The sequence below is a fragment of the Lactuca virosa genome, chromosome 2 (genome assembly GCF_052849685.1).
Source record: "Lactuca virosa cultivar CGN04683 chromosome 2, Lactuca_virosa_CGN04683_v6, whole genome shotgun sequence".
Taxonomy (NCBI): Eukaryota; Viridiplantae; Streptophyta; class Magnoliopsida; order Asterales; family Asteraceae; genus Lactuca; species Lactuca virosa.
In genome coordinates, this window is record NC_136427.1 from 206,156,488 (window position 1) to 206,228,576 (window position 72,089).

General features: G+C 36.4%; 4 protein-coding genes across 5 annotated transcripts; 2 read left to right on the plus strand and 2 right to left on the minus strand.

Annotated features, from left to right (window-relative positions):
• Positions 1-6,759: 6,759 nt before the first annotated feature.
• LOC145156742 (protein PIN-LIKES 7-like) lies at positions 6,760-9,421 on the plus strand. The gene is made up of 10 exons (XM_079076002.1): positions 6,760-7,123; positions 7,259-7,338; positions 7,418-7,542; positions 7,766-7,887; positions 7,976-8,188; positions 8,272-8,376; positions 8,451-8,551; positions 8,650-8,702; positions 8,816-9,001; positions 9,116-9,421. The coding sequence occupies exons 1-10, from the start codon at positions 6,989-6,991 to the stop codon at positions 9,247-9,249; spliced, it is 1,254 nt and encodes a 417-aa protein (XP_078932128.1). The 5' UTR covers positions 6,760-6,988; the 3' UTR covers positions 9,250-9,421.
• A 21,861-nt stretch (positions 9,422-31,282) lies between these two features.
• Positions 31,283-35,994, plus strand: LOC145158167 (protein PIN-LIKES 7-like). Its single transcript, XM_079077100.1, has 10 exons — positions 31,283-31,417; positions 31,516-31,595; positions 31,692-31,816; positions 34,432-34,553; positions 34,745-34,957; positions 35,041-35,145; positions 35,225-35,325; positions 35,425-35,477; positions 35,595-35,780; positions 35,861-35,994. Exons 1-10 carry the CDS (start codon positions 31,283-31,285, stop codon positions 35,992-35,994), a joined length of 1,254 nt encoding a protein of 417 aa, XP_078933226.1.
• Positions 35,995-36,090: 96 nt separating this feature from the next.
• Positions 36,091-41,434, minus strand: EMB2763 (ribonuclease II family protein). Its single transcript, XM_079079148.1, has 22 exons — positions 41,007-41,434; positions 40,736-40,873; positions 40,430-40,587; positions 40,266-40,321; positions 39,907-40,154; positions 39,431-39,828; positions 39,122-39,362; positions 38,890-39,046; positions 38,756-38,824; positions 38,538-38,663; positions 38,383-38,435; positions 38,191-38,297; positions 38,053-38,107; positions 37,851-37,950; positions 37,648-37,759; positions 37,423-37,543; positions 37,266-37,325; positions 37,078-37,183; positions 36,898-36,993; positions 36,700-36,781; positions 36,547-36,612; positions 36,091-36,460 (listed from the first exon to the last, which is right to left on the minus strand). The coding sequence occupies exons 1-22, from the start codon at positions 41,058-41,060 to the stop codon at positions 36,262-36,264; spliced, it is 2,802 nt and encodes a 933-aa protein (XP_078935274.1). The 5' UTR covers positions 41,061-41,434; the 3' UTR covers positions 36,091-36,261.
• A 4,515-nt stretch (positions 41,435-45,949) lies between these two features.
• Positions 45,950-50,336, minus strand: LOC145160073 (glutamate receptor 3.6-like). Of its 2 annotated transcripts, none has more exons than XM_079079145.1 (7): positions 50,184-50,336; positions 49,374-49,666; positions 47,801-49,137; positions 47,406-47,683; positions 47,287-47,318; positions 46,801-47,207; positions 45,950-46,715 (listed from the first exon to the last, which is right to left on the minus strand). In XM_079079145.1, exons 1-7 carry the CDS (start codon positions 50,312-50,314, stop codon positions 46,254-46,256), a joined length of 2,940 nt encoding a protein of 979 aa, XP_078935271.1. In that variant the 5' UTR covers positions 50,315-50,336; the 3' UTR covers positions 45,950-46,253. The 2 variants fall into 2 exon arrangements, with proteins under 2 accessions (XP_078935271.1, XP_078935273.1); XM_079079147.1 differs by having other exon boundaries at positions 50,173-50,308.
• Between the last annotated feature and the right edge of the window lie 21,753 nt (positions 50,337-72,089).

A 72,089-nucleotide genomic window follows, 5' to 3' on the forward strand; every position in this document is an offset into this window, starting at 1 on the left:
TATCAGATTGAAACAAATTTTCGGCTCAAGAATGAAATCGAGAATTGAACAGTACTATATTTGATAAAATGGGCTTACAAATCGATAACCAACAACTCAATATTTCATTGGGCTTCCAAAAAGTTAGATGAACAGTAGCAAGCATATGATTTAATTCATGTAGAATTAAATTTAATTTCAAATGTGCAATTTCAAAAATATTTGAGAATCGAATCTAACAAAAGATATGAGATTGGATCGGGCTTTGATCAACGAAAAAATTATTGGATCATAACAAATGGGTTTTTCAAGAAAAATTTGATCCAACGAGTCAAAACGATCAAAAATCAAAAACGCAACGCATGAATCAATGAAATTAAGAGAGATCATTGAGAGAGACTCACCAAAATTGCTCCAATTGTGACAAAAGTTGCCAAACCGAGAATCGTTCTTCAACAAATCACGTTGATCATTGAAGACCTGCTTTGATACCAATTGTTGTGACATAAGAACATGGTTTGGCATGCGGAATTAAAGATTGCACAATGAACATGGTGATTTGGGTGTTCAAGAGATGTATTGATTGTATATGGTGTTACACAAAAAGGATCTAGATCTAGACTACATAAATAGCACACACTTACACACTCACTTTTACATCTCTCAAGCACACCTCTACAAGTTGTATGAACCCACCTTATATAGAGGTGTTTACATGTCTCTCTCTCACTCTCTATCTCTCATGTGTCATAAGGCTAATACTCCACATGCAAATGGGTTTTACAAAAGTCAAACATTACAAAGTCATTCATGGAAAACTTTGTACCCCAACAGAAATCTCAGTTTATCTGACCCATCTGTGAACATCTAGGGTTCTTTTGTTTTCGATTTAGGTTTTTTGTTTTTGGATCTTCTCCAAAATTGAAAACATTGTCTGGTTATTGTGTTTTTTCTTAAGATCTTGGTACTGCGAGTTCTTTTGTGATCTTGCAGGCTTGTCTTCGAGTGGAGATCCTTGAGTGACAGTCGTCGTCAAGTAGAGATCCTTGATTACCGAATCAAATCTTCGTTGTTCTTCGATCGATTAATCATGTTCTCTAAAATAACTCTTGTTAACGGATTTCATCACCGTTAACTTTTAAAGGGAATAGAGTAACAGGAGTCGATCCGTTTTGGTTCTTCAGCTTATAGCTCTGTGAGCGTTTCTTGTTCCCTTCCATCCTTGTTCTAGTTGTAGATGTGGGAGATCCTGGTTGTCTTGAGTACACCAGTTATTGTTTTTTTTTCTAGTTCTTTAATCTCTGTGATTGTTTCTTGACTCTGTGGTTCTTGTCTTGGGCCCCAACATACCGTGGTGACCATCTGGACACTTAAGGATCATAGTAGTCTGTGTTTGTTTTTTTATTGTTGTGTGCTTTCTACTTGTTTAATTCTGTGTGAGTACTATGACTGACTCTACATCTCCTCCTGAGACTGGTAATGGTTCTAAGGTTGATCCTGTGAACTACGATGACCCTTTGTATATACATCCATCTGATAATACTGTTACTACAATTGTGAGTTTCAAACTAACTGGAACCGATAATTTTCGTGTATGTCGTAGATATATGATAAGAAGTCTTAAGGCTAGAAATAAATTAGGGTTTGTAGAAGGGACTGTCAAGAAGGACTCTACTGATGAACTTAAATCTATAAAATGGGAACGTGTCAATGTTGTAGTATGTTCTTGGATCCTTGGATCTTTGTCTGAGTCAATTTATTCTAGACATGCATACTCTGAGTTTATTGTAGATATATGGAATGAGCTTTTTGAAACCCATAACAAGGCTGATGGATCTGTTATTTTTAGTATACATCAACGCATTAATTCACTTAAACAAGATGGATCTTCTCTGTCTGAATACTTTAATAAACTTGATACTCTTTTGAAAGAATTTAATGGTCTTACTAATCTTGCTGAATGTACTTGTGAAGCTGCTACTAAATATAATGATCATTCAAAACTCATGAAACTAATGTAGTTTTTAAGTGGTCTTGATGATTCTTTTAATCAAGTAAAGAGTCATATTCTTCTGATGGATCCTCTTCCAAATGTTAAAACTGCTTTCTCAATTGTTTCTAGAGAGGAATCTCATCAGAAGAATGGGGTTTTGTCATCTGTCTCTAGTGTGTCTAAAACTCAATCATCTGCATTTAACAGTAGGTTTAATGATAAAAGAGGTCAAGGTTCTAATTCTAGTAAGGGAAGAAATCAAAACTTACAATGTAAGAACTGCGGTCTTAAGGGGCACCTTATTGACAGGTGTTATAAATTGATTGGTTATCCAAAAGACTTTAAACCTAGGAATGAATTTAACAGTGGTAATCAAAGAAATCAGAATAAATCATTTTCTGTTAATTCTTCTTATGTTCCTTCTAGTAGTTCTTCTTCTTCTGGTGCTACTTCGAGTGTCTCTGGGAGTGGTGGAACTTATTGTCTCACAAGTGAGCAGTATAATAAACTCTTGAGTCTTATTAATGAAAAGTCCTCTGCTTCTGAGGATACTCCTGTCAGTGCCAATATGGCAGGTATTCCTCTTTTTAGGTCTTATAACTCTACTATTAATCATCAAAAGTGGATTGTTGACTCAGGTGCTAATCAACATATGACTTCATCTGAGTCACTTCTACAAGATATTGTTGATGTTTCTAAACTAAATCTTATTGTTAATCATCCAAATGGTTCTTCTGCTAAGATTGATAAAATTGGAAACTTGTAGTTTTCTGAAAAACTAACACTTTTTGATGTCTTTGTGGTTCCTGAATTTAATGTAAACCTTCTTTCTATTCACAAGTTGTGCAAAGACACAAATTGTGAAGTTGTTTTTAATGAGCATTGTTGTAAAATTCAGGGTTTACAATCACAGAAGGTTGTGGAGAATGGTAGAGAGTTTGGGGGTTTGTATTATCTTGATGCTTTTCTCTCAGGTATTAGCTCTTGTAATTTTGTTAAATGTTGTGTTTCTAAACTTACATGGCATAGTAGGTTAGGTCATCCTGCTAAACAAGCTTTAAAATTCTTTAAAAGATAAACTTAACTTTGATAATTCTTCTCTTCCTCATTTCGATGTTTGTGACAAGGCTAAGAAAACTCGTGAGTCCTTCCCTCTTAGTGTTCATAGTTCGTCCAAACTTGGAGAGTTGATTCATTTAGATATGTGGGGTCCTTATAGAGTGTTTACTAGAGAAGGCTATAGGTTTTTCTTGACTATTGTGGATGATTTCACAAGGGCTACATGGGTTTATCTTTTGAAAAGTAAAGATGAAGTTTATATTTGTTTTACTTCATTTTTTAATATTTTGTTAAATCAGTTTGATTCTAAAATTAAAACAGTTCTTTCTGATAATGGGACTGAATTTTTAAATCATAAGATGAAATCTTTTTTTGAACTTAATGGTATTTTTCATCAAACCTCCTGTGTTTACACACCACAACAAAATGGGGTGGTGGAAAGGAAACACAGACATATTCTTAATGTTGCTAGATCTTTACTTTTTTAGTCTGGTCTTCCTATAAAGTATTAGGGGGAGGCTATTCTAACTTCAGTTTTTTTGATAAACAGAATGCCAACCTCTGTTCTGAAAGGTCAATCTCCTTATGAACTTGTTTTTAAGAAAATGCTTGTTTTTGAACACTTAAGAGTTTTTGGTAGCCTATGTTTTGCTACGAAACTTAATAATCATGATAAGTTTTCTAAACGTGCTAAAAATGTGTTTTGTTAGGTTATTCTTCTAAGAAAAAGGGTTATAAGCTATTAAGTCTTGATACAAATTCTATTTTTGTTTCCAGGGATGTGAAGTTTTATGGATCAGTTTTTCCTTTTAAACTGAAATCAACAATTATTGAAAATCAAATTGATTTTAAAAATTCAGTAGATCCTTTTACCTATGATGATCAAAATAGTTTTGAATATGTGAATGATTTGACTAATCTAAATGATTTGAGTGTTAACCATCAGATGGATGGTTCTAATGCAGCTTAGAATCTGGATGAAGCTTTTTTTTATACTACATTGAATAATAATAACCATACTAGCGAGGCATCTGAACCTTCATCTGATAGGACTATGCCAAGGGGCATCTAGGTATAGAAGAGAGTCTCGAATGCATGTGAAATTCAATGATTATATTGTTGAAGGGAGGCATAGATATGGTATTGAACATACATTAAATTACTCAGTTCTTAGTATTGAAAATAAGTGTTCCTGTTCTAATCTAAATAAAACAATTGAACCAAAAACGTTTTGAAGAAGCCTCTTAGACCCAAATTGGGTTGAGGAAATGAATAATGAAATGGAAGCATTATATCGTAATCATAGATGGGATATTGTAGATCTTCCTAAAAAAAGAAAACCAATAGGATGTAAGTGGGTTTATATAATCAAGTATAAACCCAATGGATAAGTAGAAAGATATAAGGCCCGTCTTGTAGCCAAAGGCTATAATCAAAGAGAATGGGTTGACTATTAGGAAACCTTTTCTCCTGTAGCAAAGATTGTTACAGTTCGTATAGTTATTTCTTTATCTGTAAACAAATCTTGGCCTTTATATCAACTAGATATTAATAATTAATGCATTCCTTTATGGAGATTTAACTGAGGATGTGTATATGAACCTACCTCAAGGGTATCACACTAAAGGTGATACTAGAGTGTGTAAATTGGTTAAGTCATTATATGGTTTAAAATAGGCTCCTAGAAAATGGAATGAAAAATTGTGTTCTGAATTAATTAGTTGTGGTTTTTCTCAAAGTATAAATGATTACTCTTTATCTGTTAAAAAGGATAATAATTCAATTATTGTTCTGTTAGTCTATGTAAATGATATTATTCTAACAGGAAATAATGAAATTGAGCTTCAAAATGTAAAATCTTTTCTAAATTCAAAGTTTTTAATAAAAGATCTGGGAAAATTAAGCTATTTTCTAGGAATTGAAGTTTTAAGTACAAGTGAAGGTGTGTGTTTGAATCAAAGGAAATAATGTTTTGAACTTTTACATGAGTTTGGAATGTTAAGTTGTAAGCATTTTCAACTCCTTTAGAGGCAAATTTTGTTCCAAAAAGAAGTTGTGTTGATAATGATCATTTACTTGAGAATGTTGCTGAATTTCAGAAATTAATTGGAAAACTTATATATCTAACTATTACAAGACCATGTATATCATATTGTGTTCAAATTCTCAGTCAGTTTATGCATAAACCTCATAAATTACATCTAAATATAGCATTTAGATTGCTTAGATATTTGAAGGGAAGTCCTGGAAAAGGTATTTCTATAGTTAAGTCAGAAAATTTTGACTTAATTGGTTATGTAAATGCTGACTGGGCAAAATGTCTTAATTCTAGGAAGTCAGTTATTGGATATTTAGTTTATTTTGAAAATTCATTAATTTCCTGGAAAAGTAAACAAAAAGCAATTGTATCCCGATCTTCAACAGAGTCTGAATACAGGGCTTTGGGTTCTGTTACTTGTGAAATTATTTGGATTTTAAACTAATGTTTGATTTGGGTATAAAAAATTTGATACCAGTAAAAGTCTTTTGTGACAATGAGTCTGCTATTAAGCTTACATTAAATCCTGTTTTTCATGAGAAAACAAAGCATTTTGAAATTGATTTACACTTTGTTAGAGAAAAGATAGCAAATGGTATTTTAAAAGTTGAAAACATAAATTCTTCTAAACAAAGAGCTAATATTTTAACAAAGTTTTTAAGTATTTCTAAACATAAATTTTTGTTAAATGAAATTGGTTTGATTAATCCTTTCAATAAAAGTTGATGTTCTTCCTTAAATGTCAAGTTTGAGGATGGGTGTTAAATATTGTGGATATTGCAAACTTGTCATTTCAGGAATATTGCAGGGGGTTATATGAAAAGTATTAGGTTGATTCTGATATTTATTTGTGTAATTTGGGTTAGTTGTGACATTGTTTTGAAGTTGATGACTACGGTGCATAATGGGTGATAATGTAGTCGGGTTAACACGCGGATTAAAGACTCCGTTTACCCGGAGTATATATGTTGGAGCTGCAGTGTTATCTGTTCATTAGCCAGTAGATATTTTTCAGATCAGTTGTTTTCTCTCTCTCATTTGTTGTGAAGGATTAGGGTTTGTATATTCTTGTTAGTTCTTCAGTTGTTCTTAATCTTTATAGATTAGGTTGTATGTGATCGTTGTGAGAGTAGATTAAAGTTTATGTAGTGAGGTTTTCTTTGTAAGTATCTGAAAACATATGTCTATTTGTCCTAAATTGATATTAATAGATGATGATGTTGGGAAAGTCTATTTCTACGTTTTTTCACAGTTACTTGAAATTAAATATTCTTTAATATTTTATTCGATGTAAGGCTCTCTTATTCTAAAATTCTAACTATGACCCTAGTGTGATTGTAGTCTTTACTAATTTAAGTCAAAAAAGAGACTCTCTTTATCTATCTCCAGTCGGTCTAGTCTTTACTAATTTAATTAAATAGATAAGAATCAGTATTTATATCTTAAATTAATCAGAATCCGTCAAGAAATTCTGTTACTATAATTCCCAAATCCCAGCCAGCTTTATTAAATTCATTATGCATGTGCTTTATATATGAAGCCCCGACTTCGTGGAGGGCAGAAGGGTAAAATCAGTTCATAATAGGCGGCGTGCATAGAAGACTCTTCTATCTGTTTTCTGATGTTTTAACTTTTTAAAGGTTGGAATCCAAAAGCAACTTGCTAATGTTATTCTGTCGTTTCCTTATCATATTGTCCTCCATTCAATGTTTCCTCAAAATTTCAAGATACTCTTTTATTAAGTCATTTAAAAATCTTTTGAATTCAAATCCAAATTGGCTTTTGGTCCAACAACATCAGCCAGGATCTTTCATTGATTAGCAACACCCTTCACCCTCGTATGATATAAACGTGAATAAAAAGTAGACGCAAACATAAGAACGAAGCTCAGAATTAAGTGTTAACAATTCACACAGGAAATGGGTTTTTTATCGTTGTTTGAGGTGGCATCAATGCCAATATTGGAGGTGTTGTTGCTGAGTGCAATTGGAGCAATTATGGCTACCGATTACTTCAATATTCTCTCTAGCGATACTCGAAAGTCACTAAATAAGGTATGTACTTGACTACTTGTTATAATATAAAACATATATGAGTCTTTTATAGATTACTTTGTGTGTGATACTTAAATTGTTTTTTTAAGTTTCGACCCCACGAAGTCTAAAAAAAGGAAGCTTTAAATTGTGCAGATTGTTTTCGTGGTGTTTACTCCCTCGCTTATTTTTGCTAGTCTTGCAAAAACAGTCACCCTCGAAGACATTATCTCATGGTAATTAAGAGCTTATTTCATTGTTCATGTTGAGAATGATGATTATGTATATATCATGGCGTTTTAAATTATCGTGTAGGTGGTTTATGCCAATAAATATTGGAATAACATTTCTTTGTGGAGGAATATTGGGGTGGATTGCAGCAAAACTAATTAAACCAAAACCACATTTAGAGGGCCTGCTCATAGCTATGTGTTCCACAGGTATTTATAACTTATATTTCTCATTTTGTTTATCTATATATAACTTCATGAAACCAAACTCTTTACTAACTTAGTATATTTTTATTGATATTTTCATAAAACACATGGGGATAAGAAAATTCTCTTTAACTTTGTTATTTTTGCTACCAATTGAAGTGAACACTTTGCATTCATATTATCATTTTTCCTGATTTTTATTTTTTATTGTTCTCTTCGATGGTAGGAAATCTTGGAAACATGTTATTGATAATTGTCCCTGCAATATGCACGGAGGGTGGCAGCCCTTTTGGAGAACATAGTATCTGTAAATCCAAAGGACTCTCATATTCATCATTCTCAATGGCGGTGAGTCGACTTTTTTTTTCATTAAATTTTACCAAAATTGTGACATCATTAATTAGTGGGATCTAATTCAAGATTATGGTGCATGCAGTTGGCTAGCTTATACATTTGGACATACACTTACCAGTTAATAAAAAGGTCAGGTTCAAAGTACATGAAAGAAGTCGAGGAATTACCACAAGAACCCAACAAAGACTTGAATGCAAATGAAAAAACTTCCCTTCTAAATGGAACAAGCCAAGAATATATTGATGTAGTTGTGCCATTATCATACGCGACTAGTGAAGACACACAAATACAACCCGTAAGCCTTTAGTGTTAAACTAACAATATATTGATAATTATGTTGTATGAAATGTTAATCATAGCGTCCATGGATTTGTGCAGAGTGTAAAAAAGGATGAGAAGAAAGACGAATCTTTCTCAGGTAAACTAGTGGATATACTCAATGTATTATTGGAAAAACTCATGGCACCTCCAACCCTTGGTTCTGTAAGTTTTAGAAAGTCGGTTTATGAAACATGTCTACTTGAAACTTATAATAATCTAATTATATCTATCCGCAGATTGTAGGACTGATATTCGGGGCAACCCCATGGCTGAAAAAGCTTGTGATTGGTGATGATGCTCCATTACGAGTGATCCAAGATTCAGTCACCCTACTTGGGTAATGCTTGTTTGATTTCGGTTGAAATTAGTAGTAATTTAAGAAGCTTTTGTTTTGGCTTATCTATCTAACATTTTAACTTTTTTTTATAAATCCAGCGATGCAACGATACCTTGTATCACTCTTATACTAGGAGGAAACTTAATACAAGGTAAACAACCATGAAATTGAAGTTGGTAGCTTCTTAAGCAATTGTATTGTGGTGATGAAAAATCACTTTTTAAAGATTTAAGTAATTTGATTTGATAATGAACTTAATTAAAGGTATGAGGAGGGCAAGCATTAGACCTATTATCATCATCACAATCATTTGTGTACGTTTTGTGATTCTTCCCATGGTTGGAATCCTTGTGATCAAAACAGCTGCTCGTCTGGGATTACTTCCTGATGACCCGCTTTTCAGTTTTGTGCTATTGATTCAGTACACAGTGCCACCGGCCATGAATATCAGTAAGCAATTCTTATCTTATTATAGTATATTATATGACACATGATCAAAATATTATTAAAATAAATGACTAAATTTGAATAAGGAATTGAGATTATAAATGATTTGTATGCAAGGTACAATGACACAATTGTTCAATGTGGGACAAGAGGAATGTTCAGTTCTGACAATGTGGAGTTACTTAGCTGCAGCATTTGCACTTACTGGATGGTCAACAGTGTTCATGTGGATCTTGACATCATCATCATGATTGTATGCATCATTTTTATAGACAAAAAGAAAAACATAGTTAATGTTTACATATTTTTTATTTTTTTATTAAATTTATGTATTATTCAGGCCAAATAGCGCCAAGGAATCGTACCATGTGTATTATGTGGACATTCTTTGTAATTCAATACAAAGCTTATTTGCTCATGAAACTACAAGATGGATACTCAAAAAATATATTTTCATATTAAATATTAATAAACAATCTATGACACAAATGCCCTACAAAGTTTCTAGGATTGGTCGATTCAATCCCTAAAGTTTTTGTCGGGTTTTAAGGGTCCCTTAACTAAGATACGACCTGCTCTTTTAGTCCCTGTAATAGTTGGTTCACCATGCGACAGTGACCATTTAGACCAAAAAAACTCACATTGTGCCCCTATAAAGCCAAAAAAAAATAAGTTTGGGGATCAACCATAGGTACAATGTTAGGAAAACACACATAGCATATCATCACATACATCTCATGCATCACATACCACACATACATCACACACACCATATACATCACATACATCGCATGTTCTTCACTAGAGAATCATTAGGGTCTACCGTTATTATTTATCTTTTAGTATTAGATAATTAATAATTATTACTAGCTCTGGGTCCATCACTAACCCGCAAGGAAGATTCCCCACACATGAGTCCATCACTAACCCGTAAGGTAGACACCCCGCATGTAGGTCCATCACTAACCTGAAGGCAAAAACCGTTCACTACTAAGTGGCCGGCCCAACCTTACCCCACTGGGTCCATCACTAACCCAAGAGGTAAAAACCTCATTCACTACTAATGTAACCGACTTGACCCAATGCACTAAGTGAGGCGCGACTCTCACTCGTAACATTTTTCCTGATTCGTTGCGTTCACTACTCCGACGTTGCACATACAAGTATGCACGTTGCCGTTCGAGAGTAGTACTTGTCATTGTTCCCATCACTAGAACTTCCCACTCAAACGTGATATTTGATCCAGCACCATCACTATGCCAATATCACTCCATTCCTCGAACACCTTAGTGTCCATGAACCATGTCCCGAGTTGTGGTCTAGAAAAACCACTCGGCGTCTCCATTTGGCTTAAGCTCTTTTCCTCTAGGTATCTTCCAACATATAAGGCCCTCACAAGTATCCAGATAGGGTACACACACCTAAGTCTAGGTTTTTTTGAGGATGAAGAAGATCAATGATGGGGGTACATCCTAATGCCTAAAAATTTAATTTGGAATTTGAATCACCAACCCGATGAAAAAACAAATCACAAATCATAAACCAAATACTTCAGATCCTAATATACCCAAATCACCAAGAGAGTTAGGAGACATATCTTTAATCTTGTTATTTTAGGGCTCTATATTTGGTTTGATTATATCATAATACATATTAAGAATGGTAAGGAAAGAAATGGAAGGGAACCAAATGGATCGGTTCATGGGGCATCATCTGAGGCGGTAATGGAACCATAACACCACTAATGTTGGCCTAGAGGTCGATGGTGGTCCAAGCATCAGTGGTGGTTCGCTAACACAACCTCCGACGTAGGGATTGAGCAACAGTATGGAGCCCTAAGATCTGGTATCACGCCTTCATCTCGATCGAGGTTGAAGAAGGCAGTGGTGTTGATGGAGAAGATGTTGTTAGGATTTCCGGCGAGAGAAATTGATGTCTGACATGGAATGGTGAGGAGGTGGCTGAGAGCTTTCTAGCAAAGGTAAAAAAGGGGGAGCATTCCGACGAAGGTGCAGGAAGGGGGGAGGGATGAAGGAGTGTGTAGTGGTGGTATCCAACTGTTTTTGGAAGAAATCGGTCAATGATGATGATTAAAAGACAATAGGAAGGGTGAAGGTAAGGGGTGGGACCCGATTGTTTGTAATAATATTTTTTAATAAATAATTAATTAACAAATTAAAAAGAAATAAAAATGGAAAATATTTTTAGGTCTGGAAGGGATCAAACGTTCAACAAAATTACATTTTAGGGACTGTCTGAGTTAAGAAAAAAAATTAGGGATCAAGCACATAGATTACCTCAAACCACAGGGACCATTCACTTAATTTACTCCAAACTTTATGTATCACATGTAGTGGTACTATGACTGTTGGAAAGTAATAAGAGTGTGTTGAATGAATAAGAGACTTGTTTTGTATCATGGCTTGTAAATTATTATGCTTGTAAGATATGTTGTGATGATGATTATGACATTCTTAAAGTTGTATTTTTAAACATTATTTGATATCCAAACATGTTTAAGATTATCTAGTACTTTGCACAACATAATTGTAACGTCTGGTTCCTGGTACATATTTAATTTAATAGTTATACAACTTATAAGGGCAATTCGACGAGTTGGAAGCCCCAAACTCGTCGAGTAGAGATCAGATGGGCCGCGTGATTTAAGTACCCTATTCGACGAGTTGAGAGGCCTCAACTCGACGAGTAGGATGGTAGAGGAGAAACCCTAATTTCCGGGGTTTGCACCCTATTTAAACGTCTTAAATCTTTCATGTTGGCCTCATTTCCAGCCTCCAAGTCCCAAACCCTAAATCTCGATAACCCTAAAGCCATTTGAGTGTTTGTGAGCTATTTTTGAGAGTTTTGGTGTGTATTTGAAGCTAGTGGAAGAAGTAAGAGCTTAAGGATACAAAAGGAGAATATAGATCCAGAATCCTTGCCTCATCCATGACATTTTGCTGGTATAAAGCTTAAACCTTTCCTTGTAGTTGCTTAGATCTCCTTTGTGAGGTTATTTTGCTAGTTTTGGTCCAAATGACATGATTCTTGGGATTTTGGACGTCCCAAGTGGGGAATACTTCAGATCTAAGGCCTTAAGGGGTTTTTATGGCATAAAGGTGCCAACTTTATGCCATGGAAGTCTCATGCAACCTCTAGACCATCATTTTAGTCTTTTGAAGCTTTGAGGGCCATGCATGAGGATAATATCAAGGCTTTATGTGATTATTTAGTCCCTAGAGTCCATATCTATGATCTCAGGGCCTATCTCTTAGTTTTGATGGTGTTTGGATTAAGACCTTAACCTTTTTAGGCTAGGGTTTGAGCTTAATCCATTTAGGATAGGTATCAAGGGGAAAAGTTGGAAACTTTACCGTTCTAGAGGCTTTTTCAGTCGAGATATGAAGTGTAGGGTTCAGATCTAAAGGACAATGGCTTAATAAGTTAAGAAAGGGTTAACAGACTGAGGAACTCGACGAGTTGGATCGCGATTCCACGATTCCATGGATTATGGGAACTCGGCGAGTTGAAGGGTAAACTCGACGAGTTGGGTCAAATCGGAGCGTTGAATTTGACCTTGACTTTGAATTTGATTTTGACCACAGTTGACCCAAAAAGGGGTATGAGTATAATCTAAGGGGATGTTTTGATTCAGGGAGTGTGTAGAGCTGATTCCGAGACAGAGACGCTTCAGCTATCATTCGACTTTGGAGGTGAGTTTCCTCGTGTATGAACGGGTCGAAGGCACCAATGTCGGCCCGTATATGTATGCTGGTATGTTCCAGACCAAGGTCCGATGCCGGGTAGTGCCCGATGTAGGTTTATATGTTTTCGGGTTCCGTTCCGATGCCGGGCAATGCCCGAGGAATGTTTTTATGCTTGATGTCGTCATGATGCTTGCATGTGACTGTTTTGTATGTTTCCGAACTTCGGTTTGATGTCGGGCAATGCCCGAGGAATGTTTGTATGCTTCCGGATTTCGATCCGATGTCGGACGGGGCCTAAGGAATGTTTATATGTTTATGTTATGTGATTAGTTATGTGTAATTCTTGATATGCTTATATGTATACCGAGCTTTGCTTGCTGTCGGGCGGGGCCTGATGTCCGATCTCGATCTGATGTCGGGCGGGGCCCGATGTCGTACTTGTCCGATGCCGAGCGGGGCCCGATGTAGCGGGCAAGACCCATGATATGTTATTATGTGATTATGTGATTATGTGATTATGTATGGTATGTCGTAGTTTGGGAAGACTCACTAAGCTTCATGCTTACAGTTTTCTGTTTTGGTTTCAGGTACTTCCGGTAGCAAGGGGAAGAGCTCGGGATGACTGCAGCGCACACACCATGATTTTAGTCTGGCATGTTTTTACTCTGATATATTTGACAGATGTTTATGATGTTTTGATATACAATGACTTATGATTTTATGTGATGATTTGATAACTATGGTTTTTCTAATAATTAAAAACGAAGTTTTTTGACCGTATTTTTGGGATATTTCAAGTTGGTATCAGAGCCTTGGTTTAAGGGATTCGGGCACACTCTCAGGTGTGTCTGAACTCAAACTAAGGACTTGGTATAAAAATTTTAAAAGAAAAACCATTTTTACAAAAAGGATTTTGAAAAGAGAAAAGGGTGTGGTGCATTCAATCAGCCGAGCTCAAGTAAGTTCTCCCAAATTACCTATACAAGTTTGTTATGTTATGATATGATTATGAGAACTGCATGCTAGATTAGGTCTAAGGATCTAGGAATGATGCCTTGTATGCCTGTTATATGTGTATGAGAACTGCATGCTAGATTAGGACTGAGGATCTAGGAAGGATGCCTTGTATGCCTGTTGTATAAGCTTATTAAACTGTTTGCTAGTACTGATTACTAAGTAATATGGCAGCCAATTAGAATATGCTTGGTTTGGTTTACTCAATGCTTGAATGTTGCTTGCTTTGTGCTTTTAGGAGTTCTAGTTATCTTTAAGTAACTAGTAAACGAATACGTTAAGTTACATATTACGAGGACTAAATAATTTCAGAAGGTTAGGTCTAGCTCTATTTCACAGCTCTTGTCTGAGTCCAACCGTTGTAGGGTAGGACCTCTTATTCGAAGAATTATCTAGTCTTAGTGATATGTAATGGTATTCGCAAGCTAGTTAGGGAGAGATAGCAGGGACTTCGTATGCAGCTGATGGCGGAGAGTGGGTCAGAGATTACCCTAGGGCAAGCCTAGGATGAGATTAGCGCTAAGAGCAGTAGTAGTAGAAGGGACTTGGTGGAGTCAAGGCAATTCTTGAGGAAAGTACGGATAGATGTGGAAGGTAGTATGGGCCCGTACTACTGAAAGCAGAGGATCCGTACTCGAATCAAGGAGGGATGAGATGAATCCAGGGAACTGTAGTGTGTGTGATCCCTCGAGTTATGATGAGTATTCTGATGATTTGTTATGGTGTATTTTCAGTATGGTGACGCTACGCACTAGACCAGTTGGCGGTTCAGGTGCCGGTGAGGGATCAGGCTCGGGCTCTGGAGCTGGGCAGCTCGATGAACAAATGAGGGAGTTCATTTTATCTGAGGTCACACATAATATTTTGGACCAGACTCCTGTGATCTTCAGTATGGTCAAGGAGGGCATCTTGGAGATTCTTGACGAGAGGTTAGGTGCATTCCGCATCGAGATGGCGGCCATGCTAGGGGCATGCACGATGACATTCAGGGAGTTCCGAGCTTGTGGAGCTCCAGACTATCATGGGGCTCGGGACCCCATTGCTAGCAGCAGGTGATTGGCTGATGTCGCCAACACTTTCCGTACGAGCCGATGTCCTGAGGGGGACAAGGTCCGACTTGCTTCCTGTCTCCTAAAGGACAGAGCACGTGACTGGTAGTAGGAGGTCGGACATGCCATTGGAGATGATTAAGGTGCGACAGCTTGCTAGGGAGTTCCAGGATTTCGAGCAGACTACTGAGACGGTGACTGAGATCACCGCCATGTTCAGGGAGAGGGCCCTTCTTGTTCCGCAGTACGTGGCGGGCGAGGAGATGAAAAAGGCCTGATATAATGAGATGTTGTGGAGTGATATCGGCCAGTTTGTGAGCCGATCCAGCTGTAAGACTCTGGAGGATATGATTGCGAGGGCTCGAGAAAGAGAGCTGGATTTGGAGATGGAGAAGAAGAGGAAACCATAGGGGTTTCAAACAGGGAGTGCGGGCAAAAAGCCCAATGTATCAGATCACAGATCGAGGAGCCAGCAGGGCCATGGGGGCCCATCCTGTACGCTGGCACCCGTGCCATGTATGGTGGGTTGATAACTTCGGACTCCGCGTCCGAGTCATCCTCATCACTCTCATCGAACTCCTCCTCCTCGAAGTCTATCACTGGTTCTGCGGGTCCCTCTTCCTGTTCTTCGGGGTCTTCCATTGGTTCTTCCTCCGGCTCCTCTTCTGGCTCGGGATCGAGCCATCCTCCGTTCCCCTGGTTGGGGAAGTAAGGATCCTCTGGAAGATGAAATACGGCCATAGAGTTTGTACAAAATACATAAATACAAGAGAATAGGTAACATGTTAAAATACTCCTATAGTATTTTAATTACTTAGATTTGGTTCCTTATCACTTTTTGGATACAAGGTTGGTAAGTTTTAGATTCGTTGCCCACCACGATCACTCCCAAACACATGTTGGTTGTATTTTGAATAAATATAGTTGATCAGGCTATATTTACCCCCAATACGATTACATAACTATATGGGTTTAACCGTGATGTCCAAGTCTTCTAAAAACTTTTAAGTATTTCTTATCTTTGTTCAGAGTGTTTTAGTCTCATTGTATTTATAGTTGCATATCTTGTATGGTTAGATATGGTAGTTCACTATAAACAATGATCTGATACCAATCTGTCACACCCCCGAACCAGACGGCGGAAACGTCCGGGGGCGGTTGACTTCATTTTGTAATATCATCACAGTGTATATAAATGAATCAAAGACAACATCATCACCATACATAAAACATATCAACCATCATAGTTTTACATCATTGTATGTGTTTATAACAATAACAATACATCCAAAACATCAAGTATGGTGAGAAACAAAATTACAGCAAAAGTCTTCATTTCTTATCGACCAACCTGATTTAACGAGTCCCTGAGAATACAAGTTATTTTGAAAAATGTCAACATATAAAATGTTGGTGAGTTCATAAGCAAGTTTGTATGAAAAGCCTTGTAGTAGTTTGTAAACACCAGAAAATCCGATATTTTCTGTAAAAATAGTTTGTGAGTTTTGTTTCAATCTTGAACTAAAGCATGTGTGTTTTTGTTTGATAATGTATAAAGAGAGTTCCCCAGAAAATCCTATATTTTCTGTATATTGAAAAAGTGTGGTCTTAACCCCAAGACCCGAGTAGTGAAAGTTTAAACGTAAATTGTAACTGTATAGTTCGTACTTTGTATCATGAGTATAGTATGTGTATTCCGTAAATTTATTTGTTTGTTATTCTCTAAGTGAGTCGCTATAACCATACTTGATATGACTGATATGCCTGTCATGATGTTCTTCAGGCGTCGGTTTCGGTAAGACATTTGTCACCCTAGACTGGCCCGTCTAGATGTAGCGAACAGCTCAGGTGTGGGGTGTCATCCCCGTATAGATCTATACACAAATTTTTGCTCTCCCTCCAGGAGACTCTGGTTATAACTACAGGGCTTACGGTGTACGCTAGGTAGGTACGAATGAAGGTGTGTCTCACAAGAGCCTTAACTAAATTTACACGAATGGTGTATCCCATTATTTAACGTTATAAATAATGTTGCAAAAGTGAATTTTGACTACAAACTCATAGTGATAAAAATATAATTGTTTTTATCTAAAGTGTCAAAATATTTGTTGTTATCGTGAATAACTTCCAGTTATCCTAAAGTATCAGGAATAACTCGTGTGTATTAAAATTCTCACTAGCGGCCCGATTATTCTAGTATTGGTCGTAAAAGGCCCAATTTGAATGTCATTATCACCATGGCCCAATAGGAATGTCAATGGGCTTGTAAGGCCCAATTAGAGTAAAAATTACCATGTATGGCCCAATAAATATGTAAATGGGCTTATAAGGCCCCATTTAGAGTAAACATGTTGTAACGAGTCCGTTTGTTATCAAATAATCATTTTAGCTCAAATAGTACCAAAAATAACATAAAAGGCCCACCTTTATTAAAAATGACCATTTTGGCCCAACAAAACCGTAATTGACAATAAAGGCTCACTTTTGTCAAAATTTGATATTTTTGCCTATTAAAGCCGAAAATTACAACAAAGGCCCATTCTTTGTAAAAATGACATTTCTGACCCATAAACCGTGAATTATCAAATAAGGCCCATTTTTATGAAAAATGTCATTTTTGGCCCATAAAACCGTAAATTGTCAAATAAGACCCAATAAAACTGAAAATGATAATAATAACCCATTTTGTTTATCTTTATTGTCAAGTATGGCCCTTTTGTATTCTTTCTTTGGCTTTCTAGTAACTTTTACATGTTTAATCTTTCCAACATATTATAAAGTTACATCAAGTAGTTTGGTTACAAATATCACCAAGACTTGGAGGATATGTCGAATACTAAGTTTAACATGTTTTCATGGCATATTCACAACATATCATGAAAAATACACACATACATGCATAATACTAAGATTAACCACAAAACTAGCTTGTATTCTCCCCCAAAAAGGTAGTAAAACTCGAAAACAAGGGGGTATGAAGCTCACCTTAGGTAGTGAAAAGGTGTAGTTGAAGTGATGAGATGAAAGTTTGGAGCCTAAAACACTTGGAGTGTTTGATGAATTCCTTGGAGATTTTGATACCCTAAATTTGTTAACACATAAAGTTATGTGTGATTAAGAGGAATTTCAACAAATTAATGTGAAAATCTCTAGTTAGGCACGAAATACTTACAAGAATTTAGAAGAGGTTATGAAGAAATAAGACTTTTGAAGCTTGGCTTGAGTTCTTTGAGAGTGTTTACGGACTTCTCAGTAAATGAAAGTGGGTTTGGTGAAATGGGAAGAGGGTTTTTTGTTCATCATAAAGAAAGAGAAAATGATTTGACATTTGCTTGGATTATTGATGGATAAAGCTTTTTTATTGATGGTTAATACATGTTTTACTGAGATTTGTATGGGAAAATGGAAAAATACAACTCATAAATCTGTAAACACTTTAAAATATCTAAGTGTTTACGCCCAAAAAGTGGTCCATGGAGGGGTTTACGCCATTAAAGTGAGTTTACTCTTACGTTTTCACCCCAAATGGGGTCCACCATGGTGTTTACGCCCCATATTACCATGGTGTTTACGCCCCTAAGTGGGTTTAACATGGTGTTTACGCCCCTAAGTGGGCTTTCACTTGGGTTTTCGCCCAAGGTATCCCAAATAAAGGTGTTTTCACTCCTTAATGGCCCAATAAGGGTGTTTATGGTCAAGTTTGATTTTTATGAATTTGTTTATATCATGGATGATTTTAATGAATGTATATATGTTTCTTGTGATTAGGAAACTCAAAATGATAGCCCTAAGGTTCAAGAATTCAAGGTTGCAACATAACACAAGTCCTTATATCTATATCATGTGATCCTTATTTGATTTGTAATAATCATTAGGGCTTAGGGAAAATATGAACTTCAATTATATATCATAGTTGTATCATAGCGAAAACACTTGCATATACAAGACCCTTGGACTTGGTTTTGACCTGAAATTTCTAGTTGTGACACCATGGCTGAATAAAGGTGGCAACTTTGAGCTTCTAAAGCTCAAGAGTGCCCAGATCTGAAGTCCTTTCATCCCCAAGAGGTCAAATCTCGGAATGACCTTGGAAATGGCCCAAAAATGACAACATACAAGCTAATAAGGAGATCTAAATGAATAGCAGCCAACGTATAAGCTTTATACCTCTATCAAGACAAAAATGATTCCTTAGCTCTGGATCTTCAACCTTCCTTCTGCAACTCCAAGCCTTTGCTTCCTTCTTCTAGCTTTAAATCACAAAAATGGCAAGAAATGGCTCAAGATCACTCAAGGTTGATTAGGGTTTCGAGATTAGGGTTTGGAGGTGATGGAGGTTGGGATGGAGGCCAGATATGATGCTTAAATAGGGTGCAAGCCCTAAAGATTATGGTTTCATCCAGCCTATCCTACTCGTCGAGTCAGGTATTCGAATCGTCGACTAGCTCACTTAAAACCCGCGCATATACTGCCTTCTACTCGACGAGTTAGGGCCACCAACTCGTCGAGTAGCCATTCCAAAATGAATAAATAAATGAATTAAGTGTATACCAGGAACCAGGCGTTACAGAAGCGGGGCAAGCTGGATCCCAGGTACATCGGTCCGTTCAGGGTTGTGGCACGGGTGGGCCGGGTTGCATATCGACTGGATCTGCCAGTCGAGCTTAGTCAGATCCATAGTACTTTTCATGTATCCCAGCTGCGGAAGTGCTTAGTGGATGATTCCGCAGTTGTGCCTTTGGGTGATATTCAGGTGGACGACCGCATGAATTACATCGAGAAACCGGTGGCGATCCTCGACAGGAAGACGAAAACCTTGAGGAACAAGGTTGTACAGTTGGTGAAGGTGCAGTGGCAGCACCGTAAGGGCTCGGAATGGACTTAGGAGCCAGAGGACGAGATGACGGAACATTACCCGGAGTTATTGAGGTAGCAGACTTCGAGGACGAAGTCTGAGACAAGTGGGGAGAATTGTAACGCCTGGTTCCTGGTACGGATTTAATTTAATAATTATACAATTTATAAGGGCAACTCGACGAGTTGGAAGCTCCAAACTCGTCGAGTAGAGATCAGATGGGCCGCGTGATTTAAGTAACCTACTCGACGAGTTGAGAGGCCTCAACTCGACGAGTAGGCTGGCAGAGGAGAAACCCTAATTTTTGAGGGTTTCACCCTATTTAAACATCTTAAACCTTTCATGTTCGCCTCATTTCCAGCCTCCAAGTCCCAAACCCTAAATCTCGAAAACCCTAAAGCCATTTGAGTGTTTGTAAGCTATTTTTAAGAGTTTTGGTGTGTATTTGAAGCTAGTGGAAGAAGGAAGAGCTTAGGGACACAAGAAGGATCATATAGATCCAGAATCCTTGCCTCATCTACGACATTTTGCTGGTATAAAGCTTAAAACTTTCCTTGTAGTTGCTTAGATCTCCTTTGTGAGGTTATTTTGCTAGTTTTGGTCCAAATGACATGATTCTTGGGATTTTAGACGTCCCAAGTGGGGAATACTTCAGATCTAGGGCCTTAAGGGGTTTTCGTGGCATAAAGGTGCCAACTTTATGGACATGGAAGTCTCATGCAACCTCTAGACCATCATTTTGGTCTTTTGAATATTTTAGGGGCATGCATGAGGATAAAGTTCAAGGCTTTACGTGATTATTTAGTCTCTAGATGTCCAGATCTATGATCTCGGGCCTATCTCTTAGTTTTGATGGTGTTTGGATTAAGACCTTAACCTTTTTAGGCTAGGGTTTGAGCTTAATCCATTTAGGAGAGGTATCAAGGGGCAAAGTTGGAAACTTTACCCTTCGAGAGGCTTTTTCAGTCGAGATCTGAAGTTTAGGGTTCAGATCTAAAGGACAATGGCTTAATAGGTTAAGAAAGGGTTAACAGACTGAGGAACTCCACGAGTTCAAGGATGGACTCGACGAGTTGAAATGGAGTGTCCCGGTTCTGTTGAAAGGAAGAACTCGGCGAGTTCAAGGATAGACTCGACGAGTTGGATCGCGATTCCACGATTCTATGGATTATGGGAACTCGGCGAGTTAAAGGGTAAACTCGACGAGTTGGGTCAACTCGGAGTGTTGACTTTGACATTGACATTGACTTTGACTTAGACCACAGTTGACCCAAAAAGGGGTATGGGTATAAATGGTATCTAAGTGGTTTTTTGATTCAGGGAGTGTATAGAGTTGATTCCAAGACAGAGACGCTTCAGTTATCATTCGAATTTGGAGGGAGTTTCCTCCTGTATGAACGGGTCGAAGGCACCAATTTCGGCCCGTATATGTATGCTAGTATCTTCCGGACCAAGGTCCGATGTCGGGCAGTGCCCGATATAGGTTTATATGTTTCTGGGTTCCGATCCAATGTCGGGCAATGCTCGAGGAATGTTTGTATGCTTAATGTCTTATTGATTCTTGCATGTGTCTGTTTTGTATGTTTCTGGACTTCGGTCCGATGTCGGGCAATGCCGAGGAATGTTTGTATGCTTCTGGATTTCGGTCCGATGTCGGGCGGGGCCCGAGGAATGTTTATATGTTTATGTTATGTGATTAGTTATGTGTAATTGTTGATATGTTTATATGTATACCGAGCTTTGCTCGATGCCGGGCGGGGCCCGATGTAGCGGGCAAGGCCCATGATATGTTATTATGTGATTATGTATGGTATGTGGTAGTTTGGGGAGAGTCACCAAGCTTCGTGCTTACAGTTTTCAGTTTTTGTTTCAGGTACTTCCGGTAGCAAGGGGAAGGGCTCGGGATGACTGTTGGGGTCGGAAAACTCTTCTATTAAACACGAAAATAGAATTACAATAGGAGGAGCAACTCTCACACTCAACTATTACAAAAAAAACAACCCTTTCACTAACACTCTCACTCTAAGTGTTATACTATCTGTTTCTCTGTGTTTTTTGGGATGCATACAACTGAAGAATGAAGTCTCTATTTATAGTCTTGGCAGCCACCATTGTAGTTGCGTCTATTAATTGTGTTCATCATAGGGTGGGAAGAAAAACTTGTCCCGTAGGTTTCATTTTGTCAACAATGATGGCTACTGTAGCTTTGGAGGCTTTGGAGGCTGGAACACAACAAATCTCCCCCTCCAGTCTCCGTCCAACAATCCTCATCCCAACTATGTCAGCACATAGTCTGTGTTTCTCTTGTGTCACCACCTTTGTCAACATGTCTGCCTTATACTTCATAGTATTTCCCTTTCCGTCTTTCTTCAGTTTGAAAACCCACTTGTTTTTCAAGGCTTTCTTTCCTTTGGGGAGGTTTACCAACTCATATGTTTGATTCTTCTGCAAAGAATTCATTTCATCTTCCATGGCCTTCTGCCAATTTGCTTTGTCAATATGAGATTGAGCTTCTTGAAAACTCTCTGGCTCCCCCTCACTAGTAAGAAGGATGTAGTTTGAAGTCGGATATTTTGTTGATGGAGCACGTACTCGTTCGGATCGTCTAACTTGAGTTCCTTCGTTTGCAACTTCTGGCAGTGGATCTGAATTATCCAGGGGTGGAAGCTCCCCCTGCTCAACACCTTCTTGATCTGCATCATCGACTTCTTCATCCACTTCTTCAGTGGAAACATCATCTTTATTTTTAGATATTATATCTGAAACTTTGGAGCTTTGTTGCTTGTTAACCAGTGCCTTGAAATCATAATACTAATTTTCATAAAAAACCACATCTCTGCTTCGAATAACCTTATTTAGTTCTGGGTCCCATAGCCTGTACCCGAACTCTTCATCTCCATATCCAATAAAGATGCATGGAGTGGATTTGAGGTCCAATTTCTTCAGCAATTCACTTGATACATGTGCAAACGCTTTGCACCCAAATACTCTCAAGTGAGAATATGATATGTCTTTACCCGTCCATATCTTCTCCGGAACTTCAAAATTCAATGGAGCGGAAGGTGACCTATTTATTAGATAGCAAGATGTCAATACAGCTTCACCCCAGAATGGCTTTGGGAGTTTAGTCATGCTAAGCATGCATCGAACTTTCTCAACAATGGTGCGATTCATCCGTTCTGCTACACCATTGTGTTGTGGGGTTCGTGGGACAGTCTTTTCATGTCTGATACCATGTTCCGTGCAGTATTTAGAGAACTCACGGGAATAGTATTCGCCTCCATTATCTGATCGGAGACATTTTAGCTTCTTGCATGTTTGTCTTTCCACCATTGCATGAAAAGCTTTGAAGCGGTCCAATACTTGGTCCTTCGTTCTCAAACAGTATGCCCATACCTTTCGTGACGCATCGTCAATGAATGTCACAAAATACCGGCTTCCACCAAGAGATTCTACTTCAATGGGTCCACATACGTCGGAGTGGACAAGGCTCAGCAACTCAGAGCGGTTCTTTCTTGTGGAGCTAAAGGAAACTCTGTGTTGTTTCCCGAATAGGCAGTATTTACAAGGATCCAAGGCAACATCTTTTGCCATTGAAATGGACTCCTTCTTTGCAAGAGTCGTCAATCCCTTCTCGCTCATGTGGCCTAGTCTTCTATGCCACAAGTTTGGTGATGTCTCTTCTTTAACAACATTGAGACTTGGTTGAAGCAACTTTGCATGACTTTTATAAAGAGTACCATCAAGTTTTCCCCTTGCAACAACCATAACACCTTTCAACAACTTCCAGGTGCCATTTTTGAATTGATTATCATATCCTTGGACGTCAAGAGCTCTAACTGAGATAAGATTCATTCTCAGCTCTGGGACATGCCGAACATCTTTCAACACCAATGTACATCCAACATTAGTCTTTAAATGCACATCACCAATACCAGCAATGCTTGAGAAACTGGTGTTTCCCATCTTCACGGTACCATGGTCTCCGGGTTTATAAGTACTGAATAAATCCCGGTTTGGAGTCGAATGATATGATGCAGCGCTATCAATCACCCACTCATCATCATGAGTTTCAACATGAAGGCATGCTTCCTCCTCGTATGTAACAAGGGCAACGTCTTGTGTTATGGTGACCATGGTTTCACCATTCTCCCTGCTTGGATTCTGGCTTGTCTCGGGCTGCTCTCGTAAGAACCTTCGGCAATCACTCCTTTTGTGGCCATAATAATTACAATGATTGCAATAGCCTTCGAACCATGTATTTGAAGATTTACCTCGCTCTCGCGATTTCCCTCGATCTCGTGATTTCCCACGATCTTGGGATCTTCCTCTACTTTGACCATGTCTACCTCTGCCTCTACCTCGACCTCGGCCTCGGCCTCCAGTTCTGCCTCCGCCTCTTTCTTTGTTTTCTGACACGAGGGCAAAAGACTGGTCTGTACCAGCTTCTTTCCTTCTGGCTTCCTCGTTCATTAGGGCATCTGTGACCATCTCCATTGTCACTTTACCACCGGGGGCAGAATTGCTGAGAGTCACAACAAGCGTCTCCCAATTATCTGGTAGAGAACTCAAGAGCAATATGGCTTGTTCCTCGTCTTTGAGAACCCAATCAGCAGCACCGAGCTGGTTTACGAGATCCTGGAACTGACTCGTATGCTCGGTTATGGACGTACCACTTCGTAACTTGTGATCTACAAGGCGCCTCATCAGCAAGGTCTTGTTGCGTGCCGTCTTTGCCTGATACATATTCTCGAGCTTCTCCCAAAGTTTGTACGCGTCTGTCTCTTGAGAGACATGATGAAAAACACTGTGGTCGATCCACTGTCGAATTTGTGCCACCGTTTTCCTGTTTATTCTCGTCCAAACTTCGTCTGTCTTCGTGTTGGGTTTGACGCCTTGCTTTTCTATAGGCTCTGCTAAATCTTTCAGATTAAGCAAATCTTCCATCCTTGGCTTCCACATGTTGTAATTTGTGGGCGTAAGTCGAACCATCGTAATCGTACTTATAGATTCCATCGAAAATAATTGCAAATTTATTTTACAAATATTTCGAGGAAAAATTAGATAAAACCGAGCTCTCGGTTGGATTCGGAAGCGTCAAAAATGGTGGGGTAGAGTTTTTCGGGGTCAAAATATACTTTCTTGAAAAGTTATGTGTTAATTTGTAACTTTTCGGAACTACAGGGGCTAAACTGTAATTTTCGGAACTTACAGGGGCCAATCTGAAATATTTCTGCCAACCAGGGACTTTTCTGAAACTATTAAGAACTCCAGGGACCAAAACAGTTATTTTCAGAACAACAGGGACCGAACTGCAGTTTTTCAGAAAACAGAGGGACCTTTCTGCAATTTTCTGAAACTTCAGGGGCTAAACTGCAACTTTTCTGAAAAGCTGGTCAATGCTGACGTCACTGATGACGTCACTCGTCTTCTCCGGCAGTCTTCTCCGGCCACCTGGTTTTTCCGGCGAATTTTCCGGCAGGTTTGACCAATCTTTGACTGGTGTTTTGGAGGTCTTCCCGTGGTCAAAAAATTACGAAAAATATATTTTCGGAATCCTTGAAACGAGATCTTTCTAATGGTGTACCTAGAAATCGATTTTGAGACAAAACAATTTTGACGAAAAAACAGGGAAATTCGTGAAAAATTCCCTGGACACCAAACGGGGCTCTGATACCAGTTGTTGGGGTTGGAAAACTCTTCTATTAAACACGAAAATAGAATTACAATAGGAGGAGCAACTCTCACACTCAACTATTACAAAAAACCAACCTTCTCACTAACTCTCTCACTCTAAGTGTTATACTATCTGTTTCTCTGTGTTTTTTGGGATGCATACAACTGAAGAATGAAGTCTCTATTTATAGTCTTGGCAGCCACCATTGTAGTTGCGTCTATTAAATGTGTTCATCATAGGGTGGGAAGAAAAACTTGTCCCGTAGGTTTCATTTTGTCAACAATGATGGCTACTGTAGCTTTGGAGGCTTTGGAGGCTGGAACACAACAATGACTGCAGCGCACACACCATGATTTTAGCCTGGGATGTTTTTACTCTGATATATTTGACAGATGTTTATGATGTTTTGAGATACAATGATGAAACATCCCAAAAATACATACTAAAAATTTCGTTTTAAATCATTAATAAAACCATAATTATCATTCAACATGTAAAAATCATAACTCGTGTATCTTAAGAATATCATAACATCTGTCAATATATCAGAGTATAAACATCCCAGGCTGAACAAATGGTGTGTGCACTGCAATCATCCCGAGCTCCTCTTTTAAAAACAGAAGTACCTGAAACCAAAACTGAAAACAGTAAGCACGAAGCTTATTGAGTCTCCCCAAACTACCACATACCATACACATAATCACATAACTTGGTCCTAGCCCACTGCATCGGGCCCCGCCCGACATCAGACCATAATCTGGTACACATATAAACATATCAACAATGCATATAACATAAACACATAACATAAACATAACTTTGGGACTCCGCCCAGCTACATCGGGATGAACCCGGCATCGCCCCGCCCGACATCTGACCGCATCGGGCATCGGGCATCGGACCCCGTCCGGCATCGGGCTTGCCCCGACATACATACAACACATCATAAAAAAATAAAATAAGCATATAACTTTCATCGGGCTTGCCCCAACATACTACATATCATATAACATAAGCACATAACATAAGCATATAACATACATCGGGCTTACCCTGGCATCGGACCGAAGCTCGGAACACATAACACATAACATATAAGCTAACATGCATCGGGCTTACCCCGGCATCGGACCGAAGCCGGGAACACATAACACATAACATTTAAGCTAACATGCATCGGGCTTACCCTGACATCGGACCGAAGCCCGGAACACATAACACATAACATGCATGAATCACAAAGACATCAAGCATACATATACTCTTCTCGGGACCACCCCGGCATCGGACCGTAGTCCCGAACTACTAACATCTAAACAGGTCGGCATTATGGCCATAGACTCGTTCCTACTGGAAGAGGACTCACCTCACACTGTTGAAGTCCCGCTGACAAAACCCTAGCTGTTGGATGACAAATTCCCGAATCTGTCAACATCAAAATAACACCCAATTAATAATTGGGTCCCCAACACATATACATAAGTCAATGCTTGGGGTAAAAGACTACTTTACCCCTAAATTAGCTTTACTCAAGCTCAAGGCCCAATCCAAAGGCCCAAAAGTCCAATAATGAACCAAGGCCCAACTATGGCCCATTTATGGCCCAATTTTCCAAATTGGGCCCAAACCCTCATATGGGCCTTACCCTAAAGCCCATCTAAATATTCTACTCCATATGATCATTCTTGGATGGCCCATTATTGGCCCAATTACTAAAACCCAATAGAAAGGCCCAACTCAAGGCCCAAGTGAAGATAGGGTTTCACATAAAATGACAATTAGGGTTAAGTGTTTCTCAATTAACCCATTAAGGACTTAATCCATTAAGTCCATCACTCTACTAGATAAATCATATGGTGTGATTGGGTGTAATTCACAATTCCATTCCAATGGCCCAAATGTGGGTCCCAATAAGTCCAAGGCCCATATATCCAAAATTAGGGTTTTCTAAACCCTAATTAGGGTTTCCCATCCAATAATAGCCCAATAGGCCCAAAACTAAATCTTTAAGCCCATTAGGGTTTCATTAGGTCAAATTAGGGTTTTTGCTAGTCGGGCACCACCCACTACCACCTCAGGTAGTGGTGGTCAACGGCGACTCACGGCGGCGGCCACCACCTTATGGTGGTGGTTTTGAGTTTCTTTTCATTATTCTTTTTGCTAATTACAATTACAATGCTTTAATCCAAAATAAACACACACTAACTAACATAAACACACACACACAGCCACCTTGTGGTGGCCGGCGGTGGCACATGGTGGCAGCCACCACCTCACGGTGGTGGTGGTCGTCCTACGAGAATTCTAGCCAAACAACACCCAAATACCACTTCACTATAATAGGCACACACACTACACGAACTTGAAACTGCAGCACTCTCATACTCACGTGAAACACGAACACAGCAGCCCTTCGGGGTGGCGACTATGACCGGAGTAACAGAAATGAGCCACACGGCGGCGGTCGCGACTGAGAAATAGCAACAGCAGAATTAATGAGGAGGATGAGCAGAGAACACCGTGAGACGAAGCAACGCCGACAGCAAGGAATAGAAAAGAGAGGTGGCGATCCAATAGCGAAGGAGCGGCGGCAGAATGGCGCTGGAGGCTGACGGTTCACACCGGCGACACATGGTCAGCTGATGACGATAGCTGGATGGAGTCTCGACCGGTCGGAAAGGTAGGAGGTCGGGTGGTTGTTTGGTGGCCGCTAGCTGGTCGGAGAACGGACCAGATGGGTGGGGACGGCGGCCGGTGGCTAAGAGGGATAAGGTGGCGGCTGTTGGGAGAGTTACGGTTAGGGTTACGTAGGGCATATATACCAGGCTCCTTCAAACTCTATTCCATGTTGACACTATCGGCCCCTCATTTCCAGATTCATTTTCAAACATAGTCCTTAGTTTACCATTTCAACCCTATCTTCTGAAATCCCTTACAAATTAAGTCCCGTATTTTATTAAGCAGCCCCTCCCTCTACAATTATTTTCAAATGAGGTCCATAATTTAATCTTTAGCCCCTGTTTTCATAAATCCTTTTATATTAGGTCCAAATGATACCAAACGCCCCCTGACTTCTAAAAATCTTTACAAAATAAATCCCGGAACTTACACGTTTAACCCCCAATTCTAAAACTGACAATTAGCTCCTCGAGACCAACACCTTGCTATGTAATTATTGATTTAGGGTTACTATTTATTTATTTATTTATTTATTAAACGGGGTGTTACAAATGACTTATGATTTTATGTGATGATTTGATAACTATGGTTTTTCTAATAATTGAAAACAAAATTTTTGGACCGTATTTTTGGGATGTTTCAAGAATTCTATAAAAGACTACCATTTTCTAAGCATAAAAAGAAAAGTTTTTTTCAAGCCTAAAATTAGGGGATATCACACGAGTAGTTAAAAGGTTAAGTACTAGAACGTTAGAATATGGTCTATATGGTAATATGTAAAGTTACGCAATGTATGAAATGTGATAGCGTTGTATGATAAGAGTATTGTGTAATATGGATGGAAAAGAAATATGGTCACGGACCAGTGAGATCCTGCACCTGCAGGGGTGGTGCTTACCATTAGGAAGTAGGGGTCTAAATGACTTGTTAGAAAGGGGTTACTTCCTAGTAAAGAAGACTTGTCGGGAGGGATTACTTCTGACAAGCGGCTGTCAGGATGAGCTTATTTCTTGGTAACTGTAGAACTTGTAGAGAGGGTTTATTCTCTATCAAGGGCTCTGCTAGGAAGTTGTTACTTCCTAGTAGGGTAGGTTGTCAAGGAGGGGTTACTTCTTGGCAAATTCTTGTTTTGATATCATGTTTGGATTAGAAGGTTATAACTTCTAATAGAATGAGAGAAGGTTGTAAAATTCTATTCATTTTATTGTGGTTATTAATATTAGTTTGTAACACCAACGATTGTAACTCTGATAAATTGATAATTTTTTTTGTAAATCTATATTTTACCATGACACTTTATCACGACATTTATACAACCACGGTAAATTATGTAATGAGAAGTACTGGAAAACTTAATAGGATTTCAACACTCCTAATGATGCTTATAGTTGACAAGTGAATTCTTAATCGATTCAGAAGGAAGGAGGTATTAGGAGTTTAGATTTAGAATAAGGTGAGTATATACTCAGAGTACATGTCCCTATCACTTATTTGAAATATTTGAGTATATACTGAGAGTACATGTCCCTATCACTTATTTTAAACTATATATCTACTTGATTGATATGTAGCATTATGACATGTTTGTGCATTGCATGAAAACAGAGTTTGAACATGTTTGAAATGAATCAAGTAAACTGATTTTTGAAAAAATGATTTGAGCTTGGTTTGGAACATTGGTTGAGCATCCTTAATATGCATTAAATATATGATGGATTTGAGAGTGTTTGTGACAAATGAGTGATTCCTTATAGAACAAAGGATCAAAAATCCTAAATTGAAGGGAGTGATTCCCTTGAGTTGGACGAAATCAATTTCCTGGAATCGTAAGCTACAAGCTTAGGGATAGAATTTGTAACTCCATTCCATGAAGGTTATGGTAATGGTCACATGACTCTATAAAGTTTATCTAAATGAGTGATTCCTATTTATATGACCTTCGTCCTCATAAATTGATTCATTTTTTTGAGTCAATGGCAACGGATTGGATTAGCATGAAGTGTCAATTTGGTAGAGTCTAAACCATTTGTCCCTTAAAAATAGAGGGGTTTATTTGAGAGTATGGGATTGGGATGGGTTAGTTACATAAGCATCCCATCTTTGATTATGATCATATCTACTCATAAGCTTATAATTACTATTATGAAATGACTTGTGAAATGTAAAAAAGATTTTTGGAAATGAATTGTGATATAAGGAAATGGTTTTGAAAAAGGTTATTAATCTTGAAAAGGATTATTCAAATGTTTTTGGAAAGCTAGATTTAGGAATTGGGTTATTGTGATTACCCAATCCACTCCATAGTCGGATTCTGGTATTACTCACTAGGTTCCACAAGCCTAACATATTATTTTGACATGTACTAATAGATAAGGTTGAAGACTAGTGACGCATGTGTGGACATTTTGAAGGTCATGCATATGGTAACTTTTGTGAAGATATTTAATTGAAACACTCATATTTAAACCTTGATTTTAAACTGTTATTTGGTTTGGGACCAAATTTCGCATGTTGTTTTCAAAATGATTTTAAAATTTTTTACTTAAAACTATTAGCCGAATCTATATTATAATTAACAATATTATTTCACATCGGTCATAAAACATACTCTCACAATTAACCATGAAAACATATTTTGTAAATTAAGTCAAAAAGACGGTTAATATCTTTATTAAGTCCATTAAATGAAATAGAAACAAAAACTCTGATACATTTTTTTAGTGTTGAAGTTAATGTTAGTATTCACATTTTTTAAAAATTAAATAAAAAAATAAAAATCTTAAAGCTAATTCTTCAACTTAAAATTTTGATTCATCAACCTAATATACATCACCATTTCAACTATCGTACAAATCAATAGAATATATATTTTATGTGAATAGATCAATTTATTAAATGGAAAATCGGTTACAATAACTACTAAGAAATTTTGTTACTGCAATTCCCAAATCACAACTGGCTAGCGGCACTTATGAGTTATGATCTATTAAGGCCCAATTTCATGGAGGGCAGAATGGTAAACTCAGTCCATAAGAGGTGGCATCCAAGTCGACAGTCGACACTCCTATATCTGATTTCTGCTGTTCACTTGTCATTATCATCCATTCAATGCTACCGCTTTCATGAAATTTCAAGTCACTCTTCTATTAATTCGTCTAAAAAATCTATGACATCAGATCCTAATTGACTTTAATTTAGGATCTTTCATCCATTATCAATGCCCTTGTATAAATATATAAAGAGAAAAAAGTAGACACAAACATAAGGATCGAACCTCAGAAAAGTGTTCACAATTTACAGAAAATGGGTTTATTGTCGTTGTTTGAGGTTGCATCAATGCCAATATTGGAGGTGTTGTTACTTAGTGCAATAGGAGCAATTATGGCTACTGATTACTTCAATGTTCTCTCTAGCGATACTCGAAAATCACTAAATAGGGTACGTACATACATGTTATAAAATAAAGCACGTATGGTAAACTGTTTTTATGTTTCAACCCCACGATATTGTCTATAAGAAAATGTAACTTTTTGCAGATTGTTTTTGTGGCGTTTACTCCCTCACTTATTTTTGCTAGTCTTGCCAAGACAGTCACCCTCGAAGACATTATCTCATGGTAACGTAATTAAGAGATTATCTCATTGTGCATGATGAGAATGATGATTATGTATATATCAATAATATATCATGTTGCTGTGAATTAATCTTGTAGGTGGTTTATGCCAATAAATATTGGAATAACATTTCTTTGTGGAGGAATATTGGGGTGGATTGCAGCAAAACTAATTAAACCACAACCACATGTAGAGGGCTTACTCATAGCTATGTGCTCCACAGGTACTTATATAACTAATATTTCTCATTTTGTTTATCTATATATAACTTCACCAAACAAAACTTTTTACTAATCAAATGTAAGGATTTTTTTTCTTTTAATTATCTTAGTAAAGTCTCAACCATTTGAACAAGTCTAAGGGAATATAATTTTATGACAAAATTACATAAATGGTCCATGTAGTTTACCAAAAATCACAAACTCAATCTCTTCTGATTTGTTTTGATACAAATGGTCCCTATGGTTTCAGTTTCTTATATGGATCCATGTAGAAAGATTTTTCTACCATTTTTAATTTCTTTTCTCATTTATTTAATGCTAACTATAGTTTTTTTAATATAAAAAAGAAAAAAAATAACCCACCCACCCTACAATTTTATCCAACGACTTCGTCTTCATTAAGGCTGGTTGGAGTTGGGGCCGCTAAGACCTCGCTAGCCTCGCTAACACAAGGCAAACACCGCCCCTTAGCATGCGCTAAGGGAGGTGCTAAGCAACACTCGTTACCATCTTAACGAGAGGAGAGAGACCTGGATTGGCTTGCTTGTGATCGGTGTTTTTCTTTGTTTTTTCTTTTGTTATTTATTTATTTATTTATTTATTTATTTATTGCATCAGGCTTTTTGATTGGTTCTTTTTCATTTGACTTTTTTTTTCTTTCTAAAATCCAAGTGTAGATGAAAACTTAGGTGGAATGTTAAAATATGATGTGGCAATATGTTTAGTATATGCTAAACATGCTACCACTCCCTATAACCTAAAGTTAAAATAAAACTATTAGGCCACTTGGAGTGGCTTCGACAATCGGTTCGACTATCTCAGCAAACTCCGGGCCGAGAACTCGGCCTGTCGAGTTCGACTCGGCAACTCGGTGGAAACTCGCCGATGAGAGAGAAAGAAAGAGGGTAGAGAGAGATGGATTTCTTCGATGAATTCGCTATGTACGCTTCTGTAGGAAGAAGATAACAGGATTTGCAACTTTGGCAGATTCAGTCGCTGCAATTTCGTGTAATGACAGATATTTCCCTATAATTGAAATATCTCTTCAAAACTAACTTCAAGAAATTGCACAATACCCCCATGTACTTCTAAAACCTATTTATTATTATTATTGTTATTATTATTATTATTACTATTATTAATTTAACCCCCTTGGTCTTTCATTATTTTTTATGTTAATTAATTAGGAAAAAAATTAACATGGCAAGTGTGGCAACCCATGCCATGTAAATGGAAAAAATTTAAAGTAGTGTGGCAAATCCTATGTGACGCCTACGTGGACTGTGACAAATTTGACACCACTTCCTCCGGCCTTAATGGCACATTTCTCTTTGGGAATACCAAGAGAGTTACCAATTTATGTACATTTGAGAGTGCTTCCATTATCAAAAGTTAGAGGTACTCATAGTGTTTAGAATTTTCAGATGAATTCTAGTTTTTAACGAGCTTCAAACAAAACCCATGAACATAAAGAGTTGTACTTTTCTAGGTAAAAGAATGTGAACCCATTAACTCGTATTTTTTTCCACAACTATGGACACCATTAAATTTACCTCTACATCTTGAAGCATGCTCTACAATTGTAGAGTTTTTCTTAAGCATTTCAAAAAACACTTGGTGATTGGTGAAGATGAAAGTGAAGTTATAGGACTCCGGAAATATGTCGTCCAACAAATTCTACCTCATGAAAACAACCATTAAACCCGACCATTGTTGGAAAGTATTTCCATCCAATGCAGTTAATAGAGCACCTCGCTCTTCGATGGAACTCCAAGTCTACGCAAAGCTTTCTTCATAGCTACGACGTTGGCTACAATGTTGGTTGTGATAGTGGATAGCATGATTCTGATCATGGACAGTATTATTTTTAAAATCGAGGGGTACGCAAAGCTTTCTTCGGAGCTATGACGTTTTCTATATTGTTGGTTGTGATGGTGACTAGCTTGATTCTGATGATGGACATGACCATCTTTGAAATCCCACAAATTTCTCCTAATAATTTAATTTTATTCGAGATTACATTCTCAATTCTTTGTTGACATTTTGTGATCCTTTAACTACTGAAACATATGTAAGTACACAGATGATTCAATTAGGTTTGAGATTATATATCACCATTGAAGACTGAACAAAAAGAATAAAAAGGGGCATAAGATGAAAATGAAGGCAAAAGGTGATCAGATGAAGATGTATCATAGAGGAAGGATGGAAGCGTGACGGTAGGGGTTTTATTCGGTGAGGTGAAAAGGGGTTGTGTGTGTGTGTGGGGGGGGGGGGGGGAGGGGTGCGAAGGGGTATAATTTTTTTATAGTTGAAATTAGTTTACAAAAATATAAAAGAAATTAAAAAGGGCAAAGAAGTTATTTTATCTGGCTTAGGGACAACCATGCAACATTCACATAAAAAAAAATTAGAAGGGACTGGATTTGTGATTTTTGATAAACCATAGGGACTATTTATGTAATTTTTGTCTAATTTTGCTGATATTTTCATAAATCACATTGGGATATGAAAATTCTCTTTTAACGTTATCATTTTTGCTACCAACTACTAAACACTTTTTATTGAAACTTGCATGGTCTATTGTTTTTTTATTTGTATTGATCTTCGATGGTAGGAAATCTTGGAAACATGTTATTGATAATTGTCCCTGCAATATGCACCGAGGGTGGCAGCCCTTTTGGAGAACATCATATCTGCAAATCCAAGGGACTCTCGTATTCATCATTTTCAATGGCGGTGAGCCGATTTTTTGTTCATTAAATCATGGAAACATGTTATTGATACGCCATGTTGAGATACTTCGGAGTCTTCATTAAAGCTTCGGACTCTCACAACTAAATTTGAACTCAACAATTAAATTTAACCAAATTGTGTTTTATGTTGTGACATCAATCATTAGTGGAATCTAACTCAAGATTATGGTACAGTTGTCCGGTTTATATGTTTGGACATATTCTTTCCAATTAATAAAAAGGTCCGGTGAAAAGTACATGAAAGAAGTCGAGGAATTACTACAAGAACCCAACAAAGACTTGAATGCAAATGAAAAAACTCATCTTCTAAATGGAAAAAGCCAAGAATATATCGATGTAGTTGTGCCATTGTCATTTCCGACTAGTGAAGACAAACAAATACAACCCGTAAGCCTTTACAGTTAAACTAACAGTACGTTGATAATTATGTTGTATAAAAAGTTAATCTTATCATCCACGGATTTGTGCAGAGTGTAAACAAGAATGAGAAAAAAGACAAATCTTTCTCAAGTAAACTAGTCGACATACTCCACATGGTAGTGGAAAAACTCATGGCTCCTCCAACAGTTGGTTCTGTAAGTTTCAGAAAAGCATTTTATAATGATGATACATGTCTACTTGAAGCTTCCTATAATCTAGTTAATCTACCCTTAGATTGTAGGATTGATATTTGGGGCAACCCCATGGCTGAAAAAGCTTGTGATCGGTGATGATGCTCCATTACGAGTGATCCAAGATTCCATCACTCTACTTGGGTAATGTTTGTCTTTGGTTGAATTTAGTAGTTGTGTAAGAACCTTTTGTTTTGGCTTTATTATATATCCAACATTTAAACGTTTTTTATATAAATCTAGTGAAGGAACGATACCTTGTATCACTCTTATACTAGGAGGAAACCTAATACAAGGTAAACAACCATGAAAATTGAAGTTGGTAGCTTCTTAAACCATCATATTTTCGGGATGAAAAATCACTTTTTTTAAAAAAGAAAAGTAATTTGATTTGAAAATCAACTTGATTACAGGTATGAGAAGAGCAAGCATTAGGCCTATTATCATCATCACAATCATTTGTGTACGATTTGTGATTCTTCCCATAGTTGGAATCTTTGTGATCAAGACAGCTTCTGGTTTGGGATTACTTCCTCATGACCCCCTTTTCAGTTTTGTGCTATTGATTCAATACACAGTGCCACCAGCAATGAATATCAGTAAGCAATTTTTGTCTTATGCATTACATAAGATTAAAATACTACAAAAACAAATGGTTGATAATATGATTTGGATACAGGTACAATGACACAATTGTTCGATGTGGCACATGAAGAATGTTCACTACTGACGATGTGGAGTTATTTAGCTGCAGCATTTGCACTTACTGCATGGTCGACAGTGTTCATGTGGATCTTGACATCAAGATCATGATTGTTACACATCATTTTTATGGAGAAAAAAAAACATATATATAAATTTTTTATTTTTTACTTTTACTTATATACGTATCCTAAGCAAGATGGACACTCAAAAAATATCCTTTTTCATGTTACATAAAAATAAACAATCATTCTCAAAATCCATTGACAAGTAGAAAACTGCGTGTATGTCCTAATATCTCTACTGCAATCTTAATACAAGCTAAAAGTAGTATTATATAAAAGTATAAAACAAACAGAGTTTAAATTATTATAATTGTTAAATAAGACTGAGTTGAAGTTTAGGGCGATTGGGTTGTGGTTCAACAACTTCCATGTGGATTTGTACAGTTTGAAGAACACCATAAGCAATTGATCCATCAGTCTTTTTGATCTTCTGTTGCTGTTCATCCACCACCCATTCTCCACCTCCTTTCTCACCTCTCATTGTCAAGTACACAGGTCCTTCAATACCATACCTACATACCAAAAGTCAAATCCATCAACCTCAAAAGTCAAACCATGTAAAAATAATTAACAATTTATATATATAATAAAGTCATACTTTGGCACAAAAACAATAAATCCATTCGCTCTTATCTTCACAATTCTAGCTTCAGTGTCAGTAGGCCTACAAAACCATGATGATGATGATGATGATTATAAAGATGTGTGTGTGTGTGTGTGTGTGAAGTAAGAAGGACTATGTTGGAAATACCTTTTTCTGAAAAATATAATGGTATGAAGCTCAATAGAGGAGCGACTTGCCATCTGAGCATTTCTATGTCGATAATTTAGATCTGAATAAAAAAATTAAATGAGAAATAAATAAACATTTACCATGTTACATAATTGGTTAAAATTTATGAAAAAAAAAATGTTTTTTTTTAATTTCATATTATTATTTATGTCTTACTGTCGGCAATGCTAGTGAGTTGTGGTCTATCTTGGAATATGGTTGGCAGTTTGTATATCCCTAAAGATGCAGCAAGCAATCTGTGCACTATCACATCTGTTGCAACCAATTTTTTTTTTAAATAAGATTCAAAACAAGAAAATAATTATTTTATTTTGACTTTTAATATAATATAATTACCTGCATATCTTCTAATTGGTGAGGTGAAATGTGTATATAAAGGTGCAGCAAGCCCATAATGGTGAAACTCCGGGGGGCTAAGATCCCCACTACAGAAGTAAACAGCCTGAAGTGGAAATTTATTTATTTTGTTCCCATGATTTAAAAAAAATAATAATAATAAGATTTAATGATAGTAGAATACAAACCTGTGTCATACATCTAGTTGCTAGGATACGGATCAATTTATTGAAGTATGGATCATCACCCTGGATTTTTTATTTTTTTATAATAGAAAATATAATAAAAAAGTTAGGTAGAGAGTTTTATAATGATGAGTGAATGAAAATGGAAAGTCAAACTAACCACAGCCTGGTCAAGTGAGTCAGCAAGTGATTTGGATGATGAGACATCAAGGTCAAGGCCAACAGAAGCAGCAGTGCGTAATAAAGGTTCGAGCATTTCTTTTGTTGGACTAGGATGTCGCCTGTAAATAATATTTATTTAATTAATTAAATAATAATAATAATAATATATCCATTAAGGTAAATGTAAAAGTTAAAAGAAAGTGAGAAAGTATTATTAATTAACCTTAAGAGGGAACACTGAGGGAAGCTTTTAAGGATTTGTTCAGCAACTGAAACATTGGCAGCAAGCATAAACTCTTCAACCATTTGGTTTGCTTCTCGAATTTGATACATGCCTATAAGTAGCAAAAATGTAATTTTAATGAATTATCTAATAATTTATAATGTGAATATAGTTGTTTATTATTAAACAAATCAAAATTTTACCAATATCAAGAGGATCATGAGTCTCTGTGTCAACTTGGAATTTGACTTCTGCAGAAGCAAGAGTTATGGCTCCTCTTTCAATACGCCTTTGCCTCATTATCTACAAACCAAATGACATTATAAATATAAAAATAAATAAATAAATAAAGCTCATTATAAATTAAGATGAGAGCTGAAAATACATGTTTAATAAGTTGAATACCTTTGCTAAAGTATTCATATTTCGCAAATCTATAGTTACTGGATCCATAAGTCGGCTGAAAGTTTAAAAAAATGACATTATGAATTATAAAATGAAAATTATTTAAGTAATTTATACAATTAAGGAACTTTCATGCACCTGTCATCCATTCTTGCTTGAGCTTCAACATATGACAAAGCAGCACATGACTTGATGACACTCTTTGTGTATCTAGTAGATATAACATGTGCTTCAGGAGTCATTTCCTGTATTTTTTTTTTTTTTAAAAAAAAAGATTAATTTCTTGTAATTAATATTACCCAACCCAAATAAGTTGATAAAAAACCATACCCATATAACAGAAAAGGCGAGTCTCTCCACATCAGCACGAAGAGAACATATATCTATAAAGTCAATCCAGTCAGAAACTGATAATTCAATATTTATATACTTATATAATGCAAAGTTTATAATTTATATATTTATAAAATTATAAATATAAATACCTTCTGTAAGAGGTTTGGGAAGCATGTCTATACGGCGTTCAACAAGGTAAGTAGAAGTTCCTCTTTGTGTAGCTTCACTATCAAGTGGTGTGCCAGGGTGGACAAAATTCGTGACATCAGCAATATCTTTTCAAATACAGTAAAGGATACATACAAAATAAAAAATAAAAAACTCAATTCTGTTCTTAAATTTATAAATAAAATGGGGCTGAGGATACGAACTCCAACTTCAAAGTTCCCATTTGGAAGCAAAGTACAGTTTAATGCATCATCAATATCCTTACATCCTGCACCAATCAAAAACATTATTCATTTGCAAGACTCAAGACCAAGGGTATTATCGTCTTTTTACCTGGAGGATCCACACTAAATATTCTTAAATGCCTCAAATCCTGTCTTATTGGATTTGACAGATCTTCAGGGGATACTGACCAAGGTAATGGTGGTAAACATGATAACACTTGAGCAGAAAACGGTCTTGCATCTATATCATTCTCTATTAACACAACCTACAAAATTTCCCCAATATTATTTAACATTATAATAATATTTTAATATAAAATTATAATATAATAAAATAATACCTCTGTTTCGGTTTCCCGATCTCCAATATCTCCTATTGTACGAACATAATGACCAGAAGGGTATTTGGATTGACAATCCCAAGTATCAACAGAAACAATAATCCTTTTATCTAGAAGATTCCCAAGTTGTCTTGTTTGGATTCTTATCTTAGGAAACCTCCGATCCTTGGAAACAAATAAAGCATGTGCAATTCCCGCATTGCCAGCTGGCATAGCCATAGGCTCCAAAGATCCACAATATCTGTGTGTAAACATAATCTCAAGTCAAAAACATAAAAGAAAAAAAAAATTACAATTTGTTAAACTCACGCATGCCAATTGCGCTTTATAATCCCAACAACGCGTCCAGAAGGACGAGAAGGGGCAATATTGGAATTTATGGAGGACCCTTGTGGCAAATTTGTAATTCTTGGAGCATCATCTGCACTGTTGGGTGCGAGGTGAATGGAGTCATCTTCTTCATCATCTTCCTCAGCTATGGAAAGGGATTTTTCAGTATGCCATTGATCTTGAGGTAAAAGTTCAACAGCTACAACATCTCCATCAAAAGCTCTGTTCATGTTTCCACGCCCAAATATTATTATTTCATCACCAATACTTTCACTTCCAACGTATGCTTCAAATGGATTATATCGGTTGACTCGAAGTTTTCCTTGATGATATATTCCACATCGGATTCCAGATGTAATTTCTGACATGGGTTTATGCTGCATTACATAATAAACATGTGGTTAAAGTAGATAAAAACTAATTAATTAAACTTTTTGGGAATAGAATATCAATACCTCGGTATATATGACTTTCTTCTTTGAAGGCCTTAAGTCTTCAATTTCCATATCCTCAGAGAAATGAGGTTGAACAAGAAGGTCAAGAAGAGCTGGTTGATTTAGTGATTTCACATATGACTCGATTGTATCTGCTGAAATTCCTTCTTCAGTGGCTTTTCTTTTGTTTTCTCTGTCATTTGTGATCATTAAAACTCTTGTGGGCCCACCAAGATGGTTCTTGTACCACTGTGCTGCTACCCTAATAGCTGAAAGTGTGATATATATATATATATATATATATATATATATATATAAGTATCTTACAATATTAATATATTATAATATAGTTTTATTATATGAGAATAAGACAATTAAACCTCTGTCATTGCGATCATTTGGACTTTCTCCTGCCATACCCTTCACATATGTGTCTCTGAAATATATAGAGGAAAATGTCCAGATGTTCAATAACATGTTAAAATTTGATGAACATTTGATTTTGAATATATTGAGAAATCTTATAAATGAATAAGAGGCTTACTTATGGTGTTCATTAGAAAATACAAAGAATCTTCTTAAGGTGTTGCTACATAAGGCTCTCAATCTGTTGTAAACTGCAAGATTCTTGTTCTTGACTTCTTCCAGTACCACAGAGAGCACCACAACATCGTCAATTGCTGGATTTTCAAGCAAATCAATCTAAAACGTAGAAGAAAATGTGTGAGTATATGTAAAGAGAGGTTTAACAGTAATTAGTAACAAAGAAGGTTATTATGAGGGGAAACAAAAAGAAACTTCGCCACAAACATCCTGAATGAATTATCAAATGAAAAAACATTAAGTGTACCTGATTCAGAACAACATTAGTATCAACAACAAGGATTGTGGAGTCAGGGGAGCTGAAACGAGCGCTTTTTGTATCACAATTTTGGCAAAACGAAGCCCCACAGTATATATCATCTCTAAGGTAATGTTCTCTGACCACCTGTGTTCACAAAGCAATTGTTACTCACCATATGTAAAACTAACTGCTGACAATCAAAAGATGATTATGTAAAGTAATTATTAGGGTTATCAAGATTAGGGTTTTCTAAGGGAATGTAAAGTCAAGAACTTACCTTGATAACTTTCCCTTGTTTCGTTTTTCGCACGAATGACTTGTTTTGTAACATGATCTTTTGCTGTTAATCGAGTGTTCCAACTGCGGTGTTTATTATCAGAAGCGAAGAATAAATGAGGGTTTGAGCTCCAACCCTACTCCTATGGCGGCGGGTTATGGTATGTTCGATTCTTGAGTTGCACGCCTCTAGTTTGATTCGTATAGCTCTTCGAATTCTCTGGCGTTGGTATCTGTGAAACGGATTTGAAATTTAAATTGAGGTCGTTTGGGGACGAAGGCAAATGCCGGTGAAGGCCAGGAGTTGGCAAAAGTTATCTCCGGTGGAGAGTGAGAAAGAGGAAGAGAGGCGGACGAAGGGGGCGATGCTAGTGATAATTATAGAGAGACGGGAGCTATATGAAGTTGAGGGCAACGAAACCAATCCCATGGATATGGATTTTGATATTAAATTTTTGGGAAATAGAAATAGAAAGGATTTATAAAAACCTATACAAACAGGATTCTCTTTAAATTCTGGGATTTATAATTTTATTTTTAATTTTCTCAACTTAAACATAAGATTTTTCTAGGGGTGAATTGTGTTCTAGAAAGTAGAAACCTGTCCGAAAAGGGAAGTCAACTTATTAAGGTAATTAATTTTTCGGTTTGTTCACATCTGGTTAACTATTTCTTTTTGTACACAACAAACTTTTCGGAAGTGTGCACATATGACCATTATAACCGGTAGTCGGAGTTGAAGTCAACACCACAACCCATTTGTCTCTTCATTGAATTTTCCGCCACCACAACCCAATAGAAGGGTTGTGGTGTTGGTGCGTCGGAGTTGAAGGACCGAAAAAAGAAGGGATGGTGAAGACGTTAATGTCACTACAGATGGAAAGGAAATAGAAGTTCAGAATGATGAAAGATGGGATGGTGACTGGTAGGACCCAGCTTAAATTTCTCAAATGTGGTTTCAGGTTTAGGGTTTCCTACGTATTTAAGCCCCTTTAACTCGATTCTAAGGTTCATTTCTTAGCCTCTACCCACCCCCACCCCTCCCCCCCTCAACCTCAGAAAAACCCTAATCCTTTCCCTCTTAGTGGTTTTGGCTCATTTTGGGTAGATTTGGTGCCCTTGGAAGGAAGTGAGGAAGTATTGGTGCAAGGATCAAGCTAGCAACACCTTTCAAGCTTGGTTATCACCTTCTGGACCATTTGTAAGGATTCAAGTCTCTACCTTTTTAGTTATTCTCTTAGATCTAGGTTGTTTTTGTCTCTTCTTGGTTCGTAGAGTTTATTTGAGTGAATGGATGGAATAAAGTTGGCAACTTTATTGCTCTCTTGTATCCCTTGAGCATCATATGTTATGGATATGAAGTTTAGTTGGGATTTGTGAATCTTGATTGAGTGTTAGGTCATTTCCTTACCATTTGACCTAAGTTGAGTTGAGGACATGCATGTCCATCAAGTAATCATTTTTATGGACCTTTGCTAGCTGTCTGTGTGACTCTTACATATGTTGTATGTGTTTCTATGTATGTTGGGCGGGGCCCGATGGTTGTCGGGCAAGGCCTATTGTATTTATGGTATGTGGTATTTTGGGGAAACTCACTTTGTGTTTACAGTTTCATGTTATGGTTTCAGGTACTTCTAGTTCAGAAGTGAAGGGTCCGGCGTGACTACACACTAAAATTTATTCCGCATTTGATAAATTGTGATTTTTACTTTGATGTTTAGATACTATTTTCACATTGAATGATTTTGGCAGTGTCGAGTCTAGAATAGAAAACTACATGGTTCACTAATTTTGGTATAGAAAGTTTTCTATACAAATTCAAAGATTTTATAGGTAAGGTAGTTCCTAATTTTTTTTTAAGCTAGGTCACTAAAAAATTTCTATAGAAATTTTAGATAAATTAAAAAAATTAGGTGGGTCATTGGACCCACCTTAGTTGCACTTAGCCTCGACCCTCATTTTGGGATTCGCATGTTATATGATTTAATGTTTTAAAAATGAAAATTTATTCTGAGTTTTTGGGACGTTACATATCCCATGTCAATTGCATGAAAGACCATGGGGTAGCCCATGACACTTGGATGTTAGACCATGTGGGTAGCCCATGACATTTCAAGGAAGGACCATAGGAGTAGCCCACTGCATTTTACTCTGATCGTCTTTTGGGATAATGAATAAATGGTTTTGACTTATTTAAAATGAAAATTTTACTTGGTATTTTTGGGATGTTACACATGTTCTCTTACAAAGTAAAAATCCATTTTCGACACCTTTCTTCCATTCGTGGAAAACATGATTTTTGGCAATGTGTCTGACAGCTTGATTATCATAGAAAAATGCAGTTGGCCATGTTGGTGTCACTTGCAAAGTCTTCAATACCAACGTACCCAAAGAACTTCACTGACAATAATTGTCATAGCTCGGTATTCTGCTTCATCAAATAAACATGAAACCACAGTTTGTTTCTTCGTCTTCTACAAAATCAATGTTCGTCCTAAAAGAAGCAAGTAATCGGTCCTTAAGAGCCTTGTAAAAGCACATCCCAACCAATATGCATCGGTCACAATATGCAACGTGGTCCAAACCACTATCTTATGGTATTAATATATCCTAACTCAAAGTTGTCTTCGGAGTTATCTTTGAATACCAAAGCACTCTTAAAGTTGCATTCATGTGTTGTACTCTAGGATTTGAAACAAACTAACTGAGCTTGTTGACTGGATATGCGATGTCAGACCTACTTGCTTGAAGATAGCTAGAGTAACCTACCCATTAGACGTTGATATTTATTTGCTTCAACCTGTGGGTTATCATCACAATCATCTAACTACAAATTTTGCTCCTTGGAATATAGCTAGGTTTTCACCCTTGCATTCCATTGTCTCCCAGGATGTCAAAAGTGTATTTAAGTTGATTTAGAAAAAGCCCATCATGTGTCTTAGCCACCTCGAACCCTAGGATATATTTTAATGGGCCCACGTCTCTAATGTTAAACTGATTTATTAAGTTGGTCCTTTATTTCACGTATTCTTGTTGCGTAGTTTCCGACAATGATCACATCGTCTACGTAAATCAAGTTTGTAACAAAAATACTTCCCTTATTGTGTATGAAAAGAAAGGCATCAACATTTGACTACTCGAAGTTTAACTGAGTTAACGACATTATAAACTATGGTACGTAAGGCATGATGAAGTCCATAAAGAGACTTCCTCAATCTATAAACTCTTGTATCTCCTTCCTTTGCAAAACCTTATGGTGTTTTCATGTATACTTCCTTGCGGAGGTCCACATGAAAGAAAGAATTGTTAATGTCAAAATGATGAATGATCCAATCATTCTTTGCAGTTATAGCAAGTAAAGTCCTAAAAATAGGTGTATCGTGGAAGACAACACCTTTCATTTGTGTAAATACATTCACCATTAAACATGCCTTTTACCTTTCGACTTCACCAATCGGCTTGTATTTTATCTTGGAAATCCACTTGGAGTGAATGGTACGTTTTTCCATACCGGTAAATATTCGAAGGTTCACGTTTTGTTTTCTTCAAGTGCTTTTATTGCTTTCTTTGCATGGTTTCCAGCCACCTACATTTTTTATGTTTGTTTAAAATGCTTTGGCTTATCACTTAAAAGTTTTACATATTACAAATAAAAGTTAAAAAAATAAAAACTTTTAGCTTTGATATCCAGACTTTGGAAAATTGTAACTCATTGAATATTGAACCAAAATTGATGAAATTATAACCTAAATTGAAGTAAAAAAACTTTAAACTACGTATTGGAAAATATCTCATGTTAATCCGAATCAAAACGAAAGAATTATGCAATTTTGAAAAGTTTTAAAGAGTACGCATAAAACTGAAAAGCTAAAAAACTTTTAGCTTTAATATTCTAATTTCGGGGGACTTCAACTCATTAAACACGGAACCAAAAATGATGAAATTATAGCCTAATTTGAAGTAAAAACATTAAACTACATGCTGAAAATGGTCACATGTTAATCCGAAAAAAGACAAGAGTTCTGGATTTTTTAAAAATTTCACAAAATACACATAAAAGCTAAAAGGTTGAAAAACAGTAAAAAGATGTGATTTCATGTACCGGTCCATAACCGAGAACCGGTGTATCGAACACTAGTAAAAAACTAAAACCAATTGAGTGTGATTTCATGTACTGAGAACCAAACTGATAATATAAAACTGTCATGATCCAGGTATGGGTCTCGTTCGAGTCCGTATGCTCACCCCTAGGCACTCCCAACTAAGTTGTTCAAGGTTTGCAAGACAAAAATGGGAATGATGGAAATAAGAGATTTGAGTTAGAGGAATTTGTTGAAGATAAATTCAAATAATGTCAACTTTTCATAAAAAGAAAATTTCAACTTGTCAGCCAACTATTCTTTCTATCAGTTTTTCCGTTTAGTGTAGTTTTATTAGGTTCATGTGACTTAGGTTGTAGTTAATTATCTACATTCCTAATTTCCTATCATCCTATGTACTTAAACTATTGTGGTTATTTAAATGTTCAGAAAGTGTAGATGTTAGAGTTTAAGCACTTCAACAAATGATTCAAACGATTTTACATAGAGTACTAATGTATAGAAAACAAAGAACATAATATTTAATGTGGCTTACATGATCAAAGTGATCAGCTACGTCCACAAACAAACACAAGAGATAGATTTTATTGATTATTATCGAATGGCTTACATACAACATGCTACACAAATTCAAAAGGTATATTTATACTAATAAGTTGACCTAAAAAAACTATCAATCCGGCCAAGCGCATGATTGGTCAGCCGAGCGACTATAAGGTCAAATGATGATCAATCATACTCCACAAGTCAATATAAGGTATGTGATTCACAAGATGCAATAAAAGCCAGTAGCCTTTTCAAAGTATACCTCTCTGTTCCATGTTTTCCCTCTCCTTTGAAATCATTGTGTTAAAATATAGCCATTTTTTAATATGTTTGAGCTCATGATTGATTAGTACTTTACAATTCAATCAGCACTTTACAATACCAATACAATATTCTAAGATAAACATCATGCTTATCCTCAGCTAAATCTGTACCCACTTAACTTGCTATTTGCTATGGCTAAATCTAAAAATGCCCGGAACAAAATATTACAAATTAGATTGAAAAGATGGAAAACAAGCGACAAGATACCCTTTCTTGACGGATTACTTCGTCACAAAAAGCATCTTCACAACGACTACAATGATCGATGAGTTTCATCATTACGAGCTGTTTAATGACAAATCTCTCCTACTAATTTTATTGCTATAAATCGATTCATCATTTGCATTCATCCCACTTGAACTTCCCTCGAAATGTTTTCTCTTGGAATGTGTTGTTACTGTCTCTTTTCTTTCATCAACAAATGAAATGAACGTTTGAAGGCGTCCAGATTGAAGACTTCTCCCGCTAGACTCAGAAAGAGTTGGATAGTGTTTGATAAATTGGTGGATTATTTGTGCAAAGTATATGATGAGAGCAAGCAAACAAACTATTCCACATATAATGAAGAGGCCTTTAAAGCTCGTTAGTTCCAGCTGCTCTACTTCAAACTTTGTTCCCTGTGAGCTGCATGCACTTCTCATCAACCACTTGTCATGGATCCTTTCTAGTTCACCGTTTTCTGATAGTTCTAGAATAGCCGTGGACATATCTGCTGCTAGAGGAGAGTCTCGTGGAAAGGCCTGTGATAAAACAAAATAACAAAACAATACTATCAATCATTTTATAACTCAAATTGTGAAAACAGAAGTATGACTTCCAACTTACGAATCCCCATCCAGTTTTGGTAAACTCTTGACCAACGATGCTGTATTCACAACGGGTTGAAAGGAAGAGTTCAATGTATGAGCGTTGATCGACTATTGCAGCAACACCACCGTTGTGGGGACCATCTATTAGCGCTTTTTCATATTCTTCAGGCAATGAAAGAGGAATCAGCCGAGAAGCCTGAATACCAAGTTCGCCTACAAGATAATCACTCACAAACGTATTCTCTTGGTACCCAATGGGCTCTCTGCTTTGTATTAAGCTTTCGATTCCTGTAATAGGCGTGGAAAGCTTCTGAACTGTTAATATTGAGGTCAAACTAGCTGTATAACTCGAGTTTATTATGAGAACCACAAATAACCATAAGAGTACAACCATACGACCAAGAGTGCTGAGCGTGTTTTCTCCTGTATAAACAATAACCGAGTAAGATTATATATTATATGACATCTTGTTTGGTTTTGGAAACATGAAAGGGACACTTACTGTGGGAGGAAAACAGCGTTGAAAAGCTAAACCTGAAAAGGAACAAAATCCATTTGTTTAGATCCTGCTTCCTCATAAAAATAGCAAATTTTTGTAAGATACTACAGAAAGACACTTACCATAGAACTGTGACAAACTGTTGTCTTGGAGGACCACGAAATTCGTCGTTTACACGATGTTCTAGAATCCATACAACAGCTCCCACAATTAAGAAAAAGATTACTGAAATAGTCCACATTAAAGGAGAGAATGGTCTAAGAAAAGCCCATGTACTAGAGCCCGACCTCCTAATGGGCACAACCACAACAAGCCCAGATTCGATAAATGGTTGTGTAAAATCTGCGAGTCGTGTCCGATTTGTAGTGATAACTATGTCGCCCACCACAGCATCATAAACCTGTATTGAATTTCAAAAACTTTAGCAAGAAAGTATAGTGAGAATCGATCATGTGGGATTATATTGCTTTAAGTCTCTTTATATAATGATCGGAAGAAATTAGGAAGAAATACTCACACCATCGTGTATCAAGTTCACAAGCTTGGTGTTACTTGGGTTCCTAACTCCATCTCCATATGATAGAAACTTATATGGCAAAGCGTACGGAAGTAACTTTGTAGCAGATGTAAACACATCAATGCAGTATCCTTTGAATGAATCACTGTGTCTTGCTTTTCCCACAAATTCCTGAAAACTGACACGATGTGGAACACCGATTTTCATCTGCTTTCCGTTATCTGGGAAAACCCATCCACGTGGTTTTTGGACTGTTAAACCAGGCCAAATCACTGCGTGCAATAGCTCAGAAGAACTTGATTGATGATCAGATTGCTTTGTGTTGACTTTATCTGGACGAATAGTTGACAAACCCGAAGAATTTGACCAATACCCGATCCTCCTAACACCAGTGCCAACCACATTAATAACTTCGAATGCAGGAAAAACAAGGTTTTTATCAGAAGTAAACTCGATAAGTCCTGTTAATCCTTCCATTTTGACATCTAAGATGTCATGAAGCAGCAAATTCCCTTCATTGAAGATACTCAAAGAACCATAATTCAAGATTTCTCCTCGTAACCCTTGTAACTTGGGATCTTTTGAGAATGAAATGTTTCCACCTTTATCAAAGAAAGTGTCAAGCGCACGAGCAAGCAGCCAAACAGTGTCGTATGCGTATAAACAGTAAGTATTCAAACCAAACGTTGTCAAGTTTTTCCACTCAGAAGCAAACTTTCTTGTAAGGTTTGAATCTTTTGTGTATGCTTTTAATGTGATAAACCCTTGCATAACATCAATTGTCTTGAGAGATAGTGATGAGGAGGTAGTGTCTATGACTGTTGAGAGCCAATTAGTAGCGATCCAAACATACCCACTATCCAACATGCCAAGGTGTTTAGCCACGTCAAGTATATCCAATCCCCTATCTGCATACGTGTGGACAACAAGAATTCTTGACTCCATTAAAGCAACTTTAACCAACACATCGCTTATGTCTGTTCTTGTTGCTAGTGGCTTAATAGGTGCTTTATGGGAGATCTGAGATCCTCTAGATGCTAATTGATCTCCTAATGATATTATTCCATTTCTTCCAAGATCATCATCTACGTAAATTGCTGTTACTTTTTTCCATTCATAGTACTTGATTATGTCTGCTATGGCAGCCATTTGATAAAGATCACTGTGAGTTGTGCGCACAAAGAAAGGATACTGAAGGGAAGATAATGTAGGATCAGTGGCTGTGTAAGACAATAGAGGAACTTGGAGCTCACTTGCCACTTGTGATACCATATGAGCTATGACTGAACTTTGGGGGCCTATTAAAGCCACAGTTTCTGTCTCCATGACTTGTAAAGCTGTTATCAGAAACAAGTTAAATCCCACAAACTATATATAAGTTAACATTTGTATTTGATGAAACTGGTTTTTGACTTCTATTTATACTAGAAAATATTTTTAAAAAAAATTAGTGACGGAATTCGGTCACTGAAAATAATTTAACATAGTAACTAAAAATATGTCGCTAAAATTCGTCACTAATACATGGTTTTCTGGTTGTAAAACTAAGCAAGTGTTTAAAAGAGTTACTTACCCTCCATTATACTCAGAAATCCACTGTAATTCGCATCATGAAGATTTAATTTCAGCTTGGTTCCATTAAGAATAGTGGGATCAGAATTCACATCTTCAATTGCAGCTTGTAAAGCGATTTTTGCCACTTTTCCAATGATTGAATCAAATGTCAAGATAGATGCAATATGTACGACATCTGGTCTTGTAGAAACATTGGTATTCTCAAGCCCTTCGGAGAACCATCCACCAAAATCAACCACCAACACAAGAAAAGCCCAAACTAGATTCTTAGGCATTTCTATTTCGTACACCCTGTTATGTAAAACAACACAAGAGAATTTTACTTTAAGTAACTTTAGATTGATCAAATAGCATGCATGGCTATATAAAAACGAACAGTGAAGTAAACTTTTGACCAAGATAGGTGATAGTAGCTAATTCTGAGCAACTATTTGGGTACTAAGTTTACAAGTAAATAGTTTAGAGAAAGTTCAAGTGACAAAAAGAACAAAATTCTCAAAAACCATTTATGCGGAATAACAAACATGTTGTGTTCAACTTCATAGTGCTAAGAAGAAATAACCCATCAACCTAATCGGTACAAGTACCAACATACAAAAATAAGCCTCAGTCCACAACTCAATGGACAGATAAACGACATAAGAACATAAGGTTTTTTAAACACAAGAAAACATATGATATTGTGAAAAATACATATACGTGTTTGTACATGAGAGAGAGAGAGAGAGAGAGAGAGAGAGAGAGAGAGAGAGAGAGAGAGAGAGAGAGAGAGAGAGAGAGAGAGAGAGAGAGCAGACTAATAAGCAACCATCCACAGTGATACAAAGAAGAGCAACGAACACAGAAGGAACTAAATGAGAGGAATTTGCAGCAGGGAGCAGATTGGCCGGTGGGTCCTGGTGCTGTAGTATAGCCAAAATTCAAAGAGGGTCGTTTCATGTATGGTGTAGAAATTTTCTTGCTATTTTTGGTGATAACGATAATTATCACTTTCACTGGCGTTCTTGAAGCATTTATGGAACATTGATGTCTTACTTTGTTGGTTTCTTCACGTGATCGACCTGTGAATGGTGTGAAGAAATTTCAATCTTTCTGGCGGTAATTGCCACTATTTACTTCAAACATGTACATGTGCGATATAGACGAATCGGGAGTTTCTTGCCACGTGTTTTGTTGAAAGATCATTCTCTCGAATCCAATCTCAACTTTGTAATGTTTCCTTTTTAATCTTTTGAGCATTTACTTGGAGAGGTTTGTGCAGGATTTAATGGGGAGGTGACGTGCATAGAATCTATTTCAAATCTCCAATGGCTTCCGACCAATCGTCATGCAATGGTTTAATGGGCTTTTCTATCTATAAAATAATTATTTATCGACTAAATTGCAGAAATCGTCCTTGTGGTTGGTCCAATTTTGCAGTTTTAGTCTTAGTTTTTTTATTTTGTCAAAAATGGTCTCTGTTGTTGCATTGGAGGTTTGGATTACACATTTAGTCCCTTGCCTTGTTACCTTCTAATCCATCTCCGTTAATGTAACACCCATGTTTTAGATTGGTTTAACTCAATATTTATCAGGGACCAAAAATTGAGTTTTGGGAAAAACTCTTTGCCACGACGTGGTGCAAGGATGCCCACAACGTGGCATGGAATAAACTGAACGCGTGTTTTAATGAGTGTCACGGCGTAGCAATAGGTTGGTCACGACATGGTAGTTGTTCTAGCCCAAGCCCGTAAATTTAAGGTTTCCTCCCATATTTAAGCAACATTTCCAGAGGATTAGGGCATCCTCTTTAGCCTCCAACCCTCTACCTAAAAACTCTGGCCTCCCTTAAAGAGTTTTGGTTCATTTTGGTATTCTTGGTGATTTGAAGAAGAAGAATAAGGTGTTTTGGCGCATTATTCCAGCAAGCAACTTCATCATCACCATCTTGAGCATATTCTGGACCCTTGTGGGTATTCAAGTTCCAAACTTTCTAGTTTGTGCTTCTAGATCTAGGGTTCTTGTCCCTTTTCTTCACATCGTGAGAGTTTGAAGAAATGGATTCCATAAAGTTAGCAACTTTATGGATCCTAGAGGTCCATTTGAAGTTATATGTTCCAGATCTAGTGTCCATTGGTGTATTTGGCCTCATACTTAAGTTTGAACCCTTTTTCTTCCTTGGTTTTGACCTATTTTAGGTGAGAAATGCATTGGACATGCATGTCCATAAAGCATAAATTTTTATGGTGTATTTTGGGTTTGAAGGTCCTCTGTAAAGTTTTGTTGGGTGACTTGGTTGATTAAGAGCTTAATGAGTTAACTCATTTCTTAAGATGTCATTAAGGACTTAGGGTTAGAAGTTTTTGTTGAATTTATATGCCCAAGAATCATTATGGAGTGATGTTGCTAATAATATATGATCCTATAGGGTCACACCTTTATCAAGTTGGCACATTTTGTATATTTATTATTAATACGATTATTAATAAATAATATCAATTATTGTATTTAATTAGGGAATAATTATTGTTTTGTGAAAATAAATAATTATAAAAGAGTATAACTAGTTATTATTTCATATGGTATAAATTAATAAGTCATGCACAACATTTTGGACTAGTTGGATTCTTTTGTCTTTTACCTAAAGACAAAGTTTATATTTTATAAACTTAAGAGTTTATAAAAATTGAATAATCCTCCTCTTTTCAAGAGGTATGGCTAAAAATATTAAAATATGGGGTTACTTGTCAACCTCCAGGCCTTGTCTCCCATGCTCCTTATGTTAGTCATTATTTTAGAGTATTTTAATCGTTATGCCTTACTTTGTATAGATTATATAAGAGATGCATGAGACTTGCATTTTTGCTAAGAAAAACACTCTTCTTCCTCTCTATTCTTCACCAAAACCATAAGATGCATCTTGCATCTTCTCTTGCTTTCTTTTGAAGATTATTCAATATTTGGTGGCTTAAAATGTTTCTCCTTTAGTGCTTATTTGAGTTAAGCACTTAAAGGCTGAAGAAGTATTTTATACAAGAAGGAACTAGCATTCCAAGTGTCTTACTTTTGATGGTGGATACTTGTAGAGAATATCATATTCTTTGATCTTTTCATCTTTATCAACACCCCAAAACCAAGTGGGTTCAAAGGCTTCAAAGGTTGTCATTCTAAACACTCTTTGGTTGTGTTTTTTATTTCATTCTAACCTCTATAAATGGATTCATGATGGGTTGGTTTTGTTATGAACTAAAAATAAACTTGTTAATTTTAAAGTCTTCCGTTGTTGGTTTTTGTGAAAAAAAAAACTTATATTTTGTATCAAAACCCGTCAGTAGTATCAGAGCCATCTTTTATATGTTAGAATGATTTTTTATGTTTGATAATCTTTGGTTTTTGGAAAACCAGTATGAATTTCTTTTGGTTAAGAAAAATTCATATTTGTCTTCTTTGGCAACTTCTTGGTTAAAAATTGTTTATTTTTATATATAATCATTTTTCATACATTTTGGTTATATAAAAGTTGCCTTAGAAAAAACAAATAGTTGTTTGTTATAATATTTGATATGTTGTTGTGTATAAACAAGTCATTTGGACCTTTGTGTTGTGTTTGGTTGATATTTATTTATTCATAAGATGTAATAGATAAATTGGAAATTTTTCATTTGTTGATTTGTTGTAATAAATTAGTTAGACTGGTTGTATTTTATTTTAAATGTAACAAGATGAAGAAATGACCACCTTGAAGATGACTTAACCATTTAAGATCATAATTCCAACCATAAGCTTCTACTTTTGGTTTTGGGCTTAATTATAGTCTTAATGATTTAAGTGTTGTAACTTACAACATGAAGATTTGAAGTCCTTTTGCAAGCAAGAGTTGACTTGGCAAGTTAGAGCTTGAAGACTTTTTGAAGTGTCTCTTAAGTCCTTTAGGAAAGACTTAATAATTCTTGTGATGACTCACAAAAATTATTACTAGATATGGCTTGGTTTATACACATTAAAATGCATGCATATGATGTTTATTTTTATGTTATTATATGTTATGTTTTGTGTATGAAAATGAGTTTTACATGTCAAACAATATTTTAACATAAGATAATATCATTTGGAGTTTGAGTAAAAAATATTTAAAAGATAACATAAGATGTTTATAAATGGTAGACTTGACAATTCGTGTATTCGTGTCATAAAAACGTGTCAGCCACGAATTTGACACGACACGATTACACTACGTGAAATAAGATTTATCTCAAATTTTAAGATGTATTTGTGTCGTGTCGTGTCTCTCACAGATTCGTGTATGTCTGTCTTAAATTGCCAGGTCTAATAAATGGATATTTATAAAAATGTTTTTACCGGTTAAACGGTTTACCGATTAAAAATTGTTTTTTTTTGTTGAAAATAGTTTTATTGTAAAACTTATAAACATCCAACTTTAAAGTATTTGAACTGGTTTAAAAGATGTTTAAACATTATATAAACTCCATGTCTTTATAATAAATAATGAGTTTTTATTAAAAAGGCTAAAATCGGTTTATAGCGTTATAACGACAAATAATAAAACTAGTGATTATTTTTTGCGTCTGAACATAATATGATATTGGTGTTTTAAACATAACGCAACATGTTGATATTATCTTTTATGCATTCCAAATGAGATTTAAAACATAAGTATCATCACTCAAGTTTTGGTTTATCAAAATATGACTTTTATCATAAGATGCATAAAGTTGAGTTTATAAAATAAAATGAGTTTATTCTACAAATTCATAAAATCATAAGATTTTGATTGTTGAAAGGAGATCTAAAATAGTGATTTTATAATTCATCCAAAACTCCAAGTCTTAAATATAAAATGAAGTTTTATTAAGACTACTACCGGTTCTTAAAACCGATCTACGACTAGACTTTAAAATACCGAATTTTAGTTAATAATTGATCGCGGCTAATGACAAATAAAATGTAGTTTTATTTGACACCTAAAGAACCTCATAACAAGTTATATGAATTTTACAAAAGGGTACATGAATTGTTGGATGCATGCAATATTCATGAGACCATGTTTTTATAAACTATAAGTGTAAAACATATATAAAACCTTTTCTAAAAATGCAAGTCATTGTCGTCCTTTTGAAGAACACTCGTTATCATTTGTATGGTCTTAGTGTCACAGGGTCAACTGGTCATTAGGATTGGATTATGATGTTCATGGTAGTTTTGTAGTTTCTGGTTTCTAAAGGGCCACCTTGTCACTGGTTAGTTACAATACTACAAGTTGTTTCAAGTAGGATGAATTGATCGGAATCTTGTGTGATAAAGGTCACTTAAGCATGAGAGGTCTGAGGCATAGATGGGATAAACATGCCAAGTTAAGCAATAGTTGTTTAGGATCCCATAATCTAGGAGTTACATTTTGTATGCAATTGATAATCGCTACATACCGAGTTTGATTAAGTTTATAGGATAAAGGTCACCTAACCATTTACTTGTTTCGTTACTTGGATCCTAGACTTTAATAAATTAATGTTTTAAGAAACAATAAAAGGTATTATTTTTAAAGACTAAATATTGAAAATACTAAATGAAACTTTGTTAAACTCTGTTAATAACTGTTAATACTCTTACGCCCCGCAAAATCTCTCTCTTGTTGAGCTTCAAGAGACAGTAACATTTGATGATTATAATTTCTATATCCGGTATAATATCTTGAGGTCCTACCTTAAGGATAAATAGAAATTATATATACTGAAAGATCTCATACCGGAATAACCTCTGCAACCAGTCAGTTTGATCATGATACTTTGATGGAAGTATTATTGTGATGATGTCGATGTGTCGCACATCATACTGGAGTAATTAACCCTGACTTGCAAAAAGTCTTGAATAATTATGAAACATGTCAGATGTCTCATTAAGTAAAGTGGATATTCAATCAGAACACTTGAAAGTGCTTCAAGTTGGTTCAAGCATTGAATAAAAGGAAGTCTATGAGATTGTGTACTCAAATAGACTTATAGTTCAGTTAAGGGAGATACATCATAAACCCATAAATCATGAAAGGACCAAATGATTAGTGTTGTTTCTATTGTGGAAGAAACTGTACACTAAAAGAGAAATTGCTTCTTTAATCTCATTGAGTTGAAGAAGTCTGACTTGGACAAGACTTCAGATATCTATATGATAAAATTATTTCTTTTTTCATCATTCACTTGAGTATGTTATACTTCGGGTGACACTAATAATTGATATTATGTGCTGATGATTGGAAGAAATAATCAACTGATTACAAACGAATGACATTTCGTGCTGAAGATATAACAAGTGTTGTTATAATCTTTATTTAAACAATAGATGTTTTGTACCTATTCTTATAGGTACATGTAATAGTTGTAATTCATGAATAAATCCAGATTTACTTATCTTTTAATGGGTGTTCACATTCATGATCTGAAACGATGTATTCTGTGTTAAAGAATATTTTCTCATAATGTTAATTATGAAGTAAATCTATAAGCTTTCATTAAATTGATAGTTCTGATCATAACACCTAAATGATCAAATGATATTTGATTGAAACTTATCTATGCCATAATCATCATGACTATATAAATAAGAAATACATATACCAACTTCAAAAGGATGGAATTTTTTAAGGCAAATCAGCTTGATTCATCGAATATATGTGGATCCTATGTATATAGAAAAATGATTCACAAGTGTTTTTACCTATTAGTAGTTAAAGAACAAAAGGCTTGACAAAGAATTATACATAAGTGATGTATGTAATCTTTTCAATCCATGAATGGATTTGGTGATAGATGTTCAATTAATTTCACTGACGACTTTTATTTGTTATTGTTGAAACCTTTGATTTGATGTAGTTGTTGCATAGTGAAAATTAAAATACAACTTAATGAGATCATCATTAACCTTTCGTTGTGATAAAGTGAAAGAACCCATTTCTAAACTTTACAATATTATTACTCCAAAACATGCTACATGCATATTTATAAACATATTTTACATATATGGTCTTATTACAAAAGACTGGATACAAACCGACTATTAAGACTTTTACAAAGTTTTATATATATTACATAATTTCCTAGGAATTTATACACCAAATACAAAAGCTGTAATATTATGTATTCTACATCTTCTACCAGTACAAAACTATACTGGATGCTTATCACCTACAATAATTAAACACTGAGAAGGATAAACGGGTGACGCTTAGTGAGTTCAATAACAGTTACAATATAACATTATGCCATATACATATCAATATGACAGAATCAAAGAGGGACAAGGAACAAGAAAGGCAAATGAGTATCATATGATAGGATTTCCATATCAACGAATAATCAGATTTAAAGATTTGTAATCAATGAGACAAAACAATTTCAATACTTGATATACATCAATAAGACTTCAGCCCAATTGTGTGACAGCCCGGAACTTCTATCTCGCACACTTAGTCAATTCAATCAAAGTTAAACTTGTTTTGTTGACTTCTTGCTCTGTTTGAGGGTTCGTTTAAGTGATTCTAAGCTTGAGCATGACCAAGGTTGAGTCTAGGAATGAGTCAGCAAGTCGTATACGGTCAAAACAAGGCCATACACACCTTTAGAGGGAGTGTACGGCCGTACACATGGGTGTGCGGCCGCACACACACCTCCTGGCAGCACACTCACCTCTAGACAGCATACTCACTCCTATATAAAGGGTAGACCTCATTCTTTTCATTCCTTTAATACCTTGGCAGCACACAACACCATTTCTCTCAAGCTTCTTCAACCACAAACCCTCCAAGGCTTCAAAAGACGTGAGTAATCCATCCTTTAGCTTATTGTGCTTGAAGAACCACTTGATCTAAGCCTTGAATCATCAAGTCCCGACTTGTTCTTCATCTCTTTGAAGGAGTGCGGCCGCACACCCCCTTGTGGTGGCCTCACACTCCTAAAAGACCCTCCAAAGTGAGAGTTTGGCTTCCATATTCGAGATAGATCGGACCCTAGCCTTGTTGCACCTTGAAAAAGACATTTTGGACATCATCTTGTGGGGTGTACGACCGCACACACCTGTGTACGGACGCACACACCCTAGTGTGCGACCACACACTCAAGTGTGCAACCACACACCCTAGTGTGCGACCACACACCCTAATGTGCGACCACACACTCATCTTAGGACCCCAAACACACTTCTAGGACCCCTAACTTGCACTACAATGGAGAATAGACCTAGGGCATTTCATGGATTGCAAGTATGGACCTTGAAACACCCCAAGAACACTTTCCAACATGAGTGTACGGCCGCACACCCATGGCCGCACACACCTTAAAGGTGGCCATACACTCACCTCATGCAATCCTTTAGGGCTCTAACACTTAGTGCAAGTAGTCCCAAGTTCCTAGAGTGGTTCTCCATCACATTTAGTGGTGAAATACCTTCATTTGACTCCTTTATGTGTCACTGCATGTTAATTAGGATCAAATCGTGTTCAAGGCTTCACTTGAACATCCAGCGTTTCGTGTCGATCCTTCATTCAAATCACCCGAGGTGAGTTCATACCCCTACGCTTTTCCGAGTTTTTCATGTTTTCAGGGGGGGGAATACAAGTAAAAGCATAAGGAATCTTGTGCTCAATTATATTATTCTGTTTAAGATAAATAAATTTTCAGTATACTTTGAACACGAAAAACAGTTATACCAAACAGTTATGAAATCAAGTCACAGAAACAGTTTTCAGAACTAAGGCAATAAACTTATGAATCGTAAGGAAAATGTATCATTTTGTAAAGGATTCATGTTATTCACAAAAGGGTTTTCAGTATTATTACTTGTAAATTTGTTAGCCTAGTTGGAGACAAGTCCTCGGTAACACTCACCACAGATAAACAGAGTGGAGGAATAGTACTCGTGACCAGAGTCTCTTGTAGGGAGAGCGTGACTGTTGTGTATAGATCTATATGTGACTGACAATCCCGCAGCTTACTGCTAGCTACAGTAGGACCGACAGGTCTGCGGGTGACAAAGTCATAAAGGATACCGGCCCCGATACGTGCCATATCCAGTCAGTTATGGTCATGACACTCGCAACATAGATAACACAAATTTACTTTGGTAATAATGAATCAAGTGAACTAATCTCAAAGTAATAACTGATTTAATTACTAGAGGGTATTTCTAATACCTTCAGGATTTAGTTCATCACATTTTCTTTTATTTAGTTTTATTTATGTAATAAGGCTAATATGCCCCACTGGGAGTAACCAGGGTTTTTAAAAGAAAACTACGCTTATCAATATGAGTATGGTAGATACTTGTACACCTCAGTTCAGAACGGATAACAAATCATCAACTTTTTGGGAAGATATCGGATTTTCCCGGGATAACTCGGCTTTTCAAAACGAATCATTAACATGTAACTCACAGATATTCACATTTATTCCACGACACCATGGATTGTACATAACTTGTATGAATCTGGAAGTCGTGGAAGGAATGGGTTTTCAAACACGCTTTTCATAAGAAAATATCGGATTTTCTTGAGGAACACTTTCAAAAAGGATCAAAAAATATTTTCTCCAAAACTAAATGCTTATGAACTCACCAGCTTTATGCTGACTTTCAAAACTGCTTGTATTCTCAGGGAATTAGTAGACAGGAATCTCCAGGAGTTTGGAGAAGTCGGAGCATTAGAGTCACGTCTTTCTATTTTACTTTTGATATGAACAAAACTATGTATTAAACAATGTAAACCTTTTTCATATATGTATTCAATGTCTGGTTGTGTTTACTATGCTTGCTATGATACAATTGTTGTGATAGTACGCATGACGTCCTCCACCCCAGGACGTTTCCGCCGTCCCGGTTCTGGGGTGTGACAGATTGGTATCAGAGCCCTTGTTTATAGCGAACTAAGTATACCGAACCTTACATGGTATGCAACTATAAATACTAAGGGGCCTAAGTGCTCTAAACTAAAAGTATACTTTCAAAAATATAAGTATTTTTATAAAAGTATGCGAGTATACCTAGGTACCTGAACTCATGTCATAAGTAGAACAAAACAAAAGTATTTGGATGTTGGGACGCTGCGGCTAAACCTGGGTAGTTATGTAATCATGTCTAGGGTGAATATAGCCTGATCAACTATATTCATTCGAGACATGACCAACATGTGCTTGGGAGTGGCTGCGGTGTTACAGCAAGCCTAAAACTTACCTAAATACCAGAAGAGTTCTAGAGCCAAACATAAAGATTAAAATACTATAGGAGTATTTTAGGATGCTATAACAACCAAACCTGAAACTTACCCAAGAATCAATTCTTCAAGAACCAATCACGTAGCTATAATACATTGGAAGTATTATTAGATCCGATGCCTATTAACTATTCCTTTACCATCACCTCGCGTAGATAGCATGGTTGGATTCCATCTTCCTGGTGACCCGTACTTTCCCAACCAAGGAGATGGTGGATGGATCGAACCAGAGCCAGAAGGAAACCATGAAATCCATTTTGACGATGGCGTTGCCGAACCATTTCCTGAAGAAACTGACTCGGAACCAGAAGTTGAGAACTTACCCCCAGTGGCCCCAATACCAAATCCCAACCCTCAGCTTGTACTCGAAGGCCCAATACTTATGTGGGTAAGAAGCCTGGATAGGTGGAGTCACAAACAAGGCCAACCCCGCCCGTACAATGGGGATCGCCGCTTCTACAATGTGGATGGAGGAGGCTCCGCAGATAGTGCCCTTCCAATCATAGCCCGCCGAGTGCCCCGCAATGTCGAACTAAACGTGGCGGCCATTCAACGAACTGTGGAACTTGAGGAAGACTCGGATGCCAACACAAACTGTATTCGCAATCTCGAAGTTGCTCATGGGAGGATTTTAAGAGACAATGAAGCCCAGCAGCGAGAGCTAGCTGCAACTCGAGCTGAGGTCGTAGAGCTCCGAGCACGCCAATCATTATACGAGAGCCGCCTGCTTGACATGGAGCGCCAACTGGCTAACTTAAGGTTCCTCCCGAGGAGTGCCCGTCGCCAGTAGGAAATATTCAACTTGTCCTTCCTCTTGGTTTAAAGAATAGCTTTCCTATTTATGTTCTAAGTAGCTCCTTTCTCTGTAGACATTCTTGTCTTGCAAGTACCGATTCACTAGTTCTTTATGTTGTCAAACTGTTCCTCTGTTGGTATGTTGTAGACCTACTCCTAGGTCAAATTTTCCAAACTCTGTGTAATCTTAATATCGACAATGGTGGCAACTATCATATTTCAGTTAAAGATTATCATTGTCAAAAGTATACCTTAGAGCGGTAGCATTCAAATTGAGCAACCTTAACAAAGTCTTATCACTATTTTGTCTTCAAAACATGTATCATAGGGTGTACTTAGGTGATCATTCCTTTTCCCCGTCAATTTCATAATCGGTCTCCATAAAAAGCTTTAATGTCTTAATCGGCATGGGACGATTGATCCCCCAAATCGTGCCGATGTCCTTTGCTTCGAGACAAGCGATTCGTCTCAGTCATTCCTCCGACGAAGTCCTCGCTAGTTTCAGTGATAAGACTGTTCGAACCTTCGTATCATTTCCTGCATCACAGCCCAGAAGTATCCACGAAAGGGATACCGCGCATTTCGGGATCGTGTTGTCAATGTGACGCAAAAAGTTAAAGACCTCGAGAGCGCCTCCGAAGTCTGCAACTTTCCTGATGTCTTTCCCAAAGACATTCCAGGGATTCCTCCTGAGCGTCAAGATGAATCCGAATCGACTTGGTTCCCGAAACTACTCTTATAGCTAACCCTCCACATCGTTTGGATCCAGAGAGAATGGGAGAGTTACTCAGCCAGCCCGATGAGCTGAGCCGTAAAGAGCTAGTGAGTTTATCGTATGTGAACTTTACTATGCTCGAACCTCTTCTACTTTTTCTAGGATCACATCAGGGGATGTGGGTCGAATCAATGAAAGTCAGATAGAAAAACGGACAGTCTCAATTCATAAATAAACATTTAGGATATATCCAGAGGCAACCATTGTTGCTCACAAACTTCTTTTTTGACATATAGCAGATCATGCCTTCGAAGAAACATAACCAACCCACCAGTAAGACACCAATCCTCTAGATGGACTCAACTACGTTCCAAGCTACTGTCACAGCAGTCGTAGCAGCCGCCCTAGCCGTTCTTAACGCTAACAACACAAGTGTGGGTGGACGTGTTAATGGCAATTCAAACCTTGGTGTCAACCAATCTCAGCAAGCCGTTCCTACAAGAAAGGACACCTCTGATCTCCGACCTAACATACTGAAACGGAAGTTCCAGGGAAGTTGTTTAACCCAAAGACCTACTGAAAGATAACGGATTGGGACAATCAATACCCCAGCCAGCCCTATTGTTCCAACCTTGACCTCACCCTATTTGGGAAATCTTCCGCTCTGCAGCAAATGCAACTTCCTGTTGGGTTTTAGTATACTACAACATCCTATGGTGCACATACAACCCTAAATACCTTGGATCTATGTTTTCTCTATTATACATGCAAATGGTTTCCAAGGCATTAAACTTATAACTAGCATGCATTTGACATAAACCATATAATATACTAGTTAGGGAAACATACCTTTTATGTGGCTTGAAGTCTTGATGTATTTGGCCTTAAGAGCTTAGCACCAATAGTATGAAATGCCTCAAATGGAATCACAACACACCTAGGACAAAGGTGGCTCTTGAGAGAGAATTCCATGCACCAAAACACCTCCATATTTCTCTAAGAAAAGAAGTGGTGATTTTGGCTATGGAGTAACCTATTTATATGTAGGATTCCAAGGGTCATGGGTATAACCCATAATCCATACCCATGGGTTTTATGATCCATGGTTCATGTGGCCCAACTCTTTATGTATCCATACATAAACTTGGTCCAACATGGATCATAAGCCCAACACATATAAATATAACTAATTATCATAATTAGTCCCCATAGATTTAATTAGTCTCTTTTGATCACTAAATTAATTCCAAATTAATTCTTGATCGATACTAATTAAAACATATGATTTCATATTAATATATTATAACTTATAATATATTAATAAACCATAAATAACCTTCTCTCAAAAGTCCATCCTAACAAATTGTCCTGATGATATGCAACCCAAATGGACCATGCTACTCTCGGGTCAAGTACATACCAATAATAGTTATGGGCTTAGACATCTAATCCAACAATCTCCCACTTGGATAAGTCTAAAACTATTATTGCAAGTACGACTTCATAACCCGACTAGCAATCGTAGCTCTTAAAGCCGCTGTCGAACTCTGAACAAATCAATGACGCGTCCATTAGATAAGGGATCATATATTCCTCCATTCTAGATATCATATGGACTGAGACATGGATTATAATCATTCTCTCTGTCCATTTGTTGTTTCCCGATTTTCGATTTATGATGACTGACTGATTGAACAAATCAAATCAGTCCTGGCTTGGCCAAGCACTCACATGTGTCATTGCTAAATCATCGAGGGGCCCACAGATATCGCTTTTATCCCGAAGGTAAAAGGAATGGATAAACTTCGACTCATATGGCTTGTTCTACTACTTGTTGAATCATACACAAAGGCACGTTTTATAACATCGAGTTACCAAATGCGTTTTCATGCAATCAATGTATAACCAACTCATAGTAACAACTCATATCTCTAGGTTTGAAGAATATAAGATATTATCGTCTCATGATCACTCGTGATAAAATCCATGAAGTGATTCAAATGAGCGTGGGTTGAATCCAATACTCAGAACTTATGAGCACTCATGAGTGTTGTAGCACCACTTTGTCCACCAACTTGGACCTCTACAAACCAACCCATGACAGTCTTGATTCATATCTACTTCCAACAGATGACCGACTGTGGATGGTTTGAATAACTTAATCATTCAGGAAGAGCGACTTAGTTATTCTGGAAGTCAAAACATGCAAAGTGAAACACAAGAATAAATGAATCAAATATGGTATCAAACCCTATGAATATAAATAAACACTTTTATTTATCACCATACTGATTACTCATTATTCATTGTTTCGGTTTTATCAACTTTATACTTGAATTAAAAACACTAGTTGTCCCATGCTCCAAGCATGTACACTATGTTTTTCTTAAACAATAGCTTTGCCATACACCAAGTATGTGTTGGATTAGTGTCTAAGTCCATAATTATAATTGGTATGTACCTGACCCGACTCGGCATGGTCCATTTGGGTTGCATGGCATCAGAACATTTGGATAGACCGTTTATGAGGAAAAGACATTTTGTGACATATTAATATATTATAAGTTCTAATATATTAATATGAAATCATGTTATTTAATTAGTATTGATCAAGAATTAATTTGGACTTAATTTAGTGATCAAAAAGAGACTAATTAAATATATGGGGATTTATTGTGTAAATCATTCATTCTTATATATGTGGGCTTATGATCCAAGATTCCTTTATGTTGGGTTTAACCCATGTGGTGATCCATGGATACTCCATGGAGGTTAAAACCCATGGAGCATAAGGAATGGGTAAAGTCATGAGTTACATGGTGTAACCCTAATAGCCACACTATATAAGAACCCCTTTAGTTCAAGAAATTGGCACTAGTGATACATATTTTGAGGGCTAGCCGATTTGAACATGTATGTCTTCTTCTCATGGTTATTCCAAGAGTTCATGATGTTGTGTGAACCATTTGAGGTGTCACACTTGGGGCACTAGGCTCTCAAGCTTCATGGAGTCAAGCAACAACAACAAGGTATGTATTCTATCTATTTTAGTATCCTAGTATCAATGTTTTGGTATGCTAGTTAGGATAATACCTTGGATAATCATATTTGCATGTATAATAGAGAAAACATAGATCCAAGGTATTTAGGGTTGCATGTACACTTAGGAGTGTTAGAATGCTCAAAACCCATCAGTGGTATCAGAGCCTAGGCTTGTTTTCAATTATACTTGATGCAAATTGCTGAAAAAGTCGAATTTCGGGCATTCTGGGCACTGGACTCGCCGAGTCCACTGATGAACTCGCCGAGTCCATGAAGAAAATCATCCTACTCGGCGAGTAGGTTGACACTCGACGAGTAGGAGCCCCAGACAACATATTTTCGAGTTTTTTGGCGAGAAATGGACTAGAAACATTACCCTAAGATGTTTTTGAACTTATAAACTTGTTTTTGATGTGGTAATGTTCATACTAATCCAATTTCAAAGATAATTGTCAATAGATTCATGTTTTGTATTAGTTTAGTGATTAGGCTAATTACATGGAAAAGTTTGATTTGAATTATCTTGTTCTTATGAGTTGCTTAGATTAATAGAAAAGTTAATTGATTATGTGTTTTCAATCCATTTTAATCTAAGAGTTGATTCTAAAATGTGTTTTTGTAACTTGTCCTCAAGTTATATGAAAAGTCACATTTAAGTTTCATAAAACTCATAAAAGTTGGCAATGGTTACAAAAATGAAGAGTCTTGTCCTCAAGTTATGGAGGTTCAAGAGTCACTTCATTAAGTAATAAAATGTGTAACCTTAATTAATTCCATAAGTTACAAAAATAAAGAAAAGTTACATTCTTTTATTAGTTTAAAGTCTTCCATAACTTGTCCTCAAGTTATGGAACTTGAAGAGTTTTTTTTTAATTAAAACTAATTTAAACACATAAGTTATGGAATTAATTAGTTTTGAATAATTTCAAAACTTGCCCTCAAGTTTTGGAATTTGAAAAGTTTTCGCTTATGAATACTTTAATTCCAAGTTAAGCCCTTAGAATTTTAAAAGTTAAAATTCAACCCTTATACTTTATAATATTATAAGTTAATAATATATATATGTATAAGAGAAAGTCAGTCTTACCGTTAGTAGGCCTCATTCACGAAGCCGGTCTATAAGGGGGGTATAAGGTTACTGCCTATAAAATGGCAGTTTAATGGGTGTCCACTCTCACCCACCGCTTCCTTGACTGGTGGAGGGTCGTTAGCCGAACGGGTAGGAAAGGACTATAATTCTCCCTTCATTAAAAGTATTAATGATAAATACTAAGTAACTAAACACTTGTACATTCCCAATCTTAGTTACTTAGGAAAATGTGAAAAGGTGCTAACCCATGAAATTACACTTTGTACCTCACCAAGTCATTAGTGGAGCGTGTGTGGTTAACCGACACACTAATAAGGACTAGTAAGAGTGGCAAAGGGTAACTTGACTCTATTATAGATCGGTGGAGCGTGTGTGGTTAACCGGCACATCGATTAGGTGATAAAGTTAAGGGTACCAAGTCAATTTGCATGGTTATTCACACCTTGTTTGTGATCCTCGGCATCCCAGTCACAAACTTGAGAGGGCACAATCGAGATTCAAACATGCCATTGAAAGTTCAATGTATCTCAAAAGAATCTAGGAGTTTCAAAACCAATTAAAACCTAATAATACATTTCGTTTATCTTGGTGGAAATTGGTGAATCGTCATTCACCTACCTTCAAATATTTTATAGCTTGGATTACGGCATCCCTCTTCCAAGTTATAAAAGTATTGTGTTGGGTCCTAGCCTTAATATTTCATATTGGGTGTTATATTAAGGACTTTAAATCAACTATCTTGAATATCTCCCAAAAGATGATCTTCCCAAATCTCTTGAAACAAGTTTTCCTAAAATGAAGATGATGTCCCATGGAAATCATACTTCTTTCACCTCCTCCAATTATTCTCCCTAACCCACAAGTTCCTGAAAAGTTTAAGGTCACTCAAGCAAAGGTCTATATGTGATCACATCTTGGAGATGTAGTCAGATATTGACAAGCCGGGAGAGTTGGGTGTCAAAGTCTTGAGAAAGTTGGTGACTCAACTATTTTCTAAGTCACATAGTGAGTTCCTTTGGGACTCCTATGAAACAGACTATGACAAGACCCTTAATGATCTTATCTATTTGCTAAGATCAACTTCCTAAAACTTTATGGACATTGACAATGATGACATTGGATATCCAGTAAAGCTCTCTCTTCCCAATGGAAAGGGGTCGGCCATAGTCAACTCGGTTGACCAAATGGTAAAGAGAACGGCTAAGTCTGAGATAGTCCCATTATCAAGGGTCTATTGCCAAAGACAGGGGCATTGGTTGCGAAGCTGCCAAATTTACCTAAGGATATTAAAGTCAATAAGTTTGACTCTACTTCGGGTAAAGTCCACTATCTAACTTTGCTAAGTTTCTATTCTGAGATTCTTGATACATGATGTGACTGGGTCACATGTTGATGTTTTAAGAATCAAAGAAAAAGTGAAGAAACTTAAAGAAAGAATATGTTGAATCTGATGGCATAGATGGATTTCTATCGCATAGTTTGAAGATCGGATTCTTGAGCTACTTCTTAAGAGTTATGATATATTGCTTAGGAATAAATAACAACAAAGTTTTCATGTGCTTTTGCATTGTAAGGATAGTTTTTCCGCAAAGTTTTAAAATAAAAGAAACTTTTTTTTTTATTTTATTTATTTTAAAATATCCTTACAATGGCATTTGTGAAAACTTTTGTTGCTTATAAGATTCCATTAAGAGCAAGAGTGGAAATATGAATTTGATTCTTTCATTTGTGGTAGTGTCTAAATTTACCAAATAAGGAAAGATTCTCATCACCTAAGTTTCAGTTGGATAGAAACTTGGAATCATGCAAGTTGTATAGCATGATGAATAAGAACTTTCAAGCATTGGAAAAATTAAGACTAACTACTTGTTCACATGGATGTGTGAGTCAAGTAAAGGATCGAATACACATTCTTGTGCACTGATCAAGCCCACCACAAATAATCGTTAAGACTATTCGTCATTATTTACTAAAATTCAGTAAATATGGTTATACTTACAAGCTTAAGTATAATTCTGAAGCATTGGAAAAAATTTCAGTGTATGGCGGAACGAATGAGAAGAATCAAATTAGGCAGAAGGATAAAAGTTTCTCAAATCTGAAAAGATGGTAGAGTACTTTAGTATCATGTTATATAATCATCTTAATGATTAAGAGACCTTATCACAATTCATCCTCTAAGTGCATTCTGGTAGCTAAGAAGAGGAGTTATGAATTGTTGAAGTGGTTAAATCAAGAAGATGAGTCATATTTCATTCCAAAACAATTCTTAGAGTCATACTCCAAGATTGTAACTTGAGTGACATGTCTTAAAGAAGGTTTAAAAACACTTGTCAAATGTAAGAGTAGAAGGTTTCTACTCTTGTACATTTGAAATTGGTAAGTTGTGATGTTTTGGATAAAACAAAGACCAACTAAAGCCAATTGTGTGAAGTGTTTGTCTTGATTAGAATCCACACTATCTCTTGAATATTTGACAAGAGAGTCTTATATGTCAAGAGGACAGTAGGAGTCTTAAAAGTTCTTGAAAGTCTCAAGAACTAATCAAGAGTAAAACCTAAAGTTCTTCACTAGCACACGACTTGAGGTTTATAACCTATCGTGTTGACTATTTCTATGTCCATTCCAATTATAGTTGGCTTTGCATATGAGTTCTTAGAGTTCTCAATTGGTTGCACAGCAACTTGGAAGCAATGGCAGACCCTTGAGCTGCCACATGGCAAGAAATTAAGATTGAGTTCAGTCCATATGAGTTTGAATTTGTCATTATCCTTGTCTTGTGACTATGGTTTTGACAATTCACATGGATAAGAACACATACACCATTAAATCTAAGTGTCATAAGGTTTCTCTCCGATTCATGAAAATGATGGTGAGGAAACACTTTCACTAAGTAGATTTTAGCTAGATAGCAATTGTGATATTTGCATTCTCAAAGTCGTTAGTGGAGCATGTGTGGTTAACCGGCACACTAACATGGACTTGTGAGAAGTGGCAAAGGTCTAAACAACTGAGACTATGATTACGGCATCCCTTTTCATAGTTCTTAAAATTGTTTAGACACACAAGTGTGCTATCTAAGGCAAGGTGTATGATTTTGATAAAGTTTTATCAAAGCAATCTAGTATCAGAAATCTGAACTTTGGTAAGAAAGTCAATAAAGTATTGGTTTTCTAGAAGTTCAGCTGATTTCTGAGTACATATCAAAGCTAGTGGGAGCATAAGTGTTATGATAATAATCATCGTGTTAGTGGGAGCATGATAATTATGATAAAGGTTGCAAGTTATCAATGTTAATTATAGAAAACAAAAGGTTTCAATTGGGAAAAAGTTGTTTTGCTATAATTAAGGGAGAGGAAATTATACTTCATCTCAAATCTAAAAGTTTAGATTGAGGTTTTAACTCGTATTTAGTCAAGGATATATATATATATATATATATATATATATATATATATATATATATATATATGAATTTCATGTTGGAATGGCTCAACATAAGGAAATTGTATATATGGGTCCATTATTTGCGTTCTAAAATTCGATTATGATTACGGCATCCCTTTTCATAATCTGAACTATGAGAACTTGGCAAATTGAAATGGAAATGTTATAGCAAAAGACTGGTTTAGTCTTTATGTGAGACATCATGAATCGTGTCCCATATGCTTCGGATATAGGATCGATTACATGTGCTATATTCATCCTTTCTAAAATTTTCCAAATGTCTGGGGCATTAAGAAGGGAAAAGGTCTAGAACTGGATATGACTAAAAGGATTAAGCAATTGTCGAGGACAATCTAAGGTTTACCAAAGATTGGTTGCTCAAGGACAGTTGGAAGTATAGTGTTAATTCTGGAAGGACCATATTGACATAATCTGTAAGGAGGCAACTCTTGTTCAGAAGTGATAGTCAAAATGGAATATGGAAATGTTTCAAAGTTGGAAATTATTCAATCTGTGTAAGATTAGGAAACTTAATGCAAGAAGGATGTTTCCAAGGAGTTGATCTCCTTGGAATGCTCTGTAATGTTTGTTGTCAAGTCCTTCTCAATTTGTGCATAATCATTACAAGAGGATCAATGCATATAAGTTTAGAATCTAACAGATTTCAGTAAATGGCATGAATTTGGAATTCTTGCATTTGTAGTAAGGATTTGGGACTGTGAAAAGAGAATCATTGAAGTTATGTTCAATTGATCTATTTCACAAAGTAAAGATCATAGGCAAACATAGTATGCATACTTGGTGTATGGCATGACTGGTGTTCAGAAAACATAGTGTACATGCTTGGAGCATGGGACAACTATTGTTTTAATTCAAGTATAAAGTTGATAGTTTGAAACAGTATACAATGAATAATGTGTAATCATATGGTGATAAATAAAAGGTGTTTTATTTATATTCATAAGTTCTGAGACCATATTGGATTCGATTATTATTGTGTTTCACTTTTCATGTTTTGACTTCCAGAATAACTAGGTCATTCTTCCTGAATGATTAAGTTATTCAAACCATCCACAGTCGGTCATATGTTGGAAGTAGATATGAATCAAGATTGTCATGGGTTGGGCTTGTAGAGGTCTAAGATGTGGGACAAAGTGGTGCTACAACACTCATGAGTGCTCATAAGTTCCGAGTATTGGATTCAACCCGCGCTCATTGGAATCACTTCATGGATTTTATCACGAGTGATCATGAGACGATAATATCTTATATTCTTCAAACCTAGAGATATGAGTTGTTACTATGAGTTGGTTGTACATTGATTCCACGAAAACGCATTCGGTAACTCGATGTTATAAAACGTGCCTTTGTGTATGATTCAACAAGTAGTAGAACAAGCCATATGAGTCGAAGTTTATCCATTCCTTTTACCTTCGGGATAAAAGCGATATCTGTGGGCCCCTCGATGATTTGGTGATGACAAATGTAAGTGCTCGGCCGGGCCTGGACTGATTTGATTTGTTCAATTAGTCAGTCGTCATAAATCGGAAATCGGGAAACAACAAATGGACAGAGAGAATGATTATAATCCATGTCTCAGTCCATATGATATCTAGAATGGAGGAATATATGATCCCTTATCTAATCGACAAGTCATTGACAAAGGTCAGAGTTCATCTACAAGGTCAGAGTTCGACAGCGGCTTTTGAGAGCTACGATTGCCAGTTGGTTCCTGAAGTCATACGCAATAATAGTTTTAGACTTATCCAAGTGGGAGACTGTTGGATTAGTGTCTAAGTCCATAACTATAATTGGTATGTACTTGACCCGACTCGGCATGGTCCATTTGGGTTGCATGGCATCGGAACATTTGGATAGACCGTTTATGAGGAAAAGACATTTTGTGACATATTAATATATTATAAGTTCTAATATATTAATATGAAATCATGTTATTTAATTAGTATTGATCAAGAATTAATTTGGACTTAATTTAGTGATCAAAAAGAGACTAATTAAATATATGGGGATTTATTGTGTAAATCATTCATTCTTATATATGTGGGCTTATGATCCAAGATTCCTTTATGTTGGGTTTAACCCATGTGGTGATCCATGGATACTCCATGGAGGTTAAAACCCATGGAGCATAAGGAATGGGTAAAGTCATGAGTTACATGGTGTAACCCTAATAGCCACACTATATAAGAACCCCTTTAGTTCAAGAAATTGGCACTAGTGATACATATTTTGAGGGCTAGCCGATTTGAGCATGTATGTCTTCTTCTCATGGTTATTCCAAGAGTTCATGATGTTGTGTGAACCATTTGAGGTGTCACACTTGGGGCACTAGGCTCTCAAGCTTCATGGAGTCAAGCAACAACAACAAGGTATGTATTCTATCTATTTTAGTATCCTAGTATCAATGTTTTGGTATGCTAGTTAGGATAATACCTTGGATAATCATATTTGCATGTATAATAGAGAAAACATAGATCCAAGGTATTTAGGGTTGCATGTACACTTAGGAGTGTTAGAATGCTCAAAACCCATCATATGCACTCTATGTTTGTCTATGATCCTTACTTTGTGAAATAAACCAATTGAACATAATTTCAATGATTCTAATTTCACACTCCCAAATCCTTATCGAAAAATGTGAGAATTTCAAATTCCTATCATTTATCGAAATCTGTTTAGATTTTAAACTTATATGCACTGACCCTCCTGTAATGAATATGTACAAAGTCACAAAGACTTGTCAACAGTCATTATAAGTTATTCCAATGGAGATCAACTCCATGGAAACTAAGTCTCATATTCAAAGTACATTGCTTTGGACATGCTTCTTGCATTAAGTTTTCTAATCTTACACAGATAACTTCCACCTATGGAGACAACTCCATATTCTCATTTTGACTATCACTTCTGAATAAGAGATGCCTTTTTTCAGAATATGTCAATATGGTCCTTCCAAAATTAGCATTATACTTCCAACTGTCCCTGAGCAACCAATCTTTGGTAAACCTCAGATTGTCCTCGACAATTGCTTAATCATTTTAGTCATATCCAATTCTAGACCTTTTCCCTTCTTAATGCCTCTGGGCATTTGGAAAAATTTAGAAATGACAAATATTATAGCACATGCAATCGATCCTGTACCCAAAGCGAATGGTACACGGTTCATGATGTCTCACATAAAGACATGATTCTAGACCAGTCTTTTGCTACAATATTTTTACTTGCCATGTTTTCAAAATTTGACTATGAAGAGGGATGCCGTAATCATAATCGAATTTTGAGAACGCAATATATAGAATTTCCTTAAGTTGAACCAATCCAACATGAAATTCATATATATATTCTTGACTAA

Bases quoted from the DNA above. Each gene is read 5' to 3' on its own strand.
- LOC145156742 (XM_079076002.1), top strand. From the start codon at position 6,989: ATGGGTTTTTTATCGTTGTTTGAGGTGGCATCAATGCCAATATTGGAG. The intron at 7,543-7,765 runs GTATTTATAACT...CTTCGATGGTAG, and splicing joins CATAGCTATGTGTTCCACAG to GAAATCTTGGAAACATGTTA. The intron at 8,552-8,649 runs GTAATGCTTGTT...TTATAAATCCAG, and splicing joins GATTCAGTCACCCTACTTGG to CGATGCAACGATACCTTGTA.
- LOC145158167 (XM_079077100.1), top strand. From the start codon at position 31,283: ATGGGTTTATTGTCGTTGTTTGAGGTTGCATCAATGCCAATATTGGAG. The intron at 35,326-35,424 runs GTAATGTTTGTC...ATATAAATCTAG, and splicing joins GATTCCATCACTCTACTTGG to TGAAGGAACGATACCTTGTA. The intron at 35,478-35,594 runs GTAAACAACCAT...ACTTGATTACAG, and splicing joins AGGAGGAAACCTAATACAAG to GTATGAGAAGAGCAAGCATT.
- EMB2763 (XM_079079148.1), bottom strand. From the start codon at position 41,060: ATGTTACAAAACAAGTCATTCGTGCGAAAAACGAAACAAGGGAAAGTT. The intron at 38,664-38,755 runs GTATCCTCAGCC...GTATTTGAAAAG, and splicing joins GAACTTTGAAGTTGGAGTTC to ATATTGCTGATGTCACGAAT. The intron at 36,613-36,699 runs GTATTTCCAACA...ATGGTTTTGTAG, and splicing joins ATTATATTTTTCAGAAAAAG to GCCTACTGACACTGAAGCTA.
- LOC145160073 (XM_079079145.1), bottom strand. From the start codon at position 50,314: ATGAAACGACCCTCTTTGAATTTTGGCTATACTACAGCACCAGGACCC. The intron at 49,138-49,373 runs GTAAGTAACTCT...TTCTGATAACAG, and splicing joins ATTTCTGAGTATAATGGAGG to CTTTACAAGTCATGGAGACA. The intron at 47,684-47,800 runs GTGAGTATTTCT...AATTCAATACAG, and splicing joins TGAACTTGATACACGATGGT to GTTTATGATGCTGTGGTGGG.